The 72,089-nt window shown below is 34.8% G+C and overlaps 6 protein-coding genes across 9 annotated transcripts in view; 3 read left to right on the plus strand and 3 right to left on the minus strand.

Moving 5' to 3' along the window:
* Nucleotides 1–137, plus strand: part of LOC111459996 — a 1,283-nt gene extending 1,146 nt beyond the window's left edge. Inside the window, exon 3 of the mRNA XM_023103075.1 lies at nucleotides 1–137. This exon is cut by the window's left edge and continues 82 nt beyond it. Coding sequence (XP_022958843.1) covers nucleotides 1–137 — 137 coding nt within the window.
* A 10,850-nt stretch (nucleotides 138–10,987) lies between these two features.
* Nucleotides 10,988–11,808, plus strand: LOC111460308 (ethylene-responsive transcription factor ERF039-like). The gene has a single exon (XM_023103511.1). It carries the CDS (start codon nucleotides 11,094–11,096, stop codon nucleotides 11,664–11,666), a length of 573 nt encoding a protein of 190 aa, XP_022959279.1. The 5' UTR covers nucleotides 10,988–11,093; the 3' UTR covers nucleotides 11,667–11,808.
* Nucleotides 11,809–35,279: 23,471 nt separating this feature from the next.
* Nucleotides 35,280–41,654, plus strand: LOC111460417 (autophagy-related protein 3-like). Of its 3 annotated transcripts, XM_023103676.1 has the most exons (11): nucleotides 35,280–35,581; nucleotides 36,552–36,622; nucleotides 36,735–36,851; nucleotides 36,920–37,086; nucleotides 37,787–37,872; nucleotides 39,084–39,135; nucleotides 39,626–39,691; nucleotides 40,496–40,623; nucleotides 40,742–40,859; nucleotides 41,332–41,355; nucleotides 41,403–41,654. In XM_023103676.1, the coding sequence occupies exons 1-9, from the start codon at nucleotides 35,421–35,423 to the stop codon at nucleotides 40,839–40,841; spliced, it is 948 nt and encodes a 315-aa protein (XP_022959444.1). In that variant the 5' UTR covers nucleotides 35,280–35,420; the 3' UTR covers nucleotides 40,842–40,859; nucleotides 41,332–41,355; nucleotides 41,403–41,654. The 3 variants fall into 3 exon arrangements, with proteins under 3 accessions (XP_022959444.1, XP_022959443.1, XP_022959442.1); XM_023103675.1 differs by having other exon boundaries at nucleotides 41,332–41,654; XM_023103674.1 differs by lacking the exons at nucleotides 41,332–41,355; nucleotides 41,403–41,654 and having other exon boundaries at nucleotides 40,742–41,170.
* A 1,336-nt stretch (nucleotides 41,655–42,990) lies between these two features.
* LOC111459997 lies at nucleotides 42,991–44,781 on the minus strand. Its single transcript, XM_023103076.1, has 3 exons — nucleotides 44,203–44,781; nucleotides 43,508–44,108; nucleotides 42,991–43,424 (listed from the first exon to the last, which is right to left on the minus strand). Exons 1-3 carry the CDS (start codon nucleotides 44,779–44,781, stop codon nucleotides 42,991–42,993), a joined length of 1,614 nt encoding a protein of 537 aa, XP_022958844.1.
* A 4,641-nt stretch (nucleotides 44,782–49,422) lies between these two features.
* LOC111460294 (nitrate regulatory gene2 protein-like) lies at nucleotides 49,423–57,358 on the minus strand. Its single transcript, XM_023103495.1, has 4 exons — nucleotides 55,934–57,358; nucleotides 55,440–55,624; nucleotides 53,845–54,068; nucleotides 49,423–50,492 (listed from the first exon to the last, which is right to left on the minus strand). Exons 1-4 carry the CDS (start codon nucleotides 57,336–57,338, stop codon nucleotides 49,712–49,714), a joined length of 2,595 nt encoding a protein of 864 aa, XP_022959263.1. The 5' UTR covers nucleotides 57,339–57,358; the 3' UTR covers nucleotides 49,423–49,711.
* Nucleotides 57,359–62,157: 4,799 nt separating this feature from the next.
* LOC111460080 (tRNA wybutosine-synthesizing protein 4-like) overlaps nucleotides 62,158–72,089 on the minus strand; it is a 16,377-nt gene continuing 6,445 nt past the window's right edge. The window contains exons 9-14 of one of the 2 annotated variants that reach the window (XR_002713370.1): nucleotides 69,994–70,077; nucleotides 64,342–64,406; nucleotides 63,370–63,421; nucleotides 63,190–63,228; nucleotides 62,493–62,631; nucleotides 62,267–62,409 (exon numbers count right to left, since the gene is read on the minus strand). Coding sequence is in view for 1 of the 2 variants with exons in the window: in XM_023103167.1 (XP_022958935.1) it covers nucleotides 62,566–62,631; nucleotides 63,190–63,228; nucleotides 63,370–63,421; nucleotides 64,342–64,406; nucleotides 69,994–70,077 (306 nt within the window). In the remaining variant the exon portion in view is untranslated. Of the gene's footprint in view, nucleotides 62,632–63,189; nucleotides 63,229–63,369; nucleotides 63,422–64,341; nucleotides 64,407–69,993; nucleotides 70,078–72,089 lie in introns of both variants that reach the window. The other variant, XM_023103167.1, reaches the window with a different exon arrangement.

Raw genomic sequence — 72,089 nt, forward strand, 5'->3', positions numbered from 1 at the left:
CTAACCTGCCAGTAGGTAAAGGCCCCGAGACAACATCCAGTAGGATTGATGCCCTTGAATGTTCCTCAATGGAAATGGGAAGCAGTTTGTATGGACTTCATGATAAGCGTCAACAATGCTGGATTTTGCCAAGCTAGAGGTCCTTCTAGAATCCTTGCAAACGTTCACAAAGAAAGCTAACTTAACGAATTGATTCTAACCAAGAGTTTGTTAGAAGATTCATGACTCTTAGATCGAACTTGGAATCTACTATGGTCACTCTTAGATTCCAAGATGACTCTCTCCAGAATTAGCTTGATCAAAACTAATTCAATGAATCGGTTTAAACATCAAACCTAAAGCAAGGTTTGAAAAAAAATAACACCAAAAAGGTATCAAGAAAACACAAAGGTTTTGTTTGTATTCAACAATTAATCCCCAAATATGAATATTACATGCCTTTAAATAGGCCCAAAAGATAACCCTAACATAATAAAGTTCAACCATTAACTACAAATCCTATTAAATACAAATTGAAGAAAATAAGACATTCATACAAACTACTAATAAATGCTATTAAATACAAATTGAAGAAAATAAGGCATTCATAAATTGTCTTAATTGGTAGTTCAACTATCAAAAGCAAGTCTTCTAATTACTTTCCAATGTCAGTCACTCCATTATCTTCTTGATTTGATATGCAATGCTATAAAGATTTTTGGGCTCAAAAGTCTTTGTTTCAACTTGTACACTAGCTAGCATTTGAAAAAGCAACGTATAGACCTCTTGAATCTTCTTAATCTTGCTTCTTGTAATCGGTTCTTCGGGTACATGCAAAGGGTCAACAGTTGAATTCATATCATCCTGAAAGATATCATGATTGAAGCCCATGATACATCTTATACGTTCCACCCTGGAAGTGCAAAGATGTATTAGGATCTAAAAGGATGTTACTGGTGGCCAAGAATGAAGAAGGACGTAGCAAATTTCGTAAGTCGATGTCTAACCTGCCAGCATGTAAAGGCCTCGAGACAACGTCCCATAGGATTGCTAAGCCCTTGAATGTTCCTCAATGGAAATGGGAAGCAGTTTGTATGGACTTCATCTCAGGTGTGCCCAAGACTACACAAGGATACAACGTAATCTAGGTAGTTGTGGGCTCAGTTATATATCAGGGAGATAATACGCCTGCACGAGGTGCCAGTGTCCATAGTCTCAGATCGGGACACCAAGTTCACCTCTCAGTTTTGGAAAAGTCTCCGGAAAGCACTAGGAACCCAATTGAGATTCAGTATAGTGTTCCACCCTCAAACAGATGGACAAACCGAAAGACTGAATCAGATCCTAGAAGATATGTTGCAAGTCTGTGTCATAGATTTCTCTAGGTGCTAGGACGAGCACCTGTCTTTGATGGCGTTGTATAGGCGTAGGTGTCGAACACCAGTGTTCTGGAAGGAGATAGGCATGCAGCAACTACTAGGACCAGAGTTAGTTCAGGTCACCAATGCAGCAGTCCAGAACTCAAACAAAGAATATTCACCGCACAGACCCATCAGAAGAGCTATGCAGATTTGCATAGAAGGGACCTCGAATTTGAGGTGGGTGACCATGTCTTCCTGAAGGTATGAGATGAGTGTTGAGGTTTGGGAAGAGGGAAAAATTGAGCCTAAGGTTCATAGGCCCCTTCGAAATTCTAGAGCGAGTGGGGTTGTGGCCTATAGGATGGCCCTACCGCTGAACCTTGCCATCGTACACAATGTGTTCCACATGTCCATGTTGCGAAAGCACACTTCAGACCCTACCCATGTGATCGAGCACAGCACGCTTCCCCTTCAGGAAGATCTGTCTTACGAGGAAAAGCCTAGCAGAATTTTGGCTCGAGACACCAGGTGATTGCTTAAAAAATTCATCCCCTTGCTAAAGGTCTCATGGGGTTACCGCCGTGAAGAGGAGGCAACCTGTGAATGAGAAGAAGACGTGAAGAAGGCTCATCCTGAACTCTTCCAAGGGATTCCAACTTTCGGGGACGAAAGTCCCTAAGGTGGGGAGAGTTTGTAACACATAAATAAATAAATAAAAATCGGCCCAGGCCCACCGAGGGGCAAAATATTTTGCCCCTCCATCTACAATAGGGGTCCAAGTGGAACCCTAATAGAGGCCACCAAAAAGAAAGGGAAGACTAGAAGAGGGTTTGGGAGAATCGATGAGCCGCCGCCGAGACTTCGTCGAGAACCGAGGTGAGTTCTTGAATGTTTTCCAGATTCGAGAAAAATCTTTACAAATGAAGACCTAATGTTTGAATACGTTCATCTAGGGAAGCTGACTTCGTGAAGAAACTTGGCAGAAATCCGGGAATCGTTAGAGACGGTAAGCAAAACTCTGTGGCTCAAATCTCATTTTATGTTGAGGCTAAAATCACGAAAAAAAATATCAAGATGTAGCCCTCAACATGATCTAGAACTTTGCCGAAGGAACCATATCAATCTGAGCTCAAGATCAAAAGATATGAAAATTGGAAAACTGCAGATCGAAAAAGGACTATGGATTGCAGGAGAGAGAGAAGAAAAAAAAAAGGAGAGGCGGCGCAGCGAAGCGCGACTCGGTAGGCGGTGACACGTGTCGAGCATCGGCTGGAGCGACGCAGCTCCAGCAGAACGACGATGCGTGTCACCAGTAGAAACCAGACTGAACTGCAGCGAATCGGATCGCTGGCCGAACCGACCCAACCCACGACTACGTGAAGCAGTCCGCGAGTAGCCGTCACGCGTGCAGCCTGTGACTGGCGCCCTTTCCCGCACGTGGCTAGCATGTGGTCGGCGCGTGAGGGCACGTGGGAGTCTCGTTTTTTGTCCGTTTACCTTCTGTTTGTCTCGATTTCTATTTTAATAATATTTTTATGTGAATAGGGACCAAATCAAAGATAATCAGTGTTTTTGGACACCTTACGAGCACAGAGACGCTAGCGAAAGGGCACGTGTCAATTAGGTAGGTCACCATACAGAACTTAGGAAGAACGAATCGTCTTGGTATGCATGCATGCTAGATTAGTTTCCTTAGTTGATTAGACTTTCCTATGTTATTCGTTTAAGTTGCAAAGTACATGATCTATGACAATTTAAACATGTTTTATGCTTCCACTTTGTGTGTAATTGTTTATGCATGCTGAGAGAAGGATGGAGAATTGTGAACTCTACGTTCCGAGTGTTGATGGATGTTATCACCCCGTTGAACATAATTTCCTGTCTTTGCATAAATTGTATAATGTATGTGATTCTTGATGCTTGCTTCCTTTTGGAAATGTTTAAGAGACGATGTAATGTTTAGGAAACGTTTTAGGAATAAGCCTAGGGATCCAAGATTAGAGTGGCTAGCCACTGAGCCTAGATTGATCCCTCCCCTAGGAGTTTAGCAAATCACCACGGTAAACGTAGTGCCTTAGGGATGTTCATAGGCTGCTAGCTGCCTGAACGGTGTCTATAGTTTCGTGGGTGGACCAGAGGTCCTGATCAGCTTACTGCTCCTAGCCGTTTCGCATGAGAAATGTGTCCCCACGTAGTATAGCCTATTAGCTGCATGGGAATGGGTTGGATCGCGCCGCCCAGGGGGACTATTATGAGCTTAGGAGGTATTCAACACACTTCTATGCAAGATATCATGTGGTCTCAATTAGCCATGTAGAGGTAGCGTCTCGTAGAGAGACACCGGTCAGTCCAACTTAGCATAAGGAACCCCTAGGTACCAAACGAGAGGACGGAGAATAATAGAAGTCCCAAGGGAAAACCCTTAAGGGTCTAAGATTAGAACTAGACGTCCTAGAGCCAACGAGAAATCCGTGTTGACTGTTAAGCTTAGGATGCGATGAGAGCCTACAAGTAGGAGGCCTAACGGTATTATTTTATACTCATTCTTGCTATCTCTTTTTTTTCTTCAAGTACGTGAGGCGTTGGGTCGAAGTAGGGCGTGATCAGAGGGGTGAATTATCACAGAGGAATGCATGTCCCGAGGCGTCAGACCAGTCTTTTCTTTTGTATTTAGATTTTTCACATTTTTGTTCTTTTGGAACTTTCATTTGTTTGAATCTTTGTATTGAAACTTTCGGTTATAGGAATAAATGATTTCGCCTTTACACCTTCTCAACTTTTTCTTTGCATACACATTGTCTTTTGAGTCACAACTCATAGTAAAATATCGGGTCGTGACAATAGGTTTGGACCTCAAACATTATTGGTTGTTGTTCTATACACTTTTGAATTAAAAATGTAAAAGTATGTTATGTATATACCATTTCAAACCCAGGTCAGCAAAAAAAAAAAAAAAAAAAAATTACTATGACATTTCATTCTCTTAATCCTTACTATCTTACTCGTCGCTTCTCTCGGTTCCATATATCATTCTCTTGTTTTATAATAATTTTTTGTAATATAGTCTTTTTTACTCGAATAAATATATGATTGAAATGTTGGGTTATATGCAGGAATGAGTGAACTTGTTTGTCTGATGAACTGTGACAATGTTCAAGTTTGTGATGAGTTCTGTAGAAGAGCCGAGTAAAACGGAGGAATGTCTTCTTCTCCACTCACGCTTTGTTGCTGCAACAAGCCATGAAATAATTACACGATTTTCTTATCTTTTCCCTTTTGTCACGTATGCTTCATCAAGCCTAGCTGCTATCTCCTTCATATGAAATAAAAATGAGTTCGAGAACGTGTAGTATAGAGCAATTTGAACCACTAATATCGCCGATAGTGCAATTTCATGACCATTTAAATTATGATCATATTGAAATTAATTGGTTTTTTGATAGTGTACTAGAAAGGTATTTACATAAGTAGTATAACTTAATATAATATAACTCAATTGATATAAAGTAGATATTATCTTCTTTAGGTTTTAAAACGGGAAGTTTAGTTCTCCGATCATTCATTTTTTATTAAAAGGTAAAGAAGATAATATCTACTGAAAAATAGAAGTTTAGTTCAATAGGACTAAAACTAGTTCAACTAAGTCGGCTAGGTCCAATCCAATGATACATAGAGTGTATGAACATATATGATCACGTACATATATGGTTACTAGTGATAAGCATGTATATGTTTATTATTGCACCATATCACTAAATGATGAATTGTATAGTGGGACCCATGTACGTTATATGCTCGTGTAGTCATGGATTACTTCTTCAATCTTTGGACACGTGCAGTTACTATATATATTCTTTGCTTTCCTTTCTTTTTCGCCAATTTCTGTTGCATGAGCATGTAGTAAATGATGAGTTGAATAATGGGCTCCTATGCATATTGTATGCCATGTAGTCATGGGTTACTTTTCCGATCATTCATTTTATAGGCACAAATATTTATTATATTGTATTTTCTTTCATTTATTTTCCACCAATATCAACTACATAAGCGTGCATTAGCTCATAGTTATGCCCATTGTTCATGTGCATGTGTATAAATTGTGTATAGAGAAGTACTATCGTTTTAATTATACTCGAGAATGAATTCGCCTAGTGGATCCAAGGCCAATCATAGATCTCTTCAATCATATGGAATGTTGTACGTGTTTGCATATTTTTACTCCAACAACCATGGAACTTACTAAGTATTTTTATCTTCATTCTTTTCTTAACATTTTATTTACTTTCTTCAAAAATATTTTACCTTATGTACTTTTTAAATACCTTCTTCAATTTTTAAACCAACAAAAAAAATTCTTTTAAGATCGAAAAGTCAAATCTTTACATGTTTGTTCAATTAGGAAAGTATGATCCTTAGAGGAGTTTCCTATTCGTGTATTAAAACAAAAATCTATAAACTTCCAACATAAAATGAGTGGACTCAAAGATTCAACCAAAGGAATATTCGAGTAATTATTACAATATGATCCAATAAGAGAATTCTAGAGGTTAAAAACGTCATTTTGCCCCCTTTTTTCTTCTCGTTGCCAATATTACTCTTATTGTTATTTTTAATTTTTGCTACTAAAAAAAATTTCGAACCTTGTTTAATGCTAGTGGATTGATTGTAAGTGTATATATAGATTAGATCGGGAAAATCTTTTAGATCAACTTAAAATTTCGAGTTAATTCTTGAATGAACGAATTGTATTATATATGATGACTTATGCCTCGTATCCCCTGTACATGTCATATATATGAATGATATGTTATGTTGTGCTATATTATGTCATTTTATACTATGTTATGTTATAGTAACTTACGTCATGTTTAAAAGTTATGCTACAATGTTATCATATCATGTTGTATAGAACTGTTAAAAAATCTATATTCTATTATGTATAAACCTCCATAGACAATGCTATGTACGAAAGAATGTATAAAAATTACATATGCGTAATTCATAGACTTATTATGTTATAGGAACCTCATGCATATTTTTGTGTCACGTGCATTAGAACACTTCCTCATTAGACATTTATGTTTGTCATGATGTTATGCGGGCTCTTTCCTTTTGCGATGTTCGACAAGAGCACGTCAGCAAGTACTAGCCTAACGACCCAAAAGGTGCACCTTGTTAGTATAGATAGTAACTTTTAACCCATTATATTCTTAGAATTGATCTCGTTATCCAAATTTATTTATATAACTCGTTTATTCGAACATAAACTCTTAAGTTATAATAATATATAAATAGTTGAAAAATGGATTAAAAAAAAGTAGAGTGCCTGGTTGTTTGAAGTTGTCTTTTTCACAAAATACACAAACACTAATCGGCGGCCAGCGGCTCACACAAACTTGTTCCCTCGCCGGATTTGCCTCTTTCTCACGTCTTCTCTTTCAATTATATTACTCTTTTTTGTTTCTTTTTGTTTGTCTCCATTTTTTGTTCTTCAATAATATCAACACTTCCTATAATTATATATTTTAACTATTTTTTTTAAATCATGGTTTTAATTAATAAATATTCATCCATATTTTTTAAAAAAGTATTGGCTTATTATTTATTTTTGTACATTTAATAATATAAGAACAAATACTTTTATGTTGATGTCAAACTCATGACTATACAAAAATAACAAATACTTTTGATTTTAGTACTAGTTTGTCATCTAAAGGCATATAGCATTATGTTAAATATTATATAAATTAAAATGACACGTATAATTAATTTATATAAAAAAAATTAAAATAAAAATTTTAGAAGTTTATTGATTGAAGTTTTATTTAAGGGAAGGGTAATTTTTATTTATTTATAATAATTTGATATTAAAATTTAAAAAATAATATAAAAAGAGGAGAAAAAGTGAGGGACAGGGATGTGGCAGAGACAAGTTGGGACATAAATAGTTAGATTGAAGAGGACATATCAACAAAGCTTTGGATACTCCATTCATATGATTTCATGGTTATTTATTCATTCTTCATTTTCATCTAAATTAATTACTTCAAATAATAAAATTAATTCTAATTTCTTAGTAAAAAATACTGTAACAACAGTAAAAATAAAAATAATAATAATAAATAAATAAATAGTAATAACTAAAAAAAATGGTAACTGATCACTCCCTCTCCTTTAATCTCGCACCACTCTTTCTTAAAATAACTCTGATCACTGTTTCTTTCTAAAAACAAAACAAACAGAAATAAAAGAAAGGTTTGACAGATTTACCTAGAGTTCCTTCTTTCTTGCAAAAACAAATAAAAAAATAAAAATGTTTAAATTTAGTTGCTGAAACTAGATAATATTTGAAGAGGCCAGTAGTCTTCATTTTATTTTATTTATTTTATTGAATGATATTAATTTAGTTACCGTTAGTTTTGAATTAGAGGATTAAACAAAAAGAATTTTGTATGAGTCTTAGGAAGTAATAATTGATTAGAAGATTGCTAAAACTAATAGGAAGAAACAACTAAGAATGGATTAAAAAATTAGCTAAAATCAACTATAAAGAAGGAAACAAACTAGAGGGAAGATTATGAATATAATAAAAAAAAATCGTGAATATAATTAAAAGAAAGGAAAAAAAATTACAAATACAAAATAAAAGACAAGATTGAGAGTAAGAATGATTAAAACTAACCTTAATAACGTCTTTGTTATGGGCTTTTTTTTTATGTTAACCGAAAAGGAACACCTGATACGAATTAAATTTACATTTTAATCCCTAAAGTTTTCAATATTGCATTTTAGTACTCGAACTGTGTTTTTAGAAAGTGTGGGAGGCTAATCATTTTTTAAAATACTTTTCTTTTTCCTTCTAATAATGGAGAAAATGATATTTTTTTTTGTCTCTTTTTAGTAATATCTAAAATAAATAACCATAGGATTGGTTGAATAAACCGTTTCATTAATTATTATTTTGTATTAAACTTTTAAAACAATGCAACAAAACTAATATGGCCTACGTTCTTAAAAAATTGCACTTTTATACGAATTTTCATGAGTATTGAAATTGGTTTGAGTCATTCAAACCATAATTGAAATCAATTAGTATTAAAAAAAAAAATAGAATGTACATGGCTTAAAACAATAAAAATACACGTAAATTTTGTACTTTGTGATACGAACTAAGAGACATCAATCAAATAATATACTTCAACGAAGATGTGAAGAAAATATTATTGAAATTATCAAAAGATATTTCAATTCATGTCACATTGAAAAAGAATTATTACAATTTAGTGTAATTTAGAGTTATTGTATTTCATTAAGGTATTTGAACACTTCTTATTTACATTAGGTTACAATTACATAATGGTTAATTATGGCTATTAAGTATGAATGTTACCGATGTTGGAATACCTTTAATAATTTCATTTTGAAGCTATATAAAACCATGTATGTTGTATTTGTAAAAAGATTTGGAAAATATAGTAAAATGAGCATTTATGCTTTCTATAACCAATGGCTAAGTTTTTTTTTGCAATTCGATGTAGTTTAGGTTTTATGTAGAATCATTCAAGCTCGACATGATCAATCTTGCTTGTGGAGTGATTTGAATCTCAAACAAGTGTTCTTGCGTTGAGATATTTGATCAACAAGAATCATTGAAACTAGACATGATCAATCTTACACGTAGAGTGATTCGAATCTCAAACAATGTGTTTTGCCTTGAAATACTCAATCAACAAGGTAATCCGAATCTTACTCCCTTTGTAGTGATTCCTTATCTTATCACTCTGTCTTAAAGATACCCCTAAACTTTTTAAATTTTCAATAATACCCTTAAATTTAAAAAATACCCTTATTATATGTTTTCGATGGAAATAATTAGTAGTTCGTTTAAAAAATACTTTTGAATTTTAATTTTTTTGTTAATATTTTTAACTTTTAGTCGAACACCAGATTTTAAAAATCACCCATGAAATTTAATATTAAGTTTTTTAACTTTAATAATTTAAAAAAAAAAAAACTTACTTATAATAATCTTATTATCTTTAAAAATTCATGGATATTTTTTAAACTTAATACTAACGGTGATAATTTTAAATTTTATTTAAAAAATTTAAGTATTTTTTTTTTTTTTTGAGTGAAAGATTATGTTAGAAATTGTTCTCAAAATTTAAGAATATTTTTAAGTAAAATGTTAATGGTTTCTATCCAAACTAATCTTTTTTTTTTTTTAGGATTTTATTGAAAAAAATTAGAAGTAAATGCATGATGATTTGGCAAGTATGATATTTATTGTATTTACTTGGCTTACTTTTTGTTTTTGTCAGCTTATGCCACATCATCATCATATTTTAACTTTTTATCTATCATTTGTGTAAAACATCAACATGTCAGTCAAAATTGACAGACCAAAAATAATTTCTAGCTGACTTGTCACAAAGAATGTTTTACTGTTTTTTTTTTCACCTCTACTTAGTTTTTGAAAAAAAATCTTTTTTTTTTTCTATTGGGAAGAATTGCCACCACCATTTGAAGGTAATTGTTATCTTTTGATTTTTTCTTTTGAGTTTCCCTTTAAAAATTTTAAAACGCATTGTGATAAGATGTTTTTATCCGAGAGATTTTCATACTCTTCTAAGAAATATTTATTTTTCTCTCCAATTAATATGGGGTGTCACATTAACCATAAATTAGTCAATAAGAATTCTAACGGAACCTCGATTTTCAATATGCATTTAGTTATTTTTTAGATCTAGTTTTGTTTTTCAAGGTTCGTTGAAGTTAAGATCATACAATTGACAAGAGGAAAATGATCGTATTGTTAACTGGTTATTTTAATATTACAATGTAGTATCCTACATATTTAGTGAGCGGGTTAGAATGGTAAGGAAATTTTGTGGGGTTAGAGATAAGGACGAAGATGGGGAATATAATCTCTGTCTCCAACTCCATTTAGCAAACGGGTAAAAATATCTCTTCACATCCTCTTCTTGTTCTCCATTCTGACGAAAATTCTTCACTTCATTCAAGGCAGATCTCTTCGATGTCTTGACCCGCAGTTAAATAGATCTCTTTTAAAGATAGTTGAATACAAATTAAAAAAAAAAAAAAATCTGTAAGTTTTGTAATGATGATTGCTATAGATTTGAAATTGCGAGATCGAGAACCCTAAGCCTTAGGCATTAAGCAGTATACCAACAAGGACGTTGAGTCTCAATGGAGTGGACACAGAGTGGTGTGCCAGCGAGGAAGCTGGGACTTGAAGGTGGTGGATTGTGAGATCCTATATCGATTAGAGAGAGGAATAAATGCTGGCGAGAAGGTTGGACCCTAAAGGAGTGTGGATTGTAAAATCCTACGTCAGTTGAGGAAGAGAGATAATCAATGGGTAAGTGTTACGTGGCAAATAATGAAAATTTGGAGCGCAACGATGGAGGTAAAAAGAGAGATGAAAGGGAATCCAAATAATAAGGGAATAAGCTTATTTGTAAATGTATTATATATTATGACAAGTAGTGCCCACATGGCAAACAAACCCAGCTGCTGAGCTGTCCTCTACTCTTCTATATTCATATGCTGATTATACCCCACCACAATTTAAAAATTTATAAATAAATAAATAAAATATTCCACATCATAATTACAAAAATTATATTTAAAATTAAAAAAATAAACATAAAAGACCAACACAACAACAACACACACTCACTGTCCCTCTCCCTAAACAACAAACAAATCCCTCCACTCCACATCTTCGAAATGACCACAACCTCCCACCATTCCGCCACCGTTTCCTCCGCCGTAACCTGCCGGAAAAGGCGGAGGACCTTAACCGAAGAATCAACCCCCAAATTCAGAGGAGTTCGCCTGAGAGCATGGGGGAAATGGGTGTCGGAAATAAGAGAGCCAAGGAAGAAATCAAGAATATGGCTCGGAACATACCCCACGGCCGAGATGGCAGCGCGTGCACACGACGTGGCTGCACTTGCCATCAAAGGCCACCGCGCCTTCCTCAATTTCCCTCAAATCAAACACCAACTCCCCCGCCCAGCCTCCCTTTCCGCCAAGGACATTCAGGCCGCCGCCGCACAGGCCGCCGCCCTCAAACACCAGCCAAACCCCACCGAATCAAGTCCCTCGGAAACGACGTCGTGTGAGGAAGAAGACACATGGTTTGATCTGCCGGATCTTGTTGTACGAGGAATAAACGATGGGTTCTTGTTGGATTTTGATTATTCGTCGTCTTCGTCGTCATCATCATGGCACTTCTCCGGAGATCACGACGACCTCCAATGGCACTCCGATTATGCTCATACCATTTTTCCCGCTTGAGTTTTTTTTTTTTTTAGTTAAATTAAATTCTGCTTTTTGTATTATTCTCTCTGCCCAAAAGAAAAAAGAAAAAAGAAAAAAAAAAAAGAGGGAATTACAGTGAAGAAGCTTGTGGAGCTTGCTTGCTTGCTTGGACAACTTATATATATATATATTTATATACTTTTTTTTTCTTCTTTACGTATACATAAATAAACTGAAAGTAATTTTAAATAAAAATAAAATGATAAAATTACATTTTAACTCATTGATGGTCTCTTTCACTTTGGTGTTCTGGCTAGATTTTATACAAAGGTGGTGGGGGCTTTTTGGTCAAAGGGTTTTTTTAAAAAAAAAAAAAAAAAGATAAAAAATGCCTTTAGAATTAAAAATTTTGGAAGATTTGGGAGTATTTAATTTATTAATTTAGAGTTAATTAAAAAGTGTAATTAAGAAGGTGAAGGAAGTAAATACCTGGAGTACATGAAGATGGGCATTGGAATTGCTCGCCAATCATTAATGAATATGGTTTTAAAGTCCCATAATCATGTTGGTTAAAGTTGTACACAAAAGCCACATTGGATGCTTACCCATTTCCCCTTGTTTAAAATTAATTCAACACTTGCAATACCAATAACCACAATTATAACCCAAAAATAAATTATTATATTAATTTTTAATCTCGTTTAGTTATATAATATATTCGTATTTTCTATTTTTATTCTCCTTTTATTTATCTCAAAAATAAAAAAATAAAAAAATAAAAAATTAGTAATTAAATTATTTAAAGGTCAAAATTGACCTTTTGAGCTTTAAGGAAATACAAGGGTAAAAGTGTTATTCCATATAATTATTAGAATAAAAAAAACATAAAATCACAAATTATACTAATTTTGTATATATAAAAAATCATATTAAAAAGTTGGAAATTTACCATATTCTTCACATGGCTATTATATAACACAAATATTGCCTACACCTTTACATTTTATATATACTTTTTTATTTTGATACTCTTAATTAGGTTTCATTTAGTTCACGAACTTTAGAAAGTTTATAACGATTTTCTCGAACTTTAGAAAGATGTGATAGGAATTACGTATGCATAGATTCATTATGTTATAAATGAATGGAAGTTGACTTGTATCATAAATTTATGTGATGATTTTAAGTTACGGAGACCTCGACATTTTTGTGTGTCATATGCATCGAGATAATTCTCCATTATGTGGGCCCTTTTTCTCTGTAGTGTCCGACAACTCATTAGCAAGTGTTAGCCCAACGAGCCAAGCCTAGGAGGTTAGCAAGACATCCTAGTGAGTCCATGTGTGTGTGCGTGGATAATGTCTAGAGAAGTACTACTCATCTAACCTTGCCCAAACTAAAAAGCCACCTAATGTCATGCCATGTTGTTTTTAAAATGATAGATCCCACCACATTGCATGTGTTTGTGATTCTCGGCCTCAACGTTGAAATTACTTATTGAGTATTTATTAGAATACTTAAGCTACGTGCTACTTTTATTTTTTAGGTAAAGATAAGACACTCATGTACAGATGACGATGTCTCGATGAAGGTCATGGAACCAATGTTAGGGTAGCCTCATTCATGTCTTTTCAATAGCCCACCACATTGCATGTGTTTGTGATTCTCGGCCTCAACGTTGAAATTACTTATTGAGTATTTATTAGAATACTTAAGCTACGTGATACTTTTATTTTTTAGGTAAAGATAAGACACCCATGTACAGATGACGATGTCTTGATGAAGGTCATGGAACCAATGTTAGGGTAGCCTCATTCATGTCTTTTCAATAGCCCTTAGGTTAGTTCAAGAGCTTGTTTATTTACTTTAGTTTATGACATTTATCTCCCGCTTTGCTACTTATGATTACGGTGTTTAAAAGTTTTTGTTTTGAATAATAAGTTCATGGCACCTTTATAAAAGATTTTAAAGGGATGTTTTCCACGCGCATTAATCACGTCATGCATGTAGTAGCAACTTTATTATAGTAGAAAAAAATTGGTTCATTACAAAGATGCACGTGGTTGGTATAGATAATAACTCTCAATTAATTTAAGCTATTCTTAGCTATCCTATCCTCGGGATTGCTCCTATTCATGTTCGTCATCTCCATTTTCAAAAGATACCGAATACACCGAACTTGACACGAAACTTTTCAAGTCATGTCCACTCTAGAGATGGGGCACAATGATAGCTTAATAGTTTGAAATGTAAGATCTTGGAATGAAAATGAAGATTTTTTGTAGAGAAAACCATAATAGAATGACATAAGGTTTGTGGAGATGCCTTGCATTTTGGAGAAACTTTGAGGAGAAATTGACTCTAAAGCCAACCATTATACATTCTTTATTTCATTCATATGCAGATATTCTTTTTACTTTTCCTTTATTTTCTCAACTTTATTTCCCTTTCTTTTCTTTTTCCCATAAAGATTCCTCATGGAAATTGTAATTTAATACCTTACCAAAAACAACCAATAATGATTATATACTCGATTAACGTTTATAAAACAAATGATACTACTCGAATAATTGAATTGAGAATATTTTGTACATTTTCATTTGACTTGATTCATAGCATGGTGTAACAGTTCAAATCTAACGTTAGAAGATATTGTCCTCTTTGGACTTTTCCTTTTGAGCTTCTCCTCAAGGTTTTAAAACACGTACTTGAGGGAAAAGTTTTCATACTCTTGTAAAGGATGTTTCGTTCTCCTCCTCAATCAATGTGGAATTCTCACAATCCACCCCCGACGCTAGCAGATATTGTCTTCTTTGGACTTTCTCTTTCAGACTTCCTCTCAAAGCTTTAAAAGTCGTCTGCGAGGGAAAGGTTTTCATACCCTTATAAAGGGTGTTTCGTTCTCTTCCTCAATCAATGTGGAATTCTCACAATCCACCCCCGACGCTAGCAGATATTGTCTTCTTTGGACTTTCTCTTTCGGACTTCCTCTCAAAGCTTTAAAAGTCGTCTGCGAGGGAAAGGTTTTCATACCCTTATAAAGGGTGTTTCGTTCTCTTCCTCAATCAATGTGGAATTCTCACAATCCACCCCTCTTAGGGGCCAGTGTTCTCGCTGACACTCGTTCCTTTCTCCAATCGATGTGAGACCCCCACCAAATTCACTCCTCTTCGAGGAACAGCCTCCTCGCAGGCACATCGTCCGGTGTTTGGCTTTGATATACCATTTGTAACGATCCAAGTCCACCGCTAACAGATACTGTCTTCTCTAGGTTTTTCCTTTCAAGATTCCCCTCAAGGCTTTAACATGCGTTTGCGAGGGAAAGGTTTCTACACCCTTACAAAGTTTGTTGTAGCTTCTTGACTCTCGTCCTTATAATTAGACCTTAAGGTATGGAAATTCCTTAGTCGTGATTCATATCAGGGTGTTTCGTTCTACTCCCAACCAATGTGGGATTCTCACACATGGTCTACTCGAATTAAGAATAACTTTTGTTTGGGTCGGAGAATTATATGTTTAGGTTAATTAAAAAAAATAATTAATAGAAAGGGAAAAAAGGTATTGTGGAATATTGATTTTCTTTAGTAAACCAACTTTTTCTTTTGTCCCCCACTTGCCTAAGATAGTTAAGATCTCTACGGCTAATTATTTTGTGTGAATTTTTAAAGATGTGATTTGATTTTGGGGGAAAAATTAAAGGAGTAAAGTAAAGGTTGCCATTAAATTATTTTTTTTATAAAAAAAAAAGGTGAAAAGAAATGTGACAAAATGGAGTGGAGAAGAAGAGAAGGTATTGGCAAAGGGGGCTTTATAATTGGGCAACGGGAGGGAACGTACAACGTTCCTCACGTTTGGAAATTGTTCTTCTAACAACCGTAAAAATAAATAAAGAAACAAACAAACAAAATTGACCGCCTCTCTTTTCATCTCTCTAGCTCTTTCCCTAAAATACATCTCGTATCTCGTATCAATAGTTTACCTTAAAAAAATTCAATTAAACCTGAAATAATATTGACTTATTTTTTTAATTTAAGTTTTATTACCGAACCTAATATAGAAACAATGAAAACATGGAATTTGATTTTTTTATTAAGTCAATTAAGTTTATATTCAAAATAGGTGAAAACTCATACAAGTGAGAACAAAATCGAAGATGAAAGCATCCAAATTTGGATCTAGAAATATGGCTAAGGTCAACCAAGTGAGTGACTTTACTATACGATAGACTAGAAATTGTATGAGTTACAATTTATAATGTATGAGCTACGATGTGCATGAGTTGTATCGTATGATGCCGTATACTAGTATACGATGATGTATGAGCTGTATCGTATGATGTCGTACACTAGTATATAATGATATATGAGTTATAATGCTTGAGTTATGATGCATGATGATGTGCGTAATGTATATATTTTTATGGATGATATACTTGATATACTTGATATGCTTGATGCACTTTATGGCGATATGACGAGTATGATGATTGCATGATGTTTGTCTTATTATATTGATGTTTTCCCTATTAAGCACGCTATATGATGATGAGTGTCATATTGCATCATGTCAATAGACCGATATAGGACAAAATCCTATTGGCATAAAAATGAAATTAATATAAATATTCAATGAGCACGTGTTATTTAATGTAACAAAGAGATGAAATTAGAGAGTTGTGTCGGAAGAGATGATAAGATGGAAATTAGTGGGACCTCATCCATGTTGTATGTTCATCAGCATAGGGATACTTCCCTTAGAGATGATGAATGCGGACGCCCACAGTATGATGATGAGGGTGTTCATGGGGAGCATGACACTAGGGGTTCCATTGACCTCCAAACGTTGCTACAGAGTAGTTTGACCAGAGAAGGTCCAAGGGGTGTGCGAGCTCCCTAGGGATTCACACTCGCACGTGTGGGTCGTGTGTAGGGAAATACTACACATCCATAGTGGTCCGAGACTGGAGGCCACCCCTAGATGAGATAGAGATAAGTCTCAAGACCATGATTGCATGTGTTTGCATTAGCATGGCTCCTATAGTGGAGTCACTTACTGAGTATTTTTCGAGATACTCATGCCGTGTACCACATCACTTTTTTTTTTCTGGTAAAGGCAAGACTCCCATGTATGGATGACGGCGGCATCGCAAGCAGAGACTATGGCACGTACATAAGGTAAACTAATATTTAAATTCCTAGGCGTAGGTTACAATATGTTGTTTTGCATTTCATTGTTTTAAATTATTTTGTATTTGTTTCTATTTTCTCTAAATTTCAGTATTTCGTATTTAAACACGTAAGACCATGACTATGTTTTCCTAAGTGATGATGTTTTAAATATTTTCGACATTTATACTATAAATGAAGTTTTCTTTTAAGAGTTACATTTTCGCATAAGAGATGAGCATGAGACGTTAGTAGCAACTCTAAGTATGTCAAAGACATTTAAAACATCTTATATCTTTGGAAAACATCGCCATGGTTTTAATGCGAAATACTGAAATTTAAAAAAAAAATAAAAACAAATACAAAATAATTTAAATCAAAATGCAAAATAATCTATTCTAACCTAAGACTATGAATTTAAATATGAGTTTACCCTATGCACGTGTCATGGTCTCTGCTCGTGATGTCGCCGTCATCCATACAAGGGTACCTTGCCTTTACCTGGAAAATGATGTGGCACACGGCCTGAGTATTTTGAAGAATACTCAGTCAGTGAACCCACTATAGGAGCCATGCTAAATGCAATCACATGCGAATATGCTCTAAAGACCTATCTCTATCTCATCTCATACTAGGGTGGTCTCCAGTCCGGACTATTATAGATGTGTAGTATTTCCCTATACAGGACCCACACGTCGAGTGTGAATCTCAAGATGGCTCGCATTAGGCCCTCTCTGGTCAAGCTAGCTGTTTATAGTGACGTTTGGAGGTCAGCAGAACCCCTAGTATCATGGTCCCCATGAACACCCTCATCATCATACTATGCACGTCTGCACTCATCATAAATGGGAAGTATCCTTATGCTTATGTAAACACAACATGCATGAGGTCCTTCTAATTCTCATCTTAACATCTCTTCTGACACAACCCTAGTCTTATCTCTTTGTTATGTTTAGTAACACATGCTCAGATATTTATATTAATATCATTTTCATACTCCAGAGTTGTATCCTAGGTCAAAATATCGACCTGATGCAATATGTCATTCATCATCATACAACATGCTTAATATGGAAAATATGATTATATTAAGGTAAATGTCATGCAAGACATCATAGTTATCGTAAAGCCATCATGTGCATCGAGTACGTCAAGTACATCATACATCATACATCATCCTATAACTCACATACGTTATCATACATCATCATAGCTCATACATCATAGCTCATACATCATAACTCATACATCACAGCTCATACATCATCATATAACTAGCGTACGACATCACACGAAATAGCTCATACGTCATAAATATCGCATGTATCATCGTACGTCATCTCAAACAATCATAAAGTGTAACTCATACCATTTTTAGCATAGCCTATAGTAAGGTCACTTACTTGATTAGCTTAAACTGATGTTACCAATTTATACTTGATGAAAGTTTGATTTTGTCCTTTGTATCGAAGTCAATCTATGTCAACTCATGACATCAATTTCAAGTTCAATTTTCTACCTTTTGCAATAGTCTATGTATTAGACTTTAGGTAGAGTCTTTTTAAGTATTATTTATATATATATATTAAATACAGATCTCATTTTCTATTATTACTATTATTTTCTAAAAATTATAGGGACGGTTATTCGAAAGAATTTGATAGAGTTATTTTAGGTTGGAGTTTGCTTTCTTGATGTGATATTTCAAACCAAGTCGTATGGTAATTCTTATTCTTATAAACCAAGTTGTGTTTGACATATTGTTAATATTATTCGATTGCTTGAACTATACAATCAATTCTATATCTCCCATTTTTCTTTCTTTTATTTCACCTATTTTTCTTTAAACCTATTTTTCTTTAAAGGTTCACAATTATCTATGGCCAATTTTAATCGTTCTTGAATTACGTCCAATTTTTTCTTGTCTCCTTATTTCCTCGTTCTTCTTTTAATTCTGTTCACAATAGTCTTTTGTCAATTTTAATCAATTCTTGCCAACGCAGACTAAAAGACAGTTTAATGAACTACCCATTCTTGAATTACAACACAACTAAAAGACAATTTAATCAATTCCATATCTCCCATTTTTTTCTATTCTATATTTACTCTATTTTGATCCTGACACCATAAATCTAAATAATTGAAACCACGTCAAAGAAACCAAAGGTTTAACTTACCAATAAACTCTCTCTCTAAGTAAAATCTCTCTTATTAAATTTGTCTAAATCTTACCATCTTTTCTCTTATGTTTTATTTTTTTTTTCAAGGATGGCAACATCTCTCTCACAGAAATTTTCCGTTTTTGTTTTCTTATTTTAGTAAAATTCTGGATACATTCAACCGTTGGGATGGTGTTGAGAAGAGATATTTGGGGAAGGAGTTACTTGAGAGCCGAGAGATGAGATCCATTACAATTTTATTATTATTATTTTTATTATTTTACTGTTATTACACGAGAAGGAAGGTGCACTTTGTTGGTATAGATAGTAACTTCAATTCTTTTAAGCATTTCTAACCATTATATCCTCTAGATCACTCACATTTAAATGTGGTCTCCGTTCATTCATGATTCCTCCTTTACTCAAGCATCATTAAACAAAAGTAAGTTAGCTTAGGGGTGTGTATACGAGCCCACTTATTGGGTTCACAAGTGCATGCAAAAATCGTGTGTAGAGAAATACTATGCATCCAACTTTACTCGTAAAAAAAGTAGAGCTTAAGAAACAATCATGGAAAACAGAGCCCACCGGTCATGAAAATGTCGCATCTGTTTTCATTTTTCGACCTTAATAGTGGGATCACTTATTGAGTATTTTTTAGTACTCATCCTATGTCTATTATATTTTTTTTTTCGAGAAAGACAACGACCTTATCTACAGATGATGACACCAGCTGAAGAGACTATAGAATAAAGTCATGCTAGCGAGTGTTACGTATTTACGTCATGGTTCCATTATTAAAGTAGATTAGTAGCCCTTTCATCTTTGAATTTTGATAGAAGATGTTTTCTTTCTTGTTTTAATTATGTTTTTACCATGTTTACACCAACTTTAAGTTCATGAATCCTTTTTAAGATTATTAAATGTTCTTAACTTCATGTGCCACATGTCAAAGTATATAATAACAATTTTATTCCACATGAAATTTGCTTGTTTTTTTTTTATAATATTTAGAAAATGATTAAAGAAAATAACAATATTTTAAAAGATGTATATACATATTAAAAAGGTTGCCCAATCAACATGTCACAAAGAACACTTTTTATTTGCACAAATAAATTAGTGGGAAGTGACCTCAGCCATTATAATGATAATCTCCTTGATTTCTTTATGTTGTTTGGACTTCTTCAAGAGTGTGTTCAATGGCAATATGTATGTTAGTCTCCCAAATATCTTTTGTCCACTTTCCCCCATACAAATCAAATCCACCATTCCTTTGACAATCTATACATTATTCATGTGCTTTCTCTTTATTTGTTTACGTTTCAAACCTCTCCCTAATCAATAATGCATCAACTAAATGAATCAATGATTATCAATTTATAAGATTAGATTGATATTTTAGACCTTGATTTGGTTTAAGTTTGGCTCCTTATATCACTTTTAAAGTTTAGTTAGGGAGAGGAGTGATTGAGTGATTGAGTTTGGCCATTTTATATAAGTTATGAGAATATTTAGTAAAAACGGATGGTACGTGTCGTTAAAAAGAGTAGGCAATATCAATGGGGTCGGCCTCAGGAGCTAATTCTTGAAACGACAGCGATAGAAGAAGATTAGGAACAATATTTTTCAAAGGAACCAAAGTTGGAAACATTGTTTGTAACAGCCTAAGCCTACTTCTAGTAGATATTGTCCTTTTTGTGTTTTCATTTTCGGGTTTCTTCCAAGGTTTTTAAAACACGTCTGCTAGGGAGGAGTTTCCACACCCTTATAAATAATGTTTTGTTCTCCTTCCCGACCCATGTGGAATCTCATATTTCTAGAGGTGAAGAACCCATTCAAATCTATAAATGGTAAGAACTTCAGAGATTTTTCGTTTTTCAATTGAGCTTATATAAAAAAATTCGAGGCTTGAAACTTATACCATTATTATTATTATTATTATTATTTTGTAGGTTAAATATTTTGGGTGAAGGAGTCGAAAGTTGAAAAGATCTGTGTTGGGGAATTTGAAGAAACGAATTATGGGATCAGAATTCTAACCTGTTCTTTAATTTATAAAATTCTCTCTCCACTCTCAAAGTTGTTTGATGAGACTTGTTCAAGTGGTGAGGAAATGAGCAAATATCATGGCATGACGTTGGCCTTCACAACGGTATCATCATTCGTATTGGAGTGTCGTACCTTTACTTAAAAATAAATAGCACGTGGCTTGAGTATTTAGAAATAGTCAACAAGTAGCTCCACTGTTGGGTCAGAGAATGCAAAAACAAGCAATCAAAGTGGTACCTATCTTTTTTGTAAAAAATATCATGGCATGACCTTGGACTCTACTTTCTAGTTTGAGTAGGGTTGTATATATAGTACTTCCATACATATGCACAAATGGACCTACTAGCGCTCGTATACATATCCTTAGATCTTATTCGTCAGGCTAGCGCATGCTGATGTTGTCGTACGTCACAGAGAGAAAGGGCTTGCATAATATCATGGTGAATATAAATATCGTAAGGTACACGTCTGTACTAAACATAATGAAGAAGTATCTTGATGCATGTGTCATGGAAAAGGCATGAAGTCCCGTAACATTAAAATATGACAAATATTCATGATACTTGTTACATTTCCATTCTTTTCTTGATATAGCATTCTTATGAGACATACGTACTTAATTCTTGTCATATTGTTAATGATCAATATATAGTTTTTTTAATATCTCATAACCATAGGGCATACATATTAACATAGTTTACATGACGTGGTACATGAAGATTCATGCAAAAAATAACATCGATAACATAACATGGTTCCATGGCGTAACATAATCCTTTCATAATATATCTGATATCATAGCATAACTTGTATGCAACATAACATATATCATAGCATATACATAACATAGTACATGTTATACAATCATAAAACACGACAGGTACAGGGGTCATAGGGTGTCACAATCATACTATGAAGAGAGTAGGTTGTGACTCTCATATTGAGACAAGCAAAGCGGTGATCCTCAAGTGGCATCCATCAGGCCACACGAGGGCCAAGATAGATAAGTGTCATGATGCGACCGAGGAGGATGGTGCATCATCAAACACACCATATAAAGTGGACATTGAAGAAAAGACGAGACATAAGCAAGATAGAGACAACTTGTAGATAAGAGTGTCGAAGATAGACTTGGTGAAGAGTCGAGTAGGGCTCTAAACCTTAACCTCAAAAGTCTGGGGTTTGGAGTTAAGTTCTTACATATGAACTATGAAAGCTCGCAGAATTTGGTGTCAATCAAATACAAGACAAATGCTCCACGACATCATATGATTGTTTTCCAAAATCATATCCACACCTGCCCCATTGAAAATGCCTCAAAATGTACCTTAAGGGAGGCATGGTGTTAGCTCTCCCCCATCCCTAGGCCATGTGGCCTAAGCGAGTTACCTTGTGGCACATGTGTTTGTCTCAATGAGAGCGAGCATTGAGAGATGAGTGTCTTGGGCGACTTCTTTTGAAATGAGTTTTTAAAGGACAGTTTTGAACGGCTCGGGTGTGTCGACATTACGCTCCAACCCATGTGTCCACTATCGGTACAAAGTCCGTAAATAATATGGCATGGACATGAGAGGATCTAATACCTTGATAGAACCTGTATAGATGAATGTTCGGGATGTCCCAATGTTATGAATGACACTTGGACCCATTTTCGATGGAAAAGTCGAGTGAGCTATGATAGCTGATGACAACCCAGGACTTGAGATGACATCATAACATGAAAACCATGTCAATTGGAAACCAAGATGAAAATTAGGATGTGAGGTTAAACATAAGAAACCTTGGTCCAAGTAGAGACAAGGTTGAACGGAATGACTTGCCTATTAATTTTTATCCAATTAAATTTATTTTTCCAAATAGACCCAAACAACGGCCCCAATTAACCTAATCAAATTCAAATATATCAAAAGCAATAAAGTTTAAATTAATCTTCAAAAGAATAAAATAATCTTATCTTAATTCTCTTTATAAACATCCATGGCTCTAATATTCTTATTTGGCTAAGCATTAGAGCACATAGGACTTTAGCACTATTACAACACTTTATTAAGTTGCTTCACTAAAATGAAGCGTCTCACTATGAGAATGACGTTGAGAATTACGCTTCATTAATGCTCGATTAAGCATTATCTCTCCCTGAATAGGAGGTGATCCAACTACACCATCGAGCCGGTGAATTTAATGATAAACACTTGTTGACATTCACGCTCGAGTTCAAAAACAAAACTCAAGTCATTATTCATGCACAATCTACCATTAATTTTTATAAAATAAATAAATGAATAAAATAAAATAGATGAAAAACTTTTAAATTATCAATCAGAACCGGCAAAAAAATCTTTATAACTTTAGTAAATTATTTGAGAAAATTTGATTTATTTAAAAACATAATTCAATTTTTTAAAAATATATTTTATTAACATTTCAAGTTCCGTTCTTATCATGAAGGTGGACAACAAATTTATTTGACACAAAATTAAAAGTAAAAAACTTACTAAATACCATTATTCTCAACTCGACAGATGGTGACTCAAAGTATGAGGGTCAGTCAAACTCAACTGATTCGCTCACATTTGAGTTCAAGAGTAGTAAACCAAAACGATAGCATCAGAGTATACAACTTCAACTCCACCAGCTACACATGAATCATCACGAGCACCATCTACAACACTCATGGCACATAAGGAAGAGTAGAGTACCTCGAAATTTTTGAACCAAATAAACCGAAATCTAAAAATTAAGAGACTAAATTTATAATTTAACTCTGCTACTATTGAATACAACGTCTTAATCAATTAGGTTTGCACATTTCTATCCTCAATAATTTTATTATATTTTTATAATATTATAAACATATATTAAATATATTTTCTAGATTCTCCCCTCACATTTATAATCTTTTTTTGTTTCTTTTAAAGATTTGTCATTTTTTTTTTCTTATTTCAAATAAATATATGAAAAAAAAAGATTATTTAATTTATTTATTTTTAATCACAAAGAAACTAGAAAAAGTAGAATGGGTCTAAAGGTATATGGTAGGTTTGGCTAAAAGAAAAGAAGAAAAAAAAGAAAAAAAAACATGAAAAAATGAATTATTGTGTGCCTAAATAGTTTGGTTAGCTCATCCATAGGCCTAAACCAATACCCATTTCTTTGTTTTCATTGAATTGATTCAATGTTTTAACAAAAATGTAAGGTAATGTGTTCACTCATTGGTTGTGGGATGATATTGATTGATTTAAGTGTAGCTCTACCCAATGTTCTACACCTATTTCTTTCTTTTATTGCTCATCATTGTTTCTCTTTATTAGTTAGCGTTTTTTGGTTTGAGCTTAAATTTGTCGGGTTATGTCAATTTAGTCTTTAAACTTTTGATTTCATTAAAATTAACATCTAAACGGAAAGAACGATTTTAACCTAATAATTTGACTAATTCGGACACCTTATTTTGATTGGGTCAACTTCAAAATCGAAAATATTTGACATTTGTAATTGAGGTTTATGAGATTTTAGTTATTAAATTAACATGCATTGTCTACGATGTTTTTAAATAATTACAAACAAAATCCGACAATTGAATCCAACCCTTTATTTTTGGGTTGGGTTTGGTCGAGTTGAGAACTGTGTTCGGGTTGCTCAAATCACAAACTTAACGAACCTAAAATTTTGAATTGATCTAAAAGATTTCTCCAGCCTAATGCAACTCATGTACACTCGTGTTTCATATTGTACCGATATTTTATAATTTATTAAACGGATAAAAGAATATATTTTTAACGATATTTGGATCGAATCATAACACTTATTAAAGGTAAGTAAAAATGGATTATTTTCCCACTACTTTTAGGTTCTATCAGGTTTTATCTCTAATCATGAGTCAAGTTATTGTCCATTTGCCTACTTTTTTCTATTGATTAAATGTAATCTCTTTACTTTTTAATTTATTTTGTTGATTCTTTTATTTATTTTCTTCTCTCCCTTTAAAGATAGAAATATAATAAATGAATTTAGTAACCAATCAAAATAATTCATTTCAATTGTCTTGAATATTGATGCATCATTGAAAATAATTCATTAATCCATACAAAAATAAATCGAACAAACTAGTCGATACACACGAGAATTTATCTAGATTCAAGAAATAATTGAATGTGTATACTATAAGTATACATACTCCCTATAACTAATAAAATTATAACGGAGAGAAAGATATTAAAAAACATGTACATTCCTCCAAGAATACGACGCCTAAGAGTTGTATAACTGAAGAGGTGTTCTACTATTGTCGTAAACATGGTATAGTTCATTAAAATTATAACATGATATCAAATTTTAAAGAAAAAAAATAAGTATGCCTATCCATTTATTATAATATCATAATCAACCTCTCAATTCATGGATATATCAATTCTTTATATTCATTTAGGCGACATAAGTAGCAAATATTATACAATTTGGCTTTATAGTTGAACATACAGGTACCTTTTTCTCCCACAATCCAAAAACACATTGTATTGTTGCATCTAGTTCTATCTCTATCATCCTTGTAGATATCAAAGTAATGCGATGAGCTAGGCCATTTGAAGCTACAATAAAACTGTGATGTGCCCCAGAAGTTTGGTCGAAAACTGAAAGCGTAGCTGACAAAAGGTGGCAGTTGGTGGACTCCCAAGTCATCATCGCCAGATTTGCAGTGAACGGTGAGTTGATTGTGACTTTTTAAAACATTTGTTAAGTTTACAGTAACTTTTGAATTTTGGAAGATTGATCCGTCGATGGTAGTAAATAGGGTAGCGAAGAACAATGACATTAAGAGAGACAATGCAAGTGTTGAAAATGAATCCATTTTGTAAATATGAGAATTTTGTGTTTGGTTTGTTCCACTTTTTATATGAACAAAATTAGATTCAATTGTCAACTACTCTCATGGATCTGATAGAAACATATTATTGTTATATTGGGATGTGTGACCATATATTACGTGCTTATAAATTGTTTAATTCGTTGTTATTAGTATTTTAGTTATTTTCAAAAAAACAACTCATGAGAAACATCATTAACCATCTATTAACTTTAACGCATATTCTAGAATACAATGTGATGGACCTCTAACTTTAAAGCTGATGAACAAGAGTGACGTCTAGATATTTTGTATTCTTATCATAAATGAACACAATTATGGACCCGTTTGATAACACGTTCTCATTTATAGGGAAAAAAAAGTATAACAATGAAAAGACATTATACATAACCAATACAGAAAAAATAAAAGTAAGACCTGGATCTACTCGTCCACTGTAATGCAACACTCATGAACGTTCCCACAATCAATCTCGTGGATCATGTTCTATCTAAATAACATAAGTGAGTTGAAAAATACTCCGTAAGTAGTCAAAGTTCCCTGCAAGGTTGGTGTTTCACTAGTATGTTAAGTTTGATGATAATATATCAAACACTATTTTTATTAGTTAAATTATGTTGAGTTGATTCAACATAAACAATACTTTCATACTTTCATATTGAAGTTTACTTCGGTACGACCTAAATTTTCTAATTAACCTAAGGGCGTTTTTATACACATATTATGAACATTTATTCGAAAATAAATGATTTGAAACTTTATACTAAAATTAATCTTAGTCTTGCATGCTTTGTTTAATACTTTTGAAATGAAACGAAAAACAGTACAAAATGAAATGCCTTATACTAACCTATATGCTACGAAATGAGAATGCAATTAACCTATACTGACCTATATGCTACGAAATGAGAATGCAATTAACCTATACTGACCTATATGCTACGAAATGAGAATGCAATTAACCTATACTGACCTATAGTCTACTAAAAATTAAATTGTTCACTATCCTAAGCATGTGTCACATCTCATAGTTGCGAAGCCACCATCAGCCAAATAGAGAAGCATTGCCTTTACTTGAAAAGTAAAGTAGCACATGACTTGAGTATTTTAAGAAATACTCAGTAAGCAACCCCGGTCGGGGTTAAAATGTAAAAACACATCGTTACATGCATGGGACATATCAAAATAATCTATTTTTCTACTACCGCTATCCTAGTGGGCAACTTGGATGTGTAAATAGTTTCCATACACACGGTCCACACGTGGGAGTATGGACCCACAAGTCGGTTCGCACACCTCTTGGACCTCTTTCTGGTCGGGCGAGCATTCTCTAGTAGTTGTTGATGCTAGACACCCATTAGGAGTAGTGACCATTGCGACAAGACTATGTAAAACATAATGAACGGTTCCTTGCCTAGTAGCGTACGCATCTGTAGTATCGTGAAGGAATAGGAGTATTACTCGATTCATGAGCACACAATAATGCATGAGATCTCAATATTTTTCTATTTTAATTATCACTAATACACCTCCTTTAGCGTCTTCATCATACTATACCATTTTCATATCAAATCTCATAACATTTATCATATCGTTTATCATAATTTCTATACGAAACCATAACGTGTACATATCATGTCATGTATATAACAGTCATAATAATAATCCCAAGCATGTCGGCAACATAACATATTATAATACAACATATCATAAAGCATATCAGTTCATCAAACAGAGCATAACAATCGCATCGTATAATAGTCTACATATATGGCCTATGACATGTGCGAAACGACGGGCACAAACATAATCATGGCACTAGGTAGGGTGTTGCTAGCACTAAGGGTGCACTGTAGGAGATAATAGGCAGAGACTTCGGTAATACCGTTCACACAAATATTAGGTCTGTTAAGTATTCTTAGATGTTTGTGTCGTGGAGGTTTATTAGGTTCTTAGGGGCGTCAAGGTTGTTTAGTCCTTACCTCATATTTCCAAGATACTCAAGACTAGCACTTCGGGGCTAATTCAACTTGTAGGAGCACTCAAGTCTAAACCTTTGATTGTCGCTTACGATCCTAGAGTCCTCAATCCATTGAAAATGTATTAACCTAGCTTAACATAAAAATTGCTCTTGCTCTAGCTCTAGCTCTAGTACCTTAATCTTAACTTGGTTCTCTCGCAATCAACGAGAAGAAAACATCCATCAAATAATCCGAAGCACAGATCATAATATCTCATCCTCCTTTCTAGCACAGTATAAAGCAATAAATTAGTATGAATCTCAAATTCTCATCCTAGGAGTATTTTTGTAACTTTTTATAATAGAAACTATACACTTATCCAAATTTTTCCTTCTAAAGTTCATGCATAATCTATCTACCTAAGGCAAGATATGCTCGCATGCTAGTACGTTCTAGTGATTCCTACAATTATTAAATCCGAATGGCTACTTGCATGGACGACGCGTGTCTTCATGAGCTAGCTTATCTACTTGTTGGGAGCTTGAAATTACTTTAGTAAGTCTTATTCAAGTAAGTTATAGTTAGTATCGAAATCTGGATGAAAAATGGTCGATTAGAGGTCAAACAAACAAAAAAGGAGCTCACCACGCACCAAGAAGAAACGTTGTCTAAAGTTATCGCGATTTAGAATTTTCCAACCTCTTCTCCTCTCAATTTACATTGATTAGGACACATAGTTTCCTACAAACATTCATAAGAATAGATTACTAAATTTTTTCCCTCACTTTTAGAAAATCCATCATCACAAATCCACCATGAATACACCACCAAAGCTCGAGAACATCGAATTTGGATTAGACGACTACCACTAAGAAAAGTATAGTCAAGTTTGATCAATCACGTAAGTGTACTAAATATTAAAATGCCTACTAGTTAGTTAGGTAGGATGAATATCACATAACCTGTGACCATTTTACTTGATATTAATTTATATTAAGATATTCTAGTGTTCTTGGTCGCTTCATAGAGAATTCATGTCATAATAGGTATGGAACTACTATGTACGTCATTATGTTAAACGATGATTTTTAAAATAGGACCTCATACATGTTGTATCTCACACGAGCATGGATTACTTCTATAGTATATTACATATAAATGTATACACCACGATATTATATGCGTTTCTTTCTTTTTTATTGATTTTTGATAGCGTGAACGTGCGTTAGCCCTATAGTCTACCGTAGGTGGTACCCATACAAGTCTCTTGGTGGGTTCACACTTGCGCGCATGAACCCATTAAGCAGACTTGTATATTTTATGTTTTCAATATTTTCATAATAGTATCTAACTTAATCATTTTAAAAGTTGGTTCAAAATGGGTTTGATATTGTGTTTGTAAACCATAAAATAGTTATAGTTACACCGTTCATATAAATATCAATGAACATGTTTTAAAACATAAAATATGTATAATTTTATTTTGCATTATTATATAATCTATAATTATGTTTTACATTTAATTTAAAAAAAGATTTTATAACATAAAGACTTATAATATAATTCACGTGAATCTTGAATTTCAATAAAAACAAATTTAATTAAAAACCAACTCACTAAAATAATGTTGTAAATTATTATGATTTTCTCTTGAATTATTTAATTTAAAGGAAAAATCATATATGATCTGACATGACGTGTACTTACTCATCATATATTATAAAAATCAAATCAAGTGGATCTAATTTTAGATTTAAAATTGAAAGAAAAATCAATTTTAAAAAATATATTATTATTCTTAATATTTTAAATAAAAGGCTCAAAAGAAGGTACTTTAGAAGCTCTAATAATGAAATGCTTTAATTTGTATTCTTTTAATACAATAAATTATAATGATTGACAATATGAAATTTCATTAAAAATTATTATTATTTTAGAACTTGTAATAATTGTTCATACTGTCACAGATTTTTGTCCTAAAAAATATATTATTAATTTTATATATTTGATTATTTAATTACAACAATTTGGTCCAAGTTCTTAGTGACAAATCTTATTTTAGCGTATATTTTAAGATCAGTTGGATCAAATTATTTAATATTTTATATTTACATTGAAAATTAAATCATATTCACATGAATTAAAACCTAGTTGTTATTAATATAATATTGTTGTTATTATTATTATCAAACCTGTGTTTTCTGTACTGTAATAATAATAATAATAATTTATATTATTTTTTGTATTATTATTATTATTATTATTATTATTATTATTATTATTATTATTATTATTATTAAGTGCTCTGGAAAGGAAAGGACGTACATTTACAAAATATATGAAAATATATTTTTGTTTAATCATTATTTGGTTCGAATATTTTAATCCTAAATCTTTAAAATTATTTTATTTTGCTCTTGGCCTCTTTTTTTTTATCTTTATTTTAGTTGTTAAAATTTTTTATTTTATTTTATTTTAATTTAAGAACTTTTTAAAAATTTATTTTAGCCCCTAAACATTTTTTAAAAGAAAATTAATGTTTTGGTTAATACACTAATTAATATATATATATATATATATATATATATATATATATGTGGTGAGTTAAGTAAATTAATAATAAAGACAAAAAATAGTTATTTTCTCGACCAACTAATCTATTCCTAGTATCACACGGAAGTCACTCCTGTTAACTATTACTAGAGTTACATCTAGAGTTTGATCTGATACTTATACTTGATCTGTCTTTCACGCTATCACTAACTACCAAGTTATCCCCTATTGGGATACTGATAGACAATGCATATATTAGTGATTCTAATTTAATCATTGTCTAACTAACAAATGGTACATAAATGAATAAATGAGTATATCCTAAATGATAAATGTTAGGGCAAGGTGCCAAAAAAACGAACAAAGTACCTGCCACTACAGCATTAGGATAATAGACATCTCTACTAGCAGAGATATGCTTTCACTTGAGAGCGGGTTTAAAGAGGTATACCAACACAACCGGAGCTTGACAACAAGCTGGCAACACTCTTCTATAAACACTAATAGGATGTCTATTTTGGAGAAAGTTAGTGAACTCTGGTTGTTTCTTAAACTATGCCACATTCGATTAATTTCTAGAATGTTGTCATGAACTCTAACCATGTAATTATACCTAGGACGGAAAAGAGGACCTCTTGCATGGACTACTCATATGTGTGCATCATTGTATAGTATGAATGATGTGCATGACACCTTCTGAACATGAGGGTAGTACCATGCTGAGTCGAGCCAAATTCATATCTAAAAGAGGTTGACAAGAAATGCCAAAATGCAAGCCACGATTCAGAGAGTTGGTCAGCGCACGACTTAGCAATCGGGTAAGGCACGGGGTTAGTCACTTAAGATGCCCTAGAAATTAAAAAGTTTGTAAAAGATTAGAGTATGATAAACGTCTAATAAGTGACCCTACTTTTGAAATTGAAAAATTTTAACCTGAATTATGTAGTTCATTCCTAGTGGGACCTAAAACTATAGCCTTGGACTCGAGTTCTTTCTTATGTTTGGGATGTTCATCAATTTAATGTACCTAGTTTCGTACACATACAACCCACTAGGCTCACATCACTTAGTATATATACATCATTAAAGTCATAGCTGTTAGATTAAAAACCCATGACCATTCCCTAAATTAACTAATGTGGGACACTTTCATCTAACAATAGGTAACATTTATACTAGATTAACATCATGTTTCATTGATAAGACATCTTACCACGATTAACCAATTCCAAAAGTTTTAAAGGCTTACTCTCAACAGAGCTCAATATCACAAGCCATTATCACTACACATGTACAACTCGTAACTCATGTATCGTTTGAAAAGCTTTTAAACCAACTCAACCCAAGGAAAAGTCACTAAATTGACCCATACCTTAACCAGGCTGAACGAAGTTGATTTGGACCTCAACCAAGCTGAACCGACACAAGATAATATAATCGATGTTGAATTGGAGAGAACTTAACCTGAATCGATACGAAACGCATTGAACCAATTGAATTAGGCAAAAAAAAAGTTGTTGAACAAAGAAAAACTAGAGAGAATTGAACATTAACCAATCTCAAACTCTTTGAAAACCAATCTCAAACTCTTTGGTCAAACTTGGATGGAATTGTTGTGAATCTAACTCCAATTGGTTGGGTTGGACCACTTCTTCAATCTCGAATGTGTTTGTGTTTGGAGCAGGATGTCACGTTAGATCTCTATTGTTTCACAGCCAAAACACTATTGAAACGTCGCACACTACCACTTGTGAAGCTCACTAGAGAGGGAGCCAGTCGCTTTCGAAACATGTGATGGAAAATATTGGATATGACCCACGAACAAAATATAGCGAAACAAATAAAAGAAACAAAAAGAACAACTTGAAACATTTTCTTAGAACATAAGAATCTCAACCGAACCGACCACGTCAGCCAAAAAAAATTGAACCATAACGACCTCGCCTTAAATCATCACTATCAAAGAACTAGTAAATTTCCATGCCCGCTTGACCGCATTAGGATCAAACGATTGTTTAAGTAGAAAAATTAATGTACAACTCCTATGGGCCATTGCTTAAAATTTTAAGTATTTGAGTACGTTTTCTAAGACCACCTTACCAAATAATTTATGGCATGCGATAGATCTAGGAATGCTTAAGGCTACCTTAGGTATGACATGAATTTCAACTAAATCTAGGGTTATTAATGAACTATGCACCTAAGAGCATACCCTAAAATCGTTCTAAGACCATACCCACCCCAAAAATAAATAAATAAATAAAAGAAATTTAAAGTTGCTAGGTACTATGTCCTAAGGTGATCATTATCTCCAACCACGTGGTGCGTTACGAGGCCCTAATTCCTCTTCTAGGTGGGATGCATTGCACCATGTTTCATGAACAAAACGTCATGATGTAATTCCTATTTTCCCTCACCTAGATGAGAAGTCCTGCATTAGGTACTATTAGCAAGATGTCATGATCAAGTTGCACCATCCATGTGACCATGTCGATCTTTCACAGGGAGTGATTTAAAGGCTACTTTAGGAGAAGCTTTTCAGGTTGACCCTGTGATATGAACCGAGATGAGTTTTATATACCAAGTCGATGGATAGTCAATAAGTTAAGTACCTTGGCTTGAGGATGCGATTAAGAGCCTAGAGGATGAAAAAAGTAAGACACCCGTATACAAATGACTGAATTATTATAAAAGTCATGAATATAAAGTTGAGGTAGTTGTACTTTGCATCTAAGTTGTAGCTCTCCGATTAGATCGTATGCATTTCTTTTAAATTCTTTTATTTCAATTTGATATTGAATTTTGCGAATGTTTAAGTCCAAGACAACATTTACAGTAAAATGTTTTAAATGATTTTTCACACTTAGTAGTCAAGAAATGCACATAGTGACGACCTTATTTATAAATGGAGAAAGAAGGTCATTATAGTTTCCGTCCAGGTCATCGAATGATCAAACACCTTTCCCCTCTATTCAATGCTTTCAAGGTTAGCCAATTTTATTTCTTCGTCATCTAATCCTATCAAGCTCATATTTTTATTGAACAACAGGTGACTAGGAGTTCTAGGTGAACTTAGCTAGTTGAATTCTAATATCCTTGGTTTGTCTAAATCAATATGTGATTGGTGTATTCGTCATGGGTGCCCCCATCAAGTCTCGGGCTCTTGGTAGGTATAACAGGCACGGATCAAGTCTCCTTATTAGCACCCTCTTTATGGTCTCTAACATATGCATACGTGTCTACCAATGAACACTAATTGAAAGCTTCTTCAGTCACACCTAACAGATTCCTTGTTTTATGTCATTTTAGGATCTGAATAGTATGAAGCAAGCTCCCTTTCAAGCACAATGGAGCTCTAACAACAGCACTCTCTAATGTGCCAGAGACCTTAAATGAGTGAAGTCGAATTCCTCTATACCAAGTAGACCTTCACTAGTCAAGGTAGTTCACAATCAAGGGTTACACTCTAACTTGTCTTTACATGGCACTAGGCAACTCAATAATTTTTTTTTAGGGTTACGCCCTAACTATCACAAACGAGGGCATTACAGTAAGTTCTGAATTAAGGGTTACGCCCTAATGTCTTTACATAACATTCTCATCCATATTAAGCTTCTAAAGTTCTAATCAGGCATATTCTAGACACCTACTTATTTTTCTACTTGTTAGGAGCTCTAAATTTTCTAAAATTTTTATGGTAAGACCTAATTCAAGTTAAATTATGTTTAGCATTGAATAAGGTGAAAAAAACAGACAAATGGGAGACGATTCAGGCAAAAGCTCACTCTACACATGCTCTGTGCCCTCATGGGCCTCCACGCACAAGTAATTTCGACCACTACGAGCGTGAGTTCGAAGTAAAAATGAAGTAGCGGGTTCTTTTTTTTTTGTTAACTATGAAAAGAAATAAACGACTTCAAAGTTGGCTAAGAACTCGCAACTTACCATTCTTGAGGTTCAATTGGAGCTCTGTCTTTTGATCAGTTTTTCCTCCGAACTACTTCGTGAAACTTGTGTGAAATTATACATTTATCTCTATATTTCATTTTTCTTCTTTCTTTTTAAGGGTGCTGAAATGACCAAAATATCCCCTTGAAATTGACTTTTGACTTCCTTTTATTTTTTTCTCTATTATTTTAAATATTAAAAAAAAAATCCTAGAGTTCAAACTTTTTTCTTTTTTAAAATGAAGGTGGAGAAATTCATTCACTTTAGGAGTGGAATGATATAAAATTGAAATCTTTTAATTGAACTAGATTGGTTGAAATGAACCAAACGATAGCTTTTACCAGGAGCTGTAGTAGCACATGAGCATCTTCTTAGTTTTGTCTCCAACAAAGCGTGTTCTCTAAAGTAAAGATCTATATAATACTCGAGCAAGTTCAACGATGTAAGCAGTTACCACATAATAATCGGTGAATAAATCAAAAAGCAAGTGATCCAAATCAAAAAATGAGGAAAAAAAACAAAAACCGTACAACAACTTTGGGCGAACAATGACAATGCAAACCGCAGAAATAAACCAAAATCAAAGGCCACGAGCGGATTGTACAACCTCAATTGTGGTGAAATCACAAAGAGGAGAGTGAAATTCATTCGAATCAGTCGTGATTCAATTTTCCTTTAAATGTTCGGAATTGCTTGGTGTCTGAATCTTTAACAGACAGTTGAGGATGGAGTTAATGAACACGATTCTTATTAGCTCAACTAATTAACCATTATTATTTTAAATAACTATTAAAAGAACAAAATTACTTTTAAATAAACAACAATTTTTTCAAGGAAAAACGAAAATTGGGATTTCAAAACAAAAAATCTGGAAATTTGTAATTAATCTAAAATCTAGTATTTTAAAATTGACTTCAGAACTTAAACCATTTTTATCTAAAAACAACCATTACGTCTCTTCTCAGTCTTCTCCCCATTGAAGGCAATTTCGCTGGTCGATCATAGTCAAGATTCTGCTGGGGCTTCCCAATTCCTGGTTCAATTTCCGAAATCTTTCATCTTAATTCCTCAATTTCAGAGAGCTTGCGATCATGGCTTTGTCGCAGAAGCTCCACGAGGCCTTCAAAGGAACTGTTGAGAGGATCACAGGGCCTCGAACCGTCTCCGCCTTCAAAGAGAAAGGCGTTCTCAGTGTCTCTGAGTTCATCATCGCCGGTGATAATCTCGTCTCCAAGTGTCCCACCTGGTCTTGGTATTTTCATGTGATTTCTCTCAATTTCGATGATCGAATTCGTTGATTCGTTATTCTGCGATGTTCCAAATTGTTGGAAGATTTTATATGCTCACCAATTTATATCGATTCTCTTTTCTGAATCCTGTCAATTTTGTTGTTCTGTTTTCGAAAACAGTGGATGGAGGTCGTTTATGGTTGTTCAAAGGACATTAAGGTCAATTGGTCTGTGTTGGACTGTAAGCCTTTCATTGTAGACTTTGATGAAGAAGTACAGTTATCTCTGTTTTAGTGGATGCTAGAGCTTTGGAATAGTTGGGAAAAAACCTTAATGTCCTTTGAATCAGGAGTTCTTCAGAGAGCTTAAGAGGAGAGGGGTAAATAGGGGTACGTACAAGGGACATTAAATCATTGGTTTTTCTTATGTTTCTGAAATTATTTCTACGACCTTCTTTGAGAAGCAAGTTGGTGATTTGTTTTGAAGTATAACATCTATTGGGACAAAATTAGAGTAGAAACAATAGCCTCTGGTCGACTTACTTTCAGGTTCTTCATAGCTTTGAAGGACCGTCGTTGCTGAAGATTGTTGGTTGGGAGTCTCACATTGACTAATTTAGGAAATGATCATGAGTTTATAAGTAAGGAGTACCTCTCCATTGATACGAGGTCTTTTGGGAAAGCCCAAAGCAAAGCCATGAGAACTTATGCTCAAAGTGGACAATATCATACCATTGTGGAGATTCGTTATTCCTAACGGTCTTTCACCCAAAATTTCACTATCCAATGTATACTACGTTCCGTCCTTATCCCTTTTTCAGCAAAGGACAATGTGGGTCTGTCCACAATCCCATGAAAACTGATATTAGTGGCTCACTTGTAAAATTGTACCTTTTATTTTCTTGCCTCCTTTACTCATTTTATTCCTTAAGTTTTGGGAGTGTTTTAAATTCGTCTATTATGTGTTAAAATGTATTTTCCTTCATGATTTTAGGGAGTCAGGTGATATAAACAAGAGGAAATCTTACTTGCCTCCTGATAAGCAGTTCTTGATTACCAGAAACGGTATAACAGCACCATCATTAACGTCATTGTTTTATTGTAATCTTGGCGTAATAGACATCAACTTTGTTGAGTCATTATCAAAACTAAGGATGATTGTTCACTTTGTTTCCAGTTCCTTGCCTGCGTCGGGCTGCCTCTGTAGAAGAGGAGTATGAAGCTGCAGGTGGTGAAGTTCTTCTTGATAATGAAGATGGTGATGGCTGGCTGGCGACGCACGGGAAACCAAAGGGTACCTTTATCTTTCAGTTTGAAACTAGGTATTTACATTTGGTAAATAACATGTGCTCTTTCATGCAGAAGAAAAAAGTGATGAAGAGGAAAATTTGCCTTCCCTGGAAACTCTTGAAATCAGCAGGCCCAAGGTTGTTAAGTCAATTCCAAACTATTTTGGTGGTGAAGATGAAGAGGATATTCCTGACCTGGCTGATATTGAAGATACTGACAATGTTATTGGAACTGATGCAGTATGTAAATTTTATGATTTGCAAGTTTATGAGCATATGTGGCTTGAAAGTAGAGATGTCTACAGGGTGGGGACGGCGAACTACCCCCACCACCTGTGAAATTCTCCATTTATTTTTGCGGAGATCGGGTTTTCCGGGGGAAAATTTTCTCCATTTTTTAATTTATTCATTTGAAAAGATTTTTTAATGGATAATTTCCATTTTTCAATATAATTTCTATTAAAAAAATGTAAAACATTCTAATAAATTCAATAATATTTCATATGCAAAAATATAATATATTGTTCTAACACTTAAAAAAAAAAATCTTCCCGTTTAGTTTAGAGTAAGAAATCTCTCCTCGCTCCTTTTTCCCTTCTCCGTGGTTAAATAGACATCTCTACTTGAAAGTATTGAGCTTTATAAAAGACACCCCCCTCCACACAAAAACAAAAGTTTCAGCTTGACTCAACTGTTGCAAGTTTGAGTTAAAAATCCATGCTCTCTTATTTTGCAAGGCATGGAATGGGGGCAATAATCTGGATCCTTTCTGTGGTATCTCATCTTGAAAAATATCTCTTGGTTTTCATAAAGAAAGTTCTTGGTTCATTTGTATCATACACATAATAACCATTTGGGATTAAAAAAATCCCTATGCTCACATCCATCACAGTTGTATTTTGATGAGGTATTCATGTTTACATTTACTTCTTCATTGTAGGCCACTCTGCCATTGACCTACCAAATTGCCCATGAACCTGACGACGATAATATCCTACGAACACGAACTTATGATGTCAGCATCACGTAAGGCGACTTCTTCTGTTGTTCTTCTTGCTTTTATATATATATATTTGTATTTTTAATTTTATATACGTATATATATAATTCTTAAAAACAATAATGTATAATGTATTGAATAAAAATATATCAAAGTTCATGGGTTGGTAGGAAAGAATCCTTGTGTCCAGCCAAACAAGCAAGAAGATGCAATTGGAGTAAGCAACACTAGAGGGTGGTTAAAAATTTCTTAGGAATGGACACCCCAATATGAAACTTGAATTGTAGTACAATTCGAGATCTCCCGGAAAAATTCCTGTCTATGAATTGCTCCACTTTTTTCTTCTCCCAAATCTCCAAAGTACTGCAAGGACTATAGTAATCCGAAGAATCTTTTCTTGGGAGGAGGAGGAGGAGGAGGAGGGGGAGGGGGGAGTTCAGACAGCCTAAATGCAGGTTACTTTCTGTTTGCTTTTTGTAGAAAAAGTAGTTATTATTAAGAATTTTAGGTAATAATTATTAGGTTCATTATTTGGAGCATTGGGGCATTACTCAGGGAATCGAGTCCTTGCCATTTTCTCGAGTAGAAAATTATCATAGATGCACCTGACTCTTACGGATTAGGAAGTGCGCAGATTTATGGCCTAGGATCGTAAGGGCAACCAATTCCATCGTTTAGTGTTCTTCTAGAGTCCCAATCTTCTCGATTTTCTGGTTATAACAGCTTGTCATATTTGTGATAACTCTTAAGGGTTAGGTATATAAGTAAATGTTTGTGGCTTAACCTTTGTGGTCCTCTTAAAATCTTCAAAATTAGGCATACTGGTAGTGATCTTGGCTTCAACCTGAGTGGTCCTGCTATAAAGTCCTTTGGGGTTATGGTAAATCTCAGATTAAATTTAAAACCTACCGTGTATCAAGGACTCGAGAATTCTTGTTGTCGAAAGAAGTTTTAGCTTTCCATCAGACTTTTCCTGATGATTACTGTAGTTCATTAAGTTTTACCAATAGCATATGAGAGAACTTTATTAATACAAGTAGGGAATAGCCATAGAAAAAGAATATACTAAAATTATATTTGTTATAGCTAATTGTATGGTACCATGTATTTTTGGGAGGTGTCATGTCGTGTGATCTAAAATAAGGAGATTCGTTTATGTTCTATAATTACGCTTTTTAGACTGTCAGAAAAAGTTAACTAAAAGTCTGACAATTATGCTATTTTTCTACCATATCAGGTATGATAAATATTACCAGACACCACGCGTTTGGCTTACAGGATATGACGAGGTTTGTGTTTGTATTCTTCTTCAATTCTTAGTTTCTGGGGGAACTTTGGATCTTATACATCAAATCACTATGCATTCATTTACTAAGACGTTTGAATTAAGGCCAGTGTCTTAAGTTTGGGTGTCTATTTTTCTAGTAATGAATGGCATATCAACCAACAATCCATGTTGTAAGATACCTTCGGTATAAACAGACTTCCTTTATATCTTCAGATTTATTCTTTTATCTTGTTCCTTAATTATTTATGTGTCTGTCTCTTGGTATTGAAGTATTGATATACTGTACTGTTCCTATGATCAACTCGACATTGCTGACACTGCTTCGATTTCTTAGAGTTTTCTTGCTATGTAAACAATAGAATATAACTTTTTTACAATGGGCACCAATTTTTTTTTTTTTTTTTTTCTATTACTATGCAACTTCTTTTAATGCTTGTTTACTCAACTTCTATTAGCACACGCATATTTAAATCATTGTTGTACTATTTCAGTCAAGGATGCTCTTACAGCCAGAACTTGTACTTGAAGATGTTAGTCAAGATCATGCACGAAAAACGGTATGTTGTGAATATGTAATAGTGTAGTTGTGCCATCTGCAATAGATTGATCCTGTTATAAGGCCCATCATTTATTCTATATTATTTTCGGTTGAACCGTATGCTTAGGATTGATTCGTTGTACCTTTTGTTATGCCACGCTGTTCAAAGAAAAGAGGTAAAAGAACATTAAAAATCGAGAATTAGCTCTTACATCCAAATTCGAGACTTTATGAAATCTGAGAACTTGAACATAACGAACACACACAAAAGGAAGAAGGAAAGCAACTTCTTTGTTAGCACTAAGCTTTGCCTTTGCCCTCTTTATACAAATTCCTCAATTCATCATCGTTATCCTATGAAACCTATCTCAAGTTCTGCAGCTAAAAAAATCAAAATGACGACAACTGTAAACAACAGTAACTCACATCATATCCAGAAAGGATGGCTCGGCTATTAAAACATAATATTTTCACGATACTTTTTGGGTGAAGTGAGAGTTCGAAAGAATAACTAACACCCAACGCCCAATCTATAACCCAAATGTATGGTTGGATTAGGTTCATCAACTGAATCGTCATTTTAAGTTCAAGTTCTCATATTTTATGAATTGTCGAATTTGGATCCTTGTGGTTACGATAATACAAAATTTTCATGCTTAAGATGACCAACAAGAATCTCTTTTAGATGTCGTATGCTGAACTCATATCGGGGAGTCTGGAGGACCCATGCATTTGTTTTGTTGTCTACAAATTTGTTCATTCAAAAGTGTCATGTGGAACATGATTTTCCAATTATGTTTTAAATTCAATCTCTGGGATACAGGTGACCATTGAGGACCATCCCCACCTACCTGGAAAGCATGCGTCTGTACATCCCTGCAGACATGGGGCTGTGATGAAAAAGATCATTGATGTGTTAATGTCTCGAGGCGTAGAACCTGAAGTTCACAAGTACGTTAAACTTTACTTAGAACAGCAGATCTAGTTTTGGAGACCAGCTATGGTAGTTCCTGACCTAGCATCTCAAGCTCTTCTACTTATTAATTTATTTCTTCCATTTTTTTTGTAGGTATCTTTTCTTGTTCTTAAAATTTGTTGCATCTGTTATTCCAACTATCGAATATGATTACACTATGGACTTCGATCTTGGCGGCCCTAGCAGTCGATAACTGGGATTGATAAGCATTGTGAGCACATCCGGGTCATAGTTCCTTTTCAGCTTCCAGCATCCATCTTAAATTCATGCTTGTGTACATCAAAATTGCTGCGGATTCTTCTTTTTAGCATTATTTATTGGAGCTTTATTTTGGGTCAAGTAAATTGCATGTACAGATTATGTAGTCTCTTTTCTTAGTACTATTTTCTATCTTGCCTACATTGGTTTTAGACTGTAAATTTGTTGATCTTTTAGCTATTTCCTCTCGTAGAGACACTGAATTGTTTGCACTCCTTAACTATGTTCTTGCTAATGATAAAGATAATTCGTGTATTAGTAGCACTACTATGAGTAGGAACATTTTGATACATGACTCGTTGATATAGCATGCTGGTATAAGTTTCCATTCTACGAACGTCGATAATAGACTGCCATTTCCGTACTGCTCTGATTTTCGTTACTCAAATCCAGCCTGACGTTTTGAACATGTTTGAGCGATGCAGATCGGATTGTACGTAAGTGTGGGATATTTCACATCTGTTGTTTCTGCAAATACAGGCCGACCCTCAGCTTCGTGTACATACACAACCTGGGGTCTAAACTCTGGATATATATTGTCTTTTGGAAGTGTAGGTCTTGCCATTGCTTTCTGTCAGTCTTAGTTTGGGAACAAGGATTCTTTGTGGTTCGCTTTAACATAACATGAAGCTGTCAGTCGAGGGTAATTTGTTTGCTACTGAACTATATAGCAGCAGAATCTCATTCCTCTTATTGGGAAAATTTTGATTGAATAGAGTTATGTAAATAACCCTTAACAATCTCTGTTCAGGTTATTGATCTTTATTTGTCTAGATTGAAAGGTAAGTCCTTGTTTATGTAGAATTGGAAGTATTTGGTTAACTCCATGATACAAATAAAATTCAAAGGGTGAATTTAATATGATAGGTCTCATTCTAGGGCTTATCAAGTATATGTTTGGAGTTAACTCTTGATTTTCAAGTAATCAGAATGCTACTTCAAAATAAGATTTACGAATCAGGAGACTCTTTTCATGATGAGCTCAAAGTTAGCACTTGATTTTCAAGTAATCAAAACGCTAGCTGATGATGACTTTTGAGATAGCTATTGATTTTCAAGCCAACACGAGGCTACCCTAACTCAAGATAAGCTTTAAGATAGCCCTTTGGTTTTCAAACAATCAAGATGCTACCATAAATTAAGATGAGCTCTAAAATAGCTCTTGATTTTCAAGTAATCAGGATGCTACCTCAAAATAAGATTTAGGTAGCTTGAGGTAGCTTTTGATTTTTATGTAATTAATATGCTACGTTAAGGTCATGCATCAAGATAAGAAAGTTTGTCCTGCATTTATCTCATAAAGTAGTGCCACCCAAGGCTTAGGTATGCTAAGACATGAATATTGCTAGGTACCACTCAAGAAACAAGAGCCAAAGACAAGGACCAAGGAACAAAAACTAAGGACAACGACAAAAACATGACAAAGAATAAGTGTGGTATTCTAGCATACCTTAAGGACATGTAGGCTATATATTGAGTGTTTGTACTCATTCCATGTTTTCTATCTTTGTAGAGTAACTAAAGAATTGGTCGAGGTCACGAGCGGACTTTAGAGCGAGCAAGTGTCATAGATAAGCTACATCCACCATCTCCAACACTTTGATTGTTTTAATAATTTTGTGTTCGTTTTTTATTTTTATATTTAAAGCTACTTATTTATTAATTATATTTTGATATAATGTAAATATATTGTATATTATATTTCAAATTTATTTGTTTTTATTTGTGAAAAATTTGACCAAATTTTTACACCATCGAGTAAACCCCAATCACGTTATGTATTTCGGGCAAGCTTAGAAATTGGATCGTGTCAAAAAACAACCTTCAAATGCTCGTCACGTGCCCCCTCGCACCCATCCTACATTCGAGACTCAATGAGCATGAAGATTTTTGTTGATTTCTGTGATTTTTTTTTCGTGGGCAACCCGGAAGCGACATAGCCCCACGGAAGGCACCTCTGTTATTATTTTTCTAATGATTTTCATATTTTCTATAAACGATTTGTGAAATCGTACTTTTTTTTCTCAATTTTCATATGAAAATCAGAGATTTTCTTTTTACTTGATATAGTAAAAGATTACACATCAATTAAAATTGGTTGCAACAAGTTGGAACCATTGACTTTGAGTGTCTTGAAGGCAGTTTGGCTCGCCATTCGTGCAAATACAAGGATTGGTCACAATTTTTGAAGAACTAGAGCTTTCAACCTGCAAACAAAGGTACTTCCCATCTTGAGTGACCGTGGCCAAATGAAGATTAGTATTAGATATAGTTCTCCAAACGCTCTGTTGACTCAGACAATCACTTGAAAGGGATACTCCAAGGCCTTCTCCATTAGCCTTCAAACACAAACCCGTGGTTGCCATCTTGATTGAATTGCCACCATCACCGTGACTCCAACGACTTGAGGTGGAGCAATCGCTCAAAAAAATTTGAGTATCGTTATTCGAAGTTTGGGCACATTGGCCACTTTGTGGATGATACAAAATATAAGAAAACGATGCATTGGAGTTTGGATCTGCATGCCATGACAGTGTTATTACACAGAGTATATATAATTTAAGGTCTTAGAAAATGGTAACGATCATCGAATATAAGTACCTTGTAACATGCTCTGCAATAGATGGAACTTCTTACTAAAATTAGGGTTTTGAATTTTAGTCCAATTGGAGTTCAGAACTCCAAATACTTCCGTAGGCTCGGCTTGACCTTCTCTATAATAATAACTACCTTGCCAAGTCCATAGTGCCCAATCCAAATCCTTTTGCGCAAGATGAGATGTGAAACAACTCATGAATCGGTTTTCAGCGTCGTTGCTCTCCCTTTGATCGTACCCATATTCGCTAACAAACAAAGGAAATGGATTTGGTCCGTCCATTACAAACCCTGCATGGTCTACAAATCCATTGATGATATTTGCGCAAATATTGTTCAGTGGTTGTTGCACAAATTTGCTCTCGGGATCTCCACTAAGAGAATACAAATGTACCTCGAAAACTAACTTATTGTCTAAATTTGTTACGTTCAATGGTTTCTCCTTTAAGCATCGAAGATCGTTGTCAAAATTTAATCCAGAAACAATCACTAAAATATCTGGATTTGTATTGTGAACTATCGTTACTCCTTGAGTTATGTAGTTGTTCCAATCATTTGCATTTTCTCTGGTTCCTCGTATCTCATTTCGTAGGCTCATTGCTATCATCTTAAACCATGAGATATTATTATAGCTTATAGTATTCATACGCTAGGGTTTAGTTTAAAAAATATGCAAAAAAAAATCTTTTTAAGTTACGTACCGCTGGTTTGTTGATAAAACGCCAAGCGACTAATTGAAGACCTTGTAACCATTCTTGAGGGTCAAAATAACGGTCTCCAAAGAATCCATTACCATCGTCAAGAGAACAACACCATCTAGGTTGGCTAATATGGTTGTCAGCAATAACCATCAAACCACTCTCTCCAAGTACATCAACAACAGCTTCAAAGGCTTCAGCGATGGTCTTGTTCAATACAAACGGGTTATACTGAACCAATCCAGCTTTGGCCGGTTTCAAATCTAGAAGGTCAAAATTCTCTTCAATTGTCCTATTAGCATAACGAGTGAACATATGAGTTGCATATGTGAGACGCACACAATTGAACTTCAACTTGATCGCCTCATCGGCAAGTTCCTTTAGTGGCCTATGGTTTAGGCCTTCTATTAACATGCTTTGGGTATGAGAAGGCCAATTGACACACACAAGCTTCACTCGACGTCCTGTTTTAGAATCAATTATCCACCTTCCTCGAGTTGACAAAGGTAAAGAACAAGTTGAAAGAGACGAAAATATAAAGACCAAAGCTAAACAGACAATGGCTTGCAATGTTCTTCTCATTTTAGGCCCTTGGGAATTGGTAGCTTTTGTTTCTTCTTTCAAGTGTCTTGATGAAAAAGATAGCCAAAAGTATTCTTTATATACACTCTCTTACGACGTCGTTCTTCTAAATCGAGAATGTTAATAATGGGATATTGTTTAACAATGGATAAACGCTATTAGTTAGCTAGATAAGTCGAACATATCTTAACCTTAGCTCAAATTAATTTATACTTCCTAGTTAAGAGTATATATCTTAACTATAGCTTAAATTGACGATGCAAGTTTATATATTACAAATCACTACATAAAAGTTTTACCTTGTAGATTACTTAATGTAAACGTGTGTACTAAAAAAAAAGTTTATTCGAGTCGATAAGAATGTCTATGATGGGATGGGAAGAAATTGCAGTAATATGCCTTTTGGAGATGCCTAAATTATTAAGCTTCTCTTCATGTTCTTCAACAATTGGTAATTTGGGTTGGACGACTAATTTACCCTCATTTAGAAAATTAAAGACTTATCTGAAAGACTGTATCGTTGTCAAAAATCTTCCACCTACCATGGGGCTTGAGAATCTATGACCATGAGGTTAAGAGCTTTGCACTCTACCAACTGAGCTAGACGGGCAGCTATTTTTGTGATATTTCACATCTGTTGGAGAGGGAAACGAACGAAGCATTTTTTATAAGGGTGTGGAAATTTCTCCTTGGTAGATGCGTTTTAAAATCGTGAGGCTGATGGGGATATGTAATGGGTCGAAGTGGATAATATCTACTAGCGAGGGATTGAGCTATTACAATGGTATCAGAGCCATCGGGCGGTGTGCAAGCAAGGATGTTTGGGGGTGGATTATGAGATCTCATATTGATTGGATAGGGGAAATGAAATATTCCTGGTAAGGGCGTGGAAACTTCACCCTCTCTAGTAGACACGTTTTAAAACCTTGAGGCTGACGATGATATGTAACAGGCTAAAATAGATAATATCTACTAACAGTGGACTTGGTCTGTTACAAATGGTATCAAAGCCAGACATCGGGCGGTGTGCCAGTGACATAAGGCCCCCAAGAAAGATGGATTGTGAGATCCCACATTGGTTGGAGAGGGAAGCGAAGCATTCCTTGTAAGGGTGTGGAAACTTCTCCCTAATAGATGCGTTGTAAAATTATGAGGCTAATAAGATACGTAACGGGCCAAAGCGGACAATATCTACTAGTGGTTGGTTTTAGCTGCTATAAATGGTATTAGGCCAGTCACTATAACGACCCTAAAAGACGCTACTACGTCTCATGCTCATCTCTAATGCAGAAATATAACTCTTACATGAACATCATTTATAATTTAAACTTCGAAAAATGCTAACAATAAAATGCAAAACAACCTATTCTAAATTAATACTAGAAATTTAAATATGAGTCTACCCTATGCACGTGACACAGTCTTTGCTCGTGATGTCGCCGTCCTCCATACAACTGCGCCTTGTCTTTACCTGAAAAATGATGTAGGCCTGAGTATTTAAAACAATACTCATTAAGTGGCTCCACTATAGGGGGCCATACAAATGCAAACACATGCAATCATGATTTAGGGACCTATCTCTAAACATCATAAGGGTGGCCTCCAATCTCGGACAAATTGGATGTGTAATACTTCCCTGCACACAACTCACACGTGCGAGTATGAATCCCCAGGGCGCTCGCACACCTCCTGGACCCTCTGGTCAAGCTAATCTATAGCAACGTCCGGAGGTTTAGCGGAACCCCATAGTGTCGTGCGCCTCATGAACACCCTCATCTGTGTGCATTCACGCTCATCATACGGTGCGCATCCGCACTCATCATCTAGGGGAAGTAGCTCTATGTTTATGAATATACAATATGTATGAGGTCCCTCTAAATCCAATTATACGTCTTTTTCGACACAACCCTCTAATCTCATCTCTTTGTTACACTGTGTAACACGTGCTCATGGATATTTACATAATATCATTTTCTTACTCTTAGGGTTGTGTCCTATGTCGATCTACGACATGATGCAATATGGCACACAACATCATAAGGCATGTTCCACATGGAAAACATCATCACATTAACACATCGTCTTGCATACATCATAATCATCATAAAAGTCATTAAGTGCATCACATATAACATGTACGTCATGCATCGAAACATAAATAACGTACATTTAACATACATCACAGCACATCATACTCATACACCATCATAATTCAAACAATCTTTAACCTATCTTATAGTAAGGCCACTTACTTAATTAGCTTATACTGGTGTCACCAATTTATCATTAATGAAAGTTCGATTTTATATTCTATATTAAGATTTCATTTTCTATTTTTTATTTGGGGTGACTACTTTCTTGTGTTCTGATATTGTTTCGGTACTCTGCTTCATCTTTGAATTTTTGTTCATAGATATTTTTCGCCAATTTTTAATGCATTCTTACTTCATCATATTATTCGTCAATTCCAATCCATTTTTACCCCAACTCTTCCTTTTATTTTTTCTTCTTCTTGTGGCGTTCTCTATATTTCCTTTTTCGTTCGTTCCTATCTCTTTATTTTTTTTCTTCTTCTCTGTATTCCTCTTTTCTTTTGATTTGGTTAACTATGGTCTCTCTGATCTTCTTTGTATTTTTTCCGTCTATGTTAAGTATTCTAATTAATTCTCTTTCCAAATCTTTCCTCCCTGTTATCTGTATTTTCCTTTTCCAAATTTTCCTCTATTTCTTATCTATCTATACATTTAAATTTACGTGAGAGTATTTGGCCAATTTTAATCGACTCTCTCGGTAAGATTTACTAATTTCTATTTCAGATCTAAATAATTGGTACAGATTAATATTGTTAGGAAAAGGAAAAGGTAAATCCGACTACGAACCTCTATTCAAATGACATCTCTGTTTTATTATCTGACTAATCATCTCTCCATTAAATACCTCTCTTCTTCCCACAAAATATTTTCTTTTTGCTTCTGTTTTGTTTGCCTAGAAAATATTTTCTTTCTGTTTCTATTTTGTTTGCCAAACTGTTGATAAGGGAGATATTTTAAGGAAGGGCACATGGATTAAGGAAAGGGGGTCAGTTTTTTTTTTTTCCTTATTTTATTGTATATATATATTAAACCTAATGGGGGCATTAGAGGGCAGTGTACGAACGAGACGTTGGGCTCTGAAGAATGGTGGATTGTGAGATCCCACATCGGTTGAAGAGAAAAATGAACGGAACATTACTTATAAGGGTGTGGAAATATCTCTCTAGCGTTTTAAAAACCATGAAGCGACGGTGATACGTAATTGGTCAAAGCGAACAATATCGGCTAGCAGTGGGCTTAGACAGTTACACCTCGTCATGCTATTTTTGAACTTTTAAATAAACGCTCCTATTAAACTTTTAACCTTTAGTGCGTAGATACGTTGAAATATGTATAATAAGTGTTCGAAACTTTTAATTTTGTATTTTATATGTTCTCAAAATTTATGATCCAAATTTATAATTTAGCATTTGAAATGATGAAAAAAAAAACACCTTATTATGCTTTTTTTTTTCTTTTCATTAAAGTAGTTATGATAGAAGCAACATAATAGTTCTGGCAGAGGAAGCCCTAAAGACACCCCTACATTATGTAATAACAACTACGTTTCTTTTTCCCTATTTTCAACCATCAAAATTAATACCTATCATTTTAATAAATCTTTAAATACTTTATTATTAGTTTAACGTTTTCAAGATCACCACTAACAGATATTCTCCTCTTTGAGTTTTTTTCTTTCGGGCTTCCCCTTAGGTTTTTAAAAATGTGTCTGCTAGAAAAAGGTTCGTTCTACTCCCCAACCGACGTGGGATCTCACAATCCACCTCCCTTCGAGGCACAACGTCCTCACTAGCACTCGTTCCTTTCTTCAATCGATGTGGGACCCCCCAATCCACTCCCTTCGGAACAAAGCGTCCTTGTTGGCACACCGCCTCGTGTCCATCCTCTTTCAGGGCTCAGCCTCTTCACCAGCACATCGCCTCGTGTCCACTCCCTTCGAAGCTCAGCCTCCTTGCTCGTATATCGCCTCGTGTCCACTCCTTTCGAGGCTCGGCCTCCTCGCTGGTACATCACCCAGTGTCTGGCTCTTATACCATCTGTAACAGTCCAAGTCCACCACTATCAGATATTGTCTTCTTTGGGCTTTCTTTATCAAGCTTTCTCTCAACGTTTTAAAACGCCTCTCCTATAGAGAGGTTTCTACACCCTTTGTAAAAAGTGTTTCGTTCTCCTTCCTAGCATACGTGGGATTTCACATTATCTCTATAAACTTTAAAAAAAATACTTATATTGAAAACTTAGTTACCTTCTAACAACACTATGTTAAAGTTAGAAATACGAGCAAAATAAATCGAAAAAAATAAGCCAGCAAATGAATCCGTCTTTTCGAAAGTCGTGGGGTACCATTCCGGTCTTAAGAAAAGTCGTCCACAATGATCGCTTCAGCCAAATCCAATACATTTTTACCAACGAAGTTCTTGTTTAGCCCAAAGATGAAGACCGTTCGGGAAACCCTACAAATATAACTACGCAGAATGCAATCAAAATAGTGGCTTTCTTATGTAAGTGGGGTGAGGGGAATGGGGAGTGGGGAGTGGGGAATGGGAAATGGGGAGCAAAGCAAGATGCTTTATATTTATTAATTTGGCTGAAAATGTGAATCTGATACAACAATCAAACCAATTTCCTATACATACAAACCTTTTGTTTAACCCCAACAAACCACAGGAAATGGGAAAAGGATCAGAGTACGAAAATTCATGATATTTACAGATTAATAAAATTACCCAAATTCTATTACTTACTTACCAATAATGATAATATCAGAGCCTTCTTCCAACTCCTCCGTTCTTTCTGCAACAAAAAAAAGAAAGACCACAAGGGGGAAAGTAGTGTGCCTATTTGATAGAGTAAGAGTGAGTACAAACAGACTCGAGCGCCTCCATGAACAACGCCGAGAAGCTGGTCAAGGCCTGGAACACCCCAGGCAATCCAGTTTGGAGATTGTTAAGTGTCACTGCTCTCGTCATTTCTACTGCTTTGGAATGCTTTATCTTCTCTTCTTCAACCCGTCTTTGGCAAGCGACGAGCTCGAGTTTTTTCTCCGCTAAAGGATCCCGAGCATCTAATATATGCCCATTGTCAGTCCCTGTGTCTGGAAGTCCTATGCCAACCATGGAGTATGAGTTGTAAAACTTCTTCTCTAAGTTCATGATTGATGCTGATTTTTTCTCAAACTCCTTCGATGTCGATTCGGTCCGTTTCTTAATCTTCATCTCTTCGGTCTGTTTTTCGGATATGCCTTGAACAACAGTGATGAAACTTTTGATTGCCACGGAAGCAACCGTGTCAGGGACTCGATCTAGAGCAAGCTTCCACTGATCACAAAATATCTCAGAAGGTTCTTTGTTGTCAGGTAACTTGTCGTTGTTGACTGGAAGAAAGGAGAGTTTAAGCCAGCCATGGAGGGATTGGATAAATTCACGTTGGAACTTAATCAAACGACAGAAGCTCGAGTGCCAAGCTGTGACCATGGACTCGAGATCACGAGTCGCCTGGCGGTGCAATTCAGAAGTCGAGTCACCATGAGTTGTTTGGTTAACAAGGCCTTGAACCTGTTGCACAATGTTGTTCTGGATGTCATGGTATTGGTGCATTGATCTCCACATGTACATAAGCCTGTATCACATGATAGTCAGTAACGATTCAAATTAAATGTATTGAAAACGATAAATTATAGGCAGGATTTCTGTTTCCACAAACAATGCAGATCTTGTCTTTCAAGCGAAAATCATAATAGTAAATAATAAAAAGAGGAAGATCCAACAGTCAAGTTTTATTACATATATCAAGAGAAAACTGTTCATATATCTCATGAAAGATACAAGAAGGTTTTATCATTTTCTGCAACAAAATAGACGATGTCCAAAGTACTTCAATCCTTGATACCTCCTACACATCTCATTAGCGCAGATTCTAGGTTTCAAATGGCAACATATTCACTAATCATCAGACAGTTTGTGTGAGATCCCACCTCGGTTGGAGAGGAGAATGAAGCATTCCTTAGAAGGGTGTGGAAACCTCTCCCTAGCAGACGCGTTTTAGAATCTTGAAAAGAAGCACGAAAAGAAAAGTCCAAAGAGAACGATATCTTCTAGCGGTGGGCTTGGGCTGTTACAAATGGTATCAAAGCTAGACACCGGGCGATGTGTTAGCAAGGAGGCTGAGCCCCGAAGGGGGGTGGACATGAGGTGGTGTGTCAGCAAGGATGCTGGGCCCCGAAGAGAGGTGGATTGGGGAGTCCCACATCGATTGGAGAAGGGAACGAGTGCCAACGAGGATGTTAGGCCCCAAAAGAGGGTGGATTGTAAGATCCCACCTCGGTTAGGGAGGAGAACGAAGCAGTTTTTATAAGAGTGTGAAAACTTCCCTCTAGCAAAAGCGTTTTAAAACCTTGAGGGGAAGCCCGAATGGGAAAGCCTAAAGAGGACAATATCGGCTACCGGTGGACATAATTTGTATCAATCCAAGTCTAAATTTGAGATGACTGCAAAATGTGACACTCAGATTATTTCAACTCTTTGTTGCCTCTGAAGAAAACAAAACCACCAATCAGTCCCTCACTCCACGGACTTTATCTAACTACAAGCTGTAGTATGAAAATGTCGCTTGGACAACTATTTCTCGGTCTACATCCCAATGGTGCCAAAAGATCCAAGGTCTAAATGTCTAACCTCCAGCTAATGAATATGAACATCACCATCCAAAAGGTACTAAATGAGACAGGTGAATGAATCTACGCCCCATAAAACCATCTTGAGAGAAGATAACAGAGAATTCACCCCATCCTAGGCGTATTATGATGTTGCAACTCGTCGAGTATCCCGAATGAGTCTCAAACGTTATCCTTTTATAAAATTTGAATTATTTTCTATAATCTAGGTTTCCATATATGATTGTTTTCTGGGTTCTCAATCCACAGACCACATAGCCACTTTCTGCTAATGGCCAACCCTAAACCAATCCTACCAGTTTGAATCCTCTAACCATGCCATGCCAGTATCCACTTTTTCTCTCGACTTTCCTTCAGGTAGACTAAGGCACCGGGATGCTATCTTGTAAAAAGTCTAATCTCGCTAGAGGAAAGAGCATTTCTCGGACAATGAAATCTCTCGCTTTCCCGGATCAGTTTCTCTATCAGGGAGATGAGACCATATTAAGACTCAAGTCCAAAGAAAACTACTCACAATGCAAAAGCAAGACGCAAAACATTCCAGGATTACTTCAGCCGTTGCATCTCATACATGCTTAGGGTGGGGGCATTACAGTTAAATTGATTTTTTTTTTTTTTTTTTTTTTTTGCAGAAGATCCGGCTGACAAAATCTAGTCACTAGACAAGCATTACATTCCTTGACATTTTTAGACAGGGTCCACCACAAAATAAAAGTTATTGGATTCAAAGAACAGTTAATCCTATTGCACAGCTTGAAACATATTACACTGTCCCTAAAGTCAATAGCTCAAATGAAATATCAGTAGAAGTCTGGTATTATGGGGATAGGGGCCACTGACATTATGTTAAGATCCCAAACACAAACAGAACACAGCAGAGTAGAATTACAAGATTAATCTTGAATCTTGAAGTTAATGTCTATTTGATCCCTCAACTTTTAAAAGTATCTAATAGGTTCCTAGACTTTCGTTTGTGTCGAATAAATCTTTCAACCTTCAATTACATGTCTAATAGGCCCCTAAAATATTCGAAATTTTTAAAAATCAATTGATCTATTGGACATAAATTTGAACTTTATGTTTAATAGAATCCTAAACTTTGAATTGTGTTTAGTAGATGCATGAATTTTTAAAAATTTGTTAGCTCGATTGGGACCAAATAGATACAAATCTCAAAATTTTAATTTAATCAATAAAAATGGTAATATCAAAATATGACCTACCCCAGAAACCCTCTCTCCCTATTCATAACAAAGTTCCACCAAACTAATTACCAAAATGTCCTTACTAATATTCCCAATATATCTCCCGTTAGTACTCACATGTTGTCGGCTAAACATCAAGTAAACAATTATGACACACTTAGCACATGCAATAATAGTTCAGGGATAAACGTGTGGAGGCCACTGACTCATGCAAGGAAAAAGTCTCTTCTAAATGGTGCAATTCAAGCTAATAGGACTAGTTTCGAAGCCAGTAAAACCTTGAAGCTTCAAAATCATAAGACCAGCCTGTTTTACTAAATCGCATAAACATTTTAAATTAAAAAGGCATGGTTATCTAGGAATATGACTGTTACCATCAAATTTGAAATTCAGAATTCAGAGAATGGAGGGATGTGTGAACTGCAAGGATGGTTGGGAAGGCGTCCCACGTCGACTAATTAAAGAGTTGATCATGGGTTTATAAGTAAGGAATACCATCTCCATTGGCACGAGCCTTTTGGGGAAGCCCAAAACAAAGCCATGAAAGCTTATGCTCAAAGTAGACAATATCATACCACTGTGGAGGTCCGTGATTCCTAACATGGTATCAAAATGCCCTTAACTTAGCCATGTCAATAGAATCCTCAAGTGTCAAATAAAAAAGTTGTGAGCCTCGAAGGTGTAGTCAAAAGTGACTCAAGCGACGAAAAAAAGTGTACTTTGTTCAAGGGCTCTAGAAAAAAGAGTCGAGCCTCAATTAAGGGAAGGTTGTTCGAGGGCTCCATAGGTCTCAGGAGAGGCTCTATGGTGTACTTTGTTCGAGAGAAGGATTGTTGGGAGGACGTCCTACATCCGCTAATTAAGGAGTTGATCATGGGTTTATAAGAAAGGAATAGCATCTCCATTGGCATGAGGCCTTTTGGGGAAGCCCAAAGCAAAGCCATGAGAGCTTATACTCAAAGTGGACAATATAATAGTGGAGAATCGTGATTCCTAACATTCTCTTGTCAATACTATTGCTGCACAGTTTTCATCTCATAATTTTGCACCAAAACAATTGTCACAAAAAACATACTGAAGAGAGTGGAGTTACCCATGGCATAGTTCAACAAGCTGAGGAATAAGATCTGAATCTCTTAGACCAACGATGGCAGTAGAAGTTGTATTGACAGCCTGAGACGTGACAATAATCAACGACTGCAGTCTAGTTATAGCTGCCTTCGTCTTATCGAGCTTGCTTTCGTCCTCGCCCTTGTACTCCTGACTCTGCAATGAGGACAACTTCTTTTCGTGTTCAATTTTTACACCTTCTCTAGCCTGAAAATAATTTTTATACAAAACATTAGCCATCAGAAACATCAAAAATATAGTTTCTTTACATAATTAAAAGGCTATACTAAGGATGACAAGCCTGTAATATTCGAGGGTGGCTTTGAATGAATAACAAAAAGATAACACTACCCTTTCAAAAAGATAACACTACCCTTTTCTATCACATATTAATATACACACACATAGAGATCACAAAAACAAATAAACTACACTTATTCTGGAATTCTTTGTGTTTCAAAGTTCTAGAAACCAACTATACCAGACATTCCACAGGGTACCAAATAGTTAGACACTAACACAGCCTTAACCGGTTCGACTTTGCCCTGGCTTTCCCCTTATTCGTGACACTATACTACAGAAGGGAAAAAAAAAATACGCTACAATCTGATGAATGCTTAATGTTGAGAGGGAGTCCCACATTGGCTAATTTAGGGAATGATCATGGGTTTATAAGTAAGGAATACATCTCCATTGGTACAAGACCTTTTGGGAAGCCTAGGGAGGCATAAGAATATTAGCTGAATTATCTTATTTTTTGGTCAACGGGTAATTGACAATATCATACTATTGTAGAGGTCCGTGATTCTACACTTAAATTAGACACGCTTACAATACAATGAAGCAAAATAAAACGAGATGAAAGTACACGCTTACAATACAATGAAGCAAAATAAAACGAGATGAAAGTTTGGCATGTAACAATAAAATGTAGTTTTTAAGATCATTTCATCACAAACAAAATCTCTTTTCTTAAAGAAATCCAGTTAGTGTAACAGATACAAATACTTCCAAATATAATAACATATCGACGGATTAAACTTGAGCATAGTTTAATGGCTACCCACAAAGTCTTAAAAAGTAATATATTAGAGTAGAACAATAAATAAATAAATATATATATATAGATAGATAGATATAGATATAATTGGGTATGTAAAATTCAAGGATTGCTTGGGAACAGTGAATTAGGCAGACCCATTTGTCAATAAGACAAATATCAAGGGGTAATACGGTCATTAACATAATTGCACCGAAAAATGTTTGTCATTCAGACAAGATGATATCGAAAATCACGAAAATGCCACACCTCCATAGTCAAAAGGCGTCGCCATGGAGGGCAGTATCATCATAAATGCAAAGACCCAGTGGCATTTACGTCATTTTGGTATCTCTGCTGTGGACTCAAGCTAACATGTAGCAGAGACATTGCTGAGTCATATTTCTAAAAACACCTTTTTGAAAAATAAAATACTTTTTCACAATAAATAATTATAAAAATTTAAAAAAAAAAAAAAAAAAAAGGAAATTTAGAAATTTGTGATGAAAAAGTCTCTACCTAATCTTTCTTTTTCTTACCTTTACTTCCTGGTAAAGCTTCTTCTCCCAAGCCAAAAGCCGGTCCAATGTCGTGCAGAGGCTCTTTGAACCGCCCGATTGATCGAGCGAACCGGTGTCGAGTCGGTACTTGACCGACAATGGCGGTTTCGAGGTCCAGGTCGAGCTCAAGGTGCTCAACACGCTGCTCGAATGGTACACCGTCTCTGCCAATTGTGAAAATCAAATTTCAATTCTTATGATTGAAGAGAAAATCAAATTTCAAATTAAGGATTTCAGCAGAAATGAAGAAATTAGGTTTCGCGTTTGGTTCATGAGGAATTGCGAGAAAACTTGGGAGCGATGAGTTTCCGATTCACATGAAAATCTTCGTCAATATGATCGGAAATCGATAAATTGATCTATGAGAAGTCGTTCCATTCAACATTTGAACCAGAATTGCAGCAATTTGATCCTCGAATTCGAAACTCCAAAGTAATTAAAGAGATGGAAAATGAAGATAACTTTGTTCTTACTTTTTAGCTGTCGAAAGCTCTTATCCAATTCTGCTTTACCAATTTCTAGCATCTTCGATACTGGATCTCCTGCAGCAGCCGCCTTCTCGAAGTTTTCTTTGAGAGAATCCACAATTTCCTTCAAATCTTTGTGCCTCACAACAATTCTCAGGTCCGAGAGCTCACCGGTCCGGTAGCTTCCAGCGAAGGAACCTGCGTCATCGGATTTCTCCATCCGCGTCGCGTAGTTGGCTGGTGGAGGAGGAGTAACAGGCTCGGGCGCTACTGACTCCGTTCGGATCGAGGAATCGAAATTCGATTGAGTGTCAGTCTCTGATCTCAAATCGGCGTCTGTACAGTCTATCTCATCGATGTCTGATGAGCTCGTTGTGCTGTAGTGATCTCCCCAATCGCTGCATTGAACTTCTTCTCTTTCTGTTTCTGTGTCGTCGAGATGGTGCTTCTGTTGCTGGAATTGATGACCGTCGTCCTTTTTGCTCTCCGATTTCCTGTTAAAGAAGATGTAATCCGATTGTTCAGTTTCGTCATCGTAATCATGGTAGTGGTTGTTTGGATGAGGCTTCGGTGGCATCTGATTTTGAGATCGACTCTGGAAGAATTCAGAGGAAGGAGGAGATGGAGGACGGAAATTATCCCAGTTCCAGACAGAGGAAGCTTGAGAAGGAGTAGTGGAGTAAGTGGAATTAGGATAAGCAGTGGAAAACGAAGCAGAAAAGCTAGATTTCTCACTCCGTGGAGAGGACGAAGGATCCGATTCCGAGAGAATATGAGGGAGCTTCGGCGTCTGTTTACGGCGGCGATGTTGCCGGTGCGGAACGGAAGACGAAATACTCGACGCTGAGAGAATACGCGGAAGCTTGGAGCTCGCTATGGTGTGCGACGGAGATGTAGAAAACGACGGCGGCGCCGGAGGAGGATGGACAGAAGGCGACGGCGACGGAACACTTGGCGGGACGGAATTCGTACCAAAAACTGCTCGCCTAGGCGGCAACGGTGGCGGCGTATGTGGCTGGGGAGGGTTTTGGGCGTTGTGAATAAAGACAGAGGGGGTTTGGTCGGAGACGGAGAGAGGTTGGCCAGCGGCAAAGGCACAGAGGGCGGAACCGGTGAGGCGAAGAGAGCGGCAGTAGTCAGCATGTGCGGCGGCCAAATGGTGGCGAGAACGGACGGCGTGTTTCATGAGACGGCGGCGGTCCTTGCACCGTCGGACAGTGTCTTCCTGGTCGAGCTTTGAGGCTGTACAGCCCATTGTGGGCGTGGGCGGCGTCCGTGGGTGGTGGGAGGAGAGTTGAGTGTAGCGCTGGTGGAGAGTGGAGAGTGGAGAGTGGAGAGTGGAGAGTGGGGGAAGCGAATGAATGTATGGCACTAATTTTGTACGCGATTTTTTGGCTCTTCCAGCGCCCATTTCGGGTCTCTCTCTGTCCCCTTTCTCTCTTAAAAGATATCAAATTTGGACCATTTTGTTTACAATTATCTTTTTTTTATTATAATATGAGTATTTTAAAATGAAGAAATGACGTAATAACTCAAGTAAAATAATAAATAAATTAATTAATAACTCTTTTTTAAATCAGCCCTCCCCCAGACTTTTCCTACACTTTTTTCAATTATCTCTCTTCCACCGACCTATATCAATTTCTCAAAAAATATATATATATATATATATAAATGTGTTTGAAAAATAAAAATGGCATTTTAACAGTTACCTAGATTTAATTGGAGAATCATATTTACCAGAATTGTTGTCATCTTCCTCTTTTTATCCTAGTTTTATTTTTAGTGAATAACAAACTGTCATGTGAGATCCTTCTTAATTATCGTTGCAATTACTTAGAATTAGAAATTAAATGCAATAACTTTATATGAATTCTCTAAATCACATCAATTCACCAACAATATCTATTAAATAGTGTTAATAAAAAGCTCAGATTTGGAATTAAAAATGGATTAAAAAAATAGGCCTTTCTTGGATACAGATTTTCTATTCGAATTTTTATGCTACGGAAACGAAAATAAGAGATAAAAAACCCTCTACCGATCAATGATGCATAAATGATAGAAAAATTTCTCGATCAAAACCTTACTTTCCCTCAATCTATTTACTTGGACTTCGGCGAAGGCGAGGACGAAATTGTCCCAACCTTTGCTTTTCAGTTAGGTTTAATTGCGACGAGAATAATATCGACCCATCATTTTCTTCTTTTCTTTCTCCCCCATCCTTTCCCCTTCTCTATCCATCTTTTCCGACCTCTCCCTCATTGAACCTCATTTCTGTTGATGTCGATCACCCAAACTAATGATTCAAGGATAGAACGATCGCATCATTTTCTTACCATGGGTACCTCGGTTTTTTCTTTTCTTTTCTTTTTTGGACAACGTCTATTTTATTGTTAATTGTTGTGGGAGGGCGAGTTTTTTTTTTTTTTCTTCAAAAAATTAATAAATTATGTAGCAAATGAAAATAAAAAATGTGAATGAATTTTTAAATTAAATCATCTATTAAATGAAAATTAACAGAACAAAATCATCATTTTATTGTAAAAAGAAAGAAAGAACATCATCATTTTCCACAATATCCTTGTTTAATTAACCTTTTGAATTGGAATCAAGTTGTTCACTAACAAAATGACGTCGTTTTCGGATATTCTTCCAATAAATGGAGCCTTTTGGGTAAAAAAAATAATAAATAAATTGAAAAAGCTAAAGATATTGGGAGGGAAAAATTAAAGCAACCTTTCAAAATCCAAAAATTCAAACCTCTTTTTTTATTATTATTATTATTATCTCTTTTTGTTCGACTAAATTTTTAAAGGTGTTTGAAAGTTGGATTAGGTGTGTCGGGTTATTGCTAAAAACATTTAATCCCAACCACTTTTATTATGTAATGAACCCAACCCAACTCAACTTAATCCAACCATAATTCTTTTGTGTTAAGTTGGTCGGAGTTGTTCAGATCATTTATTTAAAATTCTATTTATTTATTTATTTTCAAACATTTGATGAAAATTTGAAACTCAATTTAAATATATATTTTTGTAAAATTACCTTCTAAATGGTTAAAAATTATTTTTAACCAAAAATAAATTATAAAAAATAGTATAAAATTAAAATAAATATATGTATAATAATGGTATGGTAAGGAGAGGTCCATAACTTCTATCCATGAAGTTTATGCAATTTAACCAATCATGTTCCTGTCGCCACATGTGCATGTTTAAATGTTACTATCGTTCTATCAAAATGATTAACGGCCAAAAGTATCTATTCAGCATTAGATCCCGACAACATATCTTTTTTTTCTTTTTAATTTATATATCATCTTTTATATTCTGTTGTGCTTTTTACGAGTCATGTTCACTCCTTTTGTTGAAAAACAATCTCAAAACCCTAAAATTAATATGAAAGAGGTAACTTTTTAATAGATAAGAACAAGAGGCAACAAAGTGAAATGGTTTTGCTTCTTGAAAAAATTGACGATAACACGTAGTCAGCTTCATCTCAATGCTACTTTATTGTTCGCCTTTATCTTGACACCTCTGATTATAAGTGGTTATGAATGCTTTATCTTCTCAGCTCGATCTCACTATTTTTCGTGCCCTTCGTTTGTTATTTTCACTATGTCGATCGTGATTCTGCATTTGGCCACTTGTCTATAGTTGATCGCATCTCCTTCACCTTCGATCACAATATCATCGCACAGATCAGTCGTAACTTTTCTTGTCGATCTATTTGGCTATTCATGTCCAATTTGATTCGGTTTTTCACCAGTTTGGGTTGGTTCGAGTCCAGATCATTAGGTTTTTCTCTGATTTTCAGTTTGACTTGGGGGTTTAACCTATGTTTGTTTTTTCTTTTATTCATTGATTTTTCTTCCATTCTGTTTTTGAATAAGTTTCACGTACGCGCGTATTGAATGACATGTATAATTTATGAAAATATTTTTATGGCAATTACACATCAGTTTCATGACATCTTACATCAGAGTGGCTAAAGCTCGATTGACTAATTGTCGTTCCCCATTGAGCAAAGCATGTCAAGATTCCAAGATATGTACCATTAGAGAGTTGACATTGTCGGTTAGTAGGTTAATTGACACTTGGTCACCTATATTTTGACATATCATGTTTGGGGTCCCCATATGTACTTGCATGTTCTCGTTTCAGTATGCATATCCAAACTCCCAACAAGGAGGTTAGTCATTTGTATTTTAGTACTCGATCTTTCAAGTAAGGGTAAGGACAAGGACGTATAAGGCATGTGATGAGTTCATTGTTCATTATGGCATTGAGTCCATGTCGCCATGCTTTACTTTCATAGTATTTGTTTTATTTATGGGATCACGAGTTTATAAATGTTAATTTTGAAAGTGAGATCGAGAATTTATTTGATGTTGGTTTATTTCATGATATGTTATCCTCGAATAAAGTTTTGATATTATGTCAGGAATGTTTATGTTTTAAAAAATTTGTGTTTAAAGGTTTTCATACATTTTTCTCGATGAATAAATATATATTTTAACTAAAACATTTATTTATTTATTTTTGCAATAAATAAATAAATAAAATACTGAAGTGTACCCTACCAAACATGCCTCAAACAAATAGTGAACACATCAATGATTCCACATTGGATTTAGAGCACCAACCAGATAATAGAGATTACAGGAGTGCCCCAAACTTTTGATATGTTCTTACAAGTTGTAAATGTAACATTTTCTTCAAACAACACAATAATTATATGTTCATATTTTTTAGTGTAAAAATATGTTTTGTGTTCAAAAAAATTATGTAAATATGTTCGCTTCTGAGTGTACAATGATGATTCATATAACCAAACATAACAATAATAGGTACAAACTTTCATTTTATGGGGCATTTAGAAAAATAATAATAATTCATTTGGTTCCATCTTGCCATTTATGGCCGTTTTAGAACCGTTTTTTTATGAAAATAAGGCTAAAAAAGGTCAATATGACTACTGTTTTGGAGTACTAATTATGAACCATTTTAAGAGGTTTAAGCTAAATTGGCCCACCAGTCAGCTCTAAGCTCAATTTTTTTAATAGATGGAATACATAGATACTATTAGGTCAAGTGAAATTGGACCTTGGAATGTTCGGTCAAAGCTAGCTTAGGAGCACTAAATAGAGTCTAAAATGTAAGTGAACTTACCCACTTCTTCGAGTACCAAGAGCTCATAAGAAATCCTTAAAAGGATTTAATTGATTGAAAATTTTCAATATTATTATTTGAATAAAGTTTTGTGGTAAAAAAAAAGGATTTATTACCTTTTATTATCATAAATAAATATATATTCGGATTAATCCATCCATAATCTGAAACAAATAGATAGATCCAAAATAAAAATCTTTTTCACAAAAAAAATAAATAAATAAAACCGTAAAAATACATAATAACAAGACATACACATCCGCACGATTCAATAATCTTCCGTTGGAATGCTTATGGACTAGTTGGATAAAATTGTATGTTGCATGAACAACACGTCTTGTGGATGCTTACTACGTGTTATCATATTGATATAACTATGTACGTTTTATTTGATATGATTGTATATTTGACCATGTGTATGCCTCTCGTGACAACATGAATTGAAATGTGTTATAAGGTACATCCTAAATGGTAATATATGTTAGCCTCGTAGAGAATATGCGTTGTGTTAACATGGAAGTAATGTATGCATCATCCAATGAGGCCACGTAACTTCTTTCGTAGTTCAACGACACGAGACTACGTAAGCCTATATACACACCTAGAGTTTACAAATACAGGGTATTTTCTTAGTAGCTCCACGTACATGTACATCAAAGCATGAAATTTGAACATAAAGCTATTGACATAATTTTTAGATCTCATCAAACATGACATCGTAATTACATGTGTTCACATTTTCTAACCCTATCAATGGAATCGCTTACTGAAATACTCTTATTATTAACTATTCTTCAAGTAAAGACAAGAGTCCAACTACCGATAAGCCATAGACAATCTTTTCAACACTTCAAAAGTATAAAACTAACCAAATTCACCTAATAAAACAATCCATTTGGGTAAAATTCAATACAAACTTTTCTTTGCTATTTACCAAATTTTACCAAAATCTTACTCGATGTCAAATATCGAAACAAATCACACACTATTTATGAATCTAACAATAAGCATCCAAAGTAGACTTTTATACAAAGCTGTATAGACTTAAAAAAGTAGAACATATAAAAATATAGGCATAATTGAGCACATAAAGTGTGAATTTGAGGCATAATCTCTTTGATCCAATCCCAACAAACTAAAAAGAGACGAGAAAAAGAGAAGTGGAGCAATAAAGCAAAGAGGGCAACAATGGCGCATTATGTTTGGCACATGCCACAGTCCCCACAAGTCAAAATAGCCATTAATTACTACATGCTTCAACTCAAGGGACCCACTATGTTCCACTTTCCAAACATCTGGAACAAACTCAATCAAGAACAAGAGGGAAAAAGAACAGATTTATTCAATCAATATTAAACCCCCAGCAGCTCAAACAAATGAATATCAACATACTTATACAGAGATAGAGTCAATCAGAGCATTGCCAGCAGCTGCAGTAGCCAGAAGGAAGCTCTGTATGTCTCATGCTGGTGAGGGAGGGTCAAGCGCGTTCGGGTCTCGGGGAAAGCCAAAATTCCCAAAAAGCCCCTGGGGTCATAAAAGGAAAGCAACATAGAGTTATAAGACAGTGTCCTTCAAACGGGAAAAGAAAGAGAAGTAATTCAAATTGTCCATTGCGTGTCAGTTCATTACACATATGTCAAGTTTCATCATTAAATAATCAAATTCATCTTCTTCATTTTGACATGGACTGCTCATGACAAACAGATTCATGATAAAGCCAGTTCATAACATATGTAAAGGAAAAAGTGACCATACAAGAGAATCAAAGTCTAAAAAGCTAGTGAAAATGGGTCACAAAAGGAAGCAACTTATGAGCCAGTATGAATGATGATATAAAGAACAAACTTTCCACCCTGTAATGCCGTTATCCATCAAGGAATTTTCAGTATCTTTTGTAAAATACTTGGATTGAAATGATTAAATATGTCTAATACCAGAGCATTATGAGACAAAATCAAATTTATGTGGCAAGATCATTACAGTACACAAAGTATTGCCATAAATTAGTCTAGAACATGGAGTCGCTTAATAAGGAATCATAAAAGAAAATATTAAACAAATATGGTCACGAAATAGACTCACCAGGGAATCATTGATTGCATAGGCCACGCAGTAATGCTCCTGGAAACCATCCAATGAAACTCACAATAAGTTAAGGAAAAATCTCAAATCTCAACAGTTTGAGCAGGGAACATACAAGAAGAGAAGGGGAATTCAAACGCTCATGCCTTTTCTCATTAAAACAATAGGTTATAAACTTGCCTGCATCATGTACCACTCCTCAAATTCATCAAATAACTCCAGCCGTTCAATTCTGAGGAACAAAAGTGTCAAACATGAAAATCTTCCCTGTTATACATCTCGAAAAAATTGGAAAAATCAAAGAGGAAAAAAGGAAAATCATATGAAAGAAAAGAAGACATCAATAAACCTTCAAAAAGGCACATGCTGAATGCACGATGGTTGTTAACTAATTAGATTATTGATGAAGCTAATCAAAAGGGATTCCATGTCTTTATATGAAGCCCAAATATCAAAGGCATTAGAACCAATTATACGGTAAAGTAATTTCAACCTTAAGGTAACTAGAAAGCTTACAGAAACAAATAAAATAAACAAAGAAAATAATTACAAGTAAAAAGCTACATTAGTTTGAGACTAAGAAGCACGTACACTTTACTCTGGCTAGCATGTCCATGTCCAACACGTGTCCAATACTTAGTTGAACACGTGTTAGTGTACAGATGTGTTAGATGCATCGAACAGTTATTAAGTATACTAAATAAACATATATATGACAAAAATAATAAATTTTGAGAGTGAAATACATCCAACTAACTTTTTAAGCATATAAATGTATAAAATCATGTCCTAAATTTTTAAAAAACGACATGTCGCAATGTCGGTGTCGTATCTAGTGTCTTGTATCCATATTCATTATCTTAGATTTGAGACACAACTTTATCAATAAATTAAGCAAAATCCCCTTCTATCTCACTAGATATAATTACAAATGTATCGAAAATGAAGTTTGGTGTTGAACTTTTTTTCTTTTCTTTTCTATTCTTTTTTTTATCACTCATATTTCAACTATTTGATTCTTTTTCTTCCACAAGCAAGTTTACCAATGCATCAAACATCACAGGAATGAACCACTAAACAAACCATGGCATCAGATTGACAACAATAGATAAACAAAGGAGGGAGGATGGCTAAAACCACTCTAAAACGAACCTTCGCCTTTCTTGAGCTTCGATCAAGTTATTATACACTTTCAGCATGTCCCATGCTGCAGCTGTCTATCAGCCAAAAGAGACAATATTCAAATAGTCTCCTATAAATAATTAAACCAAAACAGATTAAATAAATATATAGGAATGTAGAACGTACTGTCACTAAAGAGAACATCACAGGGTACTCACACATCACAATCTTCAACTAAAACAATATGAAAAGCTAACAACCACAGGAAAAAAAACACAGCTTCACAACCACTTGTAGACCATTGTAGCTCTGGAAATATGTATTAGATAATACGGTTCTATTTGGTTTTAGTTAAAAGGAAAAAGAAGTGGGGGAATTTGATCCAATGATGGGTTTGTTAGGTATCCAAACACAAGAAAACAAGAGATAGTAATATATTGCAGTATCAAAGAAAAATTACAACATAACAATAGCCCTTCGGGTAGGGGTCTACATTGAACCCGGCAACTCGAAACGACTCAACCCGAATTATACGTGTTGGGTTGGGTTGGATTATCATTTCGTGTTGGGTTAATTTTCTTAACCCGAAAAGATTCAGTTCGAGTTTCGGGTTCACTGTACAAAATTTCGAGTTGACCCGAACCGAACAAAAATCCTATAAAGTATATCAATATGTTTTGCATATTTATAGGTGTGCTGGAGTGGTAAAACGGCAGAACTATCGTTCCTCCCCGTGCGGGTTTAATTCCAGCCACAGACACTTCTTTTTATCATTTTTCTCATAGAAACTAAATAATTTCAATTACTTTTAATTCCAGCCACAGACACTTCTTTTTATCATTTTTCTCATAATAAGTAAATAATTTTAAATACTAAACTTGATTAAAAATCGTCCAAAATGTTTTTGACATTCTAGTGTCAACGGTAGCAGTATAAAATAAGTTTATTAGATTTTTTTATTTTGATCTAAAACTGAGATGGATAATAATAAGCTCTAACTTATTCATTATCTTTTTTTTTTCTTTTTTTCTTTTTGTTATGCATAGATTTTTAAAAAAACATTTTAACGATATTTTAATGATTATAGATTAATCTATCGAATAATTATGAATTGTGCATAGATAAAAAAAATTTAAAATTAATTTTTTTTAAACAATCCAATAGCCCAATCCGAACTTTCGGGTCAGATCAGGTCGGTTGTAAAAAATTTCGGGTTGAATTGGATTACTAATCCAACAAACCCGAACGTTTTGGTTGATCCAAAAACTTCCTTCAACCCAACCCAACCCAACCCAACCCGACCCGACCTAGGTATACCCCTATCTTCCATAAGGTTATTTATCTCCTCAAATCCCACACATGGACAATCCACCGAAATGACCCCTCCCTCAATCCTAATTACCTACCTTTATAATTAAAACACCCTTATCTAATTACTCTTACGACTCTACTACTTTCCAACTAATATTACCAATACTATCTCCTACTGATTTTGTCACGACCCTAGGTTTCTACCGACTTAAAGTTGCTACCGTATGCATGACATAGCTTCTTATGTGGAAACATTTATTTAAAAACGTCTCCATCAAATCAAACAATGTCATGGACTTACATGTTTAAGAAAAATATCTTAAGACAATACAAAAGGATAATAAAATAAACTAAAGTAAATATTAGAAATAACAAGGTCATATGCTAACCTAAGACATAATATCATAACATAACATCATTATATCATATCAAAATGCATTATCATAATATTACATAAACATACATGACACGTGCAAGGGCTACTAGGCACGTGTCATCATATATATATATATATATATGACAAGTCTTCCAACCAAGCTGATAATAAGGTCACTTACCTGATTAGCTTAAATTGTTGTTACTAATTTATCCTTAATGAAAGTTCGATTTTGTCCTTTAAAATCTAAGTCAACATAGGTGAACTGAACCCATGACATCAATTTCAAGTTCAAATCTCTATAAAGCAATTTGCTAAATTTTACGATGGTCATGTGTTGGACTTCATGTGAACATTAGACACTTTGCAGGATTAGTCTTGGATTGTTTATATATAATATTATTTTCATACAAACAATTTAACAATTTTCAGATCTTTCCTTTTCTTTCTCTCTCTTTTTCTCTCCGTGTTTCTTTTCTCTATGTTTCTTTTTTTTTAATTATGTTCCCCAGTACTTTTGGTCAATTTTAATCGATTATCCATCAGTACTTTTGGCCAATTTTAATCGATTATCTAGAATTAACTACCGATCATGACATGATTTCCTCGTAGTTCTTGGTATTTAATTTCTAACTAAAATCTAAATAATTGTAACGAAGTAAGGATAAAAGAAAAGGAAAATTTAAGATAAAACTTATTTTGATTTCCTGAAACATATGTATTATTTTGGTATTTCTTCTCTAGCACAATTCAAAAGATTTGTAACGAAATTGATGAAATTCTGACAAAAAATGAATTTAAAAATTGACTTATTGAAATGTCCTCAACATTGCTTCTTATAAGCTTGAATCTGTGCAATACTGAAGGACGAATAGTGTACATTTCGTAGGAGGTTTTGGAAAAACTCTCATTTTTATAAAAAAAAAAAAGAGAAAGATCGGAGGAATTCTTTTTATTATTATTATTATTATTATTATTATTATCTTTTTTTAGTTGTTACATTATATACCTCTAAAAAGAACTTTTGTCTTCGAAAGTGTTTAAATGGTGAATCGATATTTCTCTTTCATCCCATCAATTTTGTCCTCCTGTGGCTTCTTCTCCTTGGTGGTTTTTGCCACTGTACCTTAATGAAGGCTATTGCTCGATTACATAGGGCATTCATTACATGGGCTAAGATTCTTACTAACCTTTCCTTTATATGTCCTAGAATGTCGAAAGGCTCGTTGAAGCGTGAACTTAATTTGTCATTTCATCCAAACTTCAGAACATCTTTAATCAAGGTCATCTTCAAGCATGCAATGTTGCCTACCTCAAACTCCAAGTTTCTATGCATCACGTTGTCGTGAATCTTTTACTACTCTGAGTCATATGCATTCTTGCCTTAATCTTTTGTAGACCTCATTGGTGGCTTGGACAACTACAAAATGTTCCTTTTGTAGACCACATTCTATAACATTCATAAACATTTTGTTCATCCAAAACTCATACTCTAATAGCTTTGTGTAACGCTCACTAGCTGTAACAACCAAAAAAGATTTTAAAAAACTAATAATAATAAAAAGAAAAGAAAAAAAGGCCTGCAACCTACCTCAATCCTACAAAACGTACACGGTTCGTCTCTTGGTAAAGCACAGATTCAACCCCACAAGGAGTAATGTTATCGTTTTGAGGCCATTTCGGTAAGTCAATTATCAATTTCACTTTTCGTCAGAATTTATCAATTTCATTATAAATCTCTTGAAATGTGCTAGAAAAGAAATAATCAAAATGATACATATATTCTAAGAAATCACACTAAATTATATCTTAAATTTTCATTTTCTTTAATACTAATTTTGAGAAATTAAATACTAAGAACAATTTATGTATGTCAGGAAGTCATATCATGATCAGTAACCATTTTTAAAAAATCGATTAAAACTGGCAAGAGTACGGGTGAGCATAATTAAAATAACTAATAAATAATAATAATAATAATAATAATAATAATAAAATAGGGAAAAAGAGAAAAAATTGTTAACCTGTTCTAAATTGTTTGTAGGAAAATAATATTATAATAAACATATATATACATACCAAACATATATATACATACCAAGACTAATCATGCAAAGTGTCTAATGTACTTCAAGTCTCATAAGGTAAAATTTAGTGAAATAATTTTGCAAAAATTTGAACATGAAATTGATGTCATGGACTCACAAGGTTGGCTTAGATTTCAAAAGGCAAAATCAAACTTTCCTTAAAGATAAATTGGTGACAACAGCTTAAGTCAGTCAAGCAAGTAACATTATTATCGGTTCGGTCAGAAGGCTTATCTTATGTATGATGATATGTGCCCAGTGGCCCTTGCATGTCATGTATGTTTATGTAATATTATGATGTATTATGATGAAGCGATTTGATATGATATGATGATGTATTATTATGATGCCATTTATGGATACCGTTTGTTTTTGGCACGCTCCTATTTTAAGGGGTTCTTGGTGGTTCATTAGTTCAACCATAGCTCTTATTGTTGATCGTATTCAAATACGGATTGGAAATGGTTTTCTTACGGGTTTCTGACGTGACTCTTGGCTTAATGGGGAAATTATTATCAATACCTTTCCAGGCTTGTAGCATTTAACTACTCGGTCAAATGATTCAATTGCTTCTATGTGGAATTCTTCTCAACAAGCTTTTTAAATGAGTTTGAAAATACGGAATGAGCTATCCTCTCCAATCTTTTATCATAGGAGACTACAAATGACTCTTGGTATAGGCCTCTTAATCTTTCTTAAACTTTCACGGTTTGCTCTTTGATAGAGGATTTGATTCACTCAAATGGACGAACTACTAATAAACTTTATTTCGTGATTTGGAAGAATGTTTACCCAAAAAATATCAAAGTTTTCTAATGGGAACTTAGTCATGGGGGAATAATAAAGTTGATTGTCTTCAACGTTGAATGCCTTACTTCTCTCGCCCTCCTGGTTAGTCATGTGTGGTTCAAATGTTGAATGTGCGGGCCATTTATTTGCATTATGCCCATTTGCATATCGCTATTGGATATACATGTTGGATGCCTTTGGTGGTCTTTTGTCATGTACACCTTATGAGATTCTTGCTTCTGTTTTTGTGGGCCATCCGCTTCATGGTCCTAAGAAGATTTTTGGCTTGTGTTTAACGGGTGTTCTTCTAGACTCTTTGGAGGGTGCGGAATGGAAGAATTTTCAAGGACATTTCTTCTACTTTTGATGATTTCCTAAATTTGGTTAGTTTTAATGTTCTTTACTGGTGTAACTGTGAATGCCCTTTTAGCAATCATACTCTTTCCTCTCTAATTTCCAATGGGTGAGTTACACTTGGTATTTGGTAGCTATTAACTCTAAATGAATTGTTACCCCTCAGAAAAAAACCCGAATGGTCAAATATCCACTGTACAGTTCAGTTCAACTATATGTCATCAATAGCAGCATTAGTTGTTCCCTATGTAATATCAATAAATGGCCAAGAAAATAATTTCAAACAATATTATCCAAGGGGAAGCATTTGTTCAAGGCTTTAACGAAGTGTAAGCCTTGTGAACTCCTATTTCTACTTCAGAAAAAATGGTTCAAGACATCAAATTTGTCTACGGTAAAAGCTTTGCAAATTCACCATTACCATGAGAATGACGTGTAATGAGCTAAGTGTAAGGAATACCATAAGGAAATTAAATATTATTAGGGTACTGAGGGTATATCAGTCGGAATTAGTTATGAAGAGAGGGAAGGGAAGGAGATGACGCCAAGGAATAGTTTGGTTGGTTTAGGCATTGAGTGGGAATACTCAAGTGAGGAGGTTACAAGAACCTTGAATACTTGGGGAATCAGTTCTATCTTTTTAACTTTCAATATTAATTCAGTTGTTTGGTTTGCCAAGGAGAAGGGAATTTTCCAAGGAGAACGGAAACATGCAGTATTTCAGCCTCATTTTATTGCAAAGAAAATTTCAAAAAGAAAAATTACCTGCCATCCTTGGTCAAGAAAAAGCTTTTTCTTTGCAAGTAATGTTGGTGTAGCATTGATACCCAACAAAGCACAGCCTCGACTCTGAATCAATAATGTTCACAGATACATTAAATTCTTTCATATAAATGAGTAGATAGCACAATCTCGGAACCATAACCGAAAAACAGATACCTATAGACTATAGTGAAAATATCTATAAAACTTTTTTTTAGAAAGCAGGAGTTTACATACACATGTAGCTATCTGTTGCTCTTTAAAATTCTATACAATCAGACAGCTTGATATGGAATCCAAAAGTTAATAATCTGGATGCAACTTTATAGAACCCAAACAACTAAAATAGTATTTAACTATAAAAGATAAGATAGTACAATATAACCTCAAGTATTAAAGTACTTGGTATCACAACCAACCATACTAAAAAAGAGTAGGATGTGACCCTCACATAGAGACAGACAAGGCGGCGACCCTCAAGTGGCGCCCATCCGACCACGTGATGGCCAAGACAAATAAGTGTCAAGATGCGACTAAGGAGGACGTTGCATCATCTAACACACCGTATAAAGTTTGCATTGAAGCCAAGATGAGGCATAGGCACAATGGAGGCAACAAGTAGACAAGAAGGACAAAGATAGGCATGATAAAAAGTCGGGTAGGGTCTCAGGCCTTAACCTCAAAAATGGGGTTCCGAAAAGAGTTTGGACATGTGGCTCTGGAGTTAAGTCCGTCCATATGAAATATGAATGCTCGCTAAATTTGGTATAGACTGAACATTAGATGGACTCTTCACGATACCATACAACCGTCACCAAAACCATGTTTCCTCCTACGATACTAAAAATGCCTCAAAATGTACCTTAGGAGGAGGTATGGTGTTAGCTCTCCACCACCCATGGGTCCTATGACCTAAGCGAGCTACCTTGTTGCACATACGTGTGACACAGTGTGATACCCTGTGCTTTTTGAAACTTTTTGAAAAGAAATATAAAGGGAGGGAAACCTTGGTGATGGAGGACAGGTGGAAAAAAAATAAATTATAATAATATAAAGGGGGAGGAATAAGCGTATTGCAGACGCCCACCAATGGCCACATTGGTACGATGTCTCTGTCGTGCCTGGAGGATAAGTCAAAGTCGGATTACAAGGGATTTGGGGGTCGTAAAGGTGGGTCAAAACAAGTGGGAGGCGATTGGAGAAGGAATGTTTGGGATGTCCCGATATGAACGACACATGGGTCCGTTCTTTGATGAACATGACCGAGTAAGTTTCAATGGCCGATGACACCCCTGGACTTGGAATGGTATCAAGACATGTGGACCATGTTAACTGGGAACCAAGATGAGAATACGAGATGCAACGTTGCATGTGAAAAATTTTAGCCTCAAGTAGAGGCAAGATCGAGCCAAACAACTTGACCTAGTGTGAAAAGGCAAGTCAAATAGAGTCACAGACGATTGAACATGCACGCAAGGGGGCATGTGTGGCCGAACAAGCTGAGATTCCACATGAGTTGTGTTCGGTTGGCGAAGGCAAATCTCGTCCAAGGTCTGACGAAGCCACAAAGTTTGGCAAAAAAATGTGAATGAGGCTTGAGTTCCTCTTAAGGCTTGTCATGAGCGTGCGAGGATCTTGACGTCGCAAAATTAAAAAATGTACAACCTAACACTTGGCACCTCCCCTCGTTGAGTATTCACACTCAAGGGCTTTGAACCATCAACTTCTTTGCTATAATTGGACATTGTTGGCTATATCTTATCTACTAGACCCAAAGGGTTTTGAACCCTCGACTTCTTTGTTATCCAAGGATAGTGACATCAAAATTTTCCTATCATCCATACCATTCACCATGCATAAAAACCTTTATTTTGGCTAGCTAAGACAGCCTAATGCTTACAATATCTAAGCTAGGGTTTTAAACCCTCGATTTCTTTGTTATCCAAGATTAGAGACACCAAAATTTTCCTGTCATCCATACCATTCACTGTGCATAAAAACCTTTACTTTCGATGATTGCTGACAAAAAAATAGCAACCAATTCTCTTACGTTTCTCCAAATCTAATTTACAAATTCATCCTTCCATTTTACCGTCTTT

This window comes from Cucurbita moschata, unplaced genomic scaffold (genome assembly GCF_002738365.1).
Source record: "Cucurbita moschata cultivar Rifu unplaced genomic scaffold, Cmos_1.0 Cmo_Scf00023, whole genome shotgun sequence".
NCBI classification, from domain to species: Eukaryota; Viridiplantae; Streptophyta; class Magnoliopsida; order Cucurbitales; family Cucurbitaceae; genus Cucurbita; species Cucurbita moschata.

Excerpts from the sequence above, each read along its gene's own strand:
- LOC111460308 (XM_023103511.1), top strand. The coding sequence starts at position 11,094 with ATGACCACAACCTCCCACCATTCCGCCACCGTTTCCTCCGCCGTAACC.
- LOC111460417 (XM_023103675.1), top strand. The coding sequence starts at position 35,421 with ATGGCTTTGTCGCAGAAGCTCCACGAGGCCTTCAAAGGAACTGTTGAG. Across the intron at positions 36,852-36,919 it reads GACGCACGGGAAACCAAAGG|AAGAAAAAAGTGATGAAGAG; the intron begins GTACCTTTATCT and ends TCTTTCATGCAG. Across the intron at positions 39,692-40,495 it reads AAGATCATGCACGAAAAACG|GTGACCATTGAGGACCATCC; the intron begins GTATGTTGTGAA and ends TCTGGGATACAG.
- LOC111459997 (XM_023103076.1), bottom strand. The coding sequence starts at position 44,781 with ATGAGAAGAACATTGCAAGCCATTGTCTGTTTAGCTTTGGTCTTTATA. Across the intron at positions 44,109-44,202 it reads GTTTTATCAACAAACCAGCG|ATGATAGCAATGAGCCTACG; the intron begins GTACGTAACTTA and ends TCATGGTTTAAG. Across the intron at positions 43,425-43,507 it reads ATTGCAGAGCATGTTACAAG|ATCCAAACTCCAATGCATCG; the intron begins GTACTTATATTC and ends CATGGCATGCAG.
- LOC111460294 (XM_023103495.1), bottom strand. The coding sequence starts at position 57,338 with ATGGGCGCTGGAAGAGCCAAAAAATCGCGTACAAAATTAGTGCCATAC. Across the intron at positions 55,625-55,933 it reads GAGCTTTCGACAGCTAAAAA|AGACGGTGTACCATTCGAGC; the intron begins GTAAGAACAAAG and ends CACAATTGGCAG. Across the intron at positions 50,493-53,844 it reads CTTGTTGAACTATGCCATGG|GCTTATGTACATGTGGAGAT; the intron begins GTAACTCCACTC and ends CATGTGATACAG.